Source organism: Enoplosus armatus, chromosome 8, assembly GCF_043641665.1.
Source record: "Enoplosus armatus isolate fEnoArm2 chromosome 8, fEnoArm2.hap1, whole genome shotgun sequence".
Classification (NCBI taxonomy): Eukaryota; Metazoa; Chordata; class Actinopteri; order Centrarchiformes; family Enoplosidae; genus Enoplosus; species Enoplosus armatus.
The window spans coordinates 2,037,809-2,100,227 of NC_092187.1; the positions used below are offsets into that span (position 1 = coordinate 2,037,809).

Below are 62,419 nucleotides of genomic sequence, written 5' to 3' on the forward strand. Positions count from 1 at the left end.
TACTACTGCTATTACAGTATTTACTACAGTTACATCCTTGGCTACTACTACTTCCACGACAACTACAGTCTTTGCTACTACTACGACCACTACAATATTTACTATTTTTACTACCATCTCTACAGTCTTTACTACTTGTATACCTCTTAGTAAGTGTAAAAATGCTTCAAAATGTGAATCCAAAACTATAACAAAAGAAACTTCTATCCATGATGCTAAAATCGACAACTTTGTGCACCTGTTCAAACGTTACTTTGAAAACTTGATCAAAAATGTACATGTGACTATGTCTTTAATACTACTATTGCTACTACTACTACTGTTACAGTATTTACTACAATTACAGTCTTGCCTAATCCTACTACTACTTCCACGACAACTACAGTCTTTGCTGCTACTACTACGACCACTACAATATTTATTATTACTACTACCATCTCTACAGTCTTTCCTACTTGTATACCTCTTAGTAAGTGTAAAAAAGCTTCAAAATGTGAATCCAAAACTATAACAAAAGAAACTTCAATCCATGATGCTAAAATCGAAAACTTTGTGCCCCTGTTTAAACGTCTTTTTGAAAACTTGATCAAAAATTTACATGTGACTATGTCTTTAATACTACTGCTACTGCTATTACAGTATTTACTACAGTTACATCCTTGGCTACTACTACTTCCACGACAACTACAGTCTTTGCTACTACTACGACCACTACAATATTTACTATTTTTACTACCATCTCTACAGTCTTTACTACTTGTATACCTCTTAGTAAGTGTAAAAATGCTTCAAAATGTGAATCCAAAACTATAACAAAAGAAACACCAATCCATGATGTTAAAATCGAAAACTTTGTACACCTGTTTAAACGTTACTTCAAAAACTTGATCAAAAATTGACATGTAACTAAGTCTTTAATACTACTAGTACTACTACTACTACTACTGTTACAGTATTTACTACAATTACAGTCTTGCCTATTCCTTCTACTACTTCCACGACAACTCCAGTCTTTGCTGCTACTACTACGACCACTACAATGTTTATTACTACTACTACCATCTCTACAGTCTTTACTACTTGTATACCTCTTAGTAAGTGTAAAAAAGCTTCAAAATGTGAATCCAAAAGTATAACAAAAGAAACTCAGTCCATAATGCTAAAATCGAAAAACTTTGTGCACCTGTTTAAACGTTTTTTTGAAAACTTGATCAAAAATTTACGTGACTAAGGCTTTAATACTATTAGTACGACTACAACTACTATTGCTACTACTGTTACAGTATTTACTACAATTACAGTCTTGCCTATTCCTTCTACTACTTCCACGACAACTACAGTCTTTGCTGCTGCTACTACTACGACCACTACAATGTTTATTACTACTACTACCATCTCTACAGTCTTTACTACTTGTATACCTCTTAGTAAGTGTAAAAAAGCTTCAAAATGTGAATCCAAAACTATAACAAAAGAAACTTCTATCCATGATGCTAAAATCGACAACTTTGTGGACCTGTTCAAACGTTACTTCGAAAACTTGATCAAAAATTTACATGTGACTAAGGCATTAATACTATTAGTACGACTACTACTACTATTACTACTATTGTTACAGTATTTACTACAATTACAGTCTTTCCTACTCCTACTACTACTTCCACGACAACTACAGTCTTTGCTACTACTACTATGACCACTGCAATATTTATTATTACCACTACCATCACTACAGTCTTTACTACTTGTATACCTTTTAGTAAGTGTAAAAAAGCTTCAAAATGTGAATCAAAAGTATAACAAAAGAAACTCAGTCCATAATGCTAAAATCGAAAACTTTGTGCACCTGTTTAAACGTCTTTTTGAAAACTTGATCAAAAATTTACATGTGACTATGTCTTTAATACTACTGCTACTACTACTGCTATTACAGTATTTACTACAGTTACATCCTTGGCTACTACTACTTCCACGACAACTACAGTCTTTGCTACTACTACGACCACTACAATATTTACTATTTTTACTACCATCTCTACAGTCTTTACTACCTGTATACCTCTTAGTAAGTGTAAAAATGCTTCAAAATGTGAATCCAAAACTATAACAAAAGAAACACCAATCCATGATGCTAAAATCGAAAACTTTGTGCACCTGTTTAAACGTTACTTCAAAAACTTGATCAAAAATTGACATGTAACTAAGTCTTTAATACTACTAGTACTACTACTACTACTACTACTGTTACAGTATTTACTACAATTACAGTCTTGCCTATTCCTTCTACTACTTCCACGACAACTACAGTCTTTGCTGCTACTACTACGACCACTACAATGTTTATTACTACTACTACCATCTCTACAGTCTTTACTACTTGTATACCTCTTAGTAAGTGTAAAAAAGCTTCAAAATGTGAATCCAAAAGTATAACAAAAGAAACTCAGTCCATAATGCTAAAATCGAAAACTTTGTGCACCTGTTTAAACGTTTTTTTGAAAACTTGATCAAAAATGTACGTGACTAAGGCTTTAATACTATTATTATGACTACTACTACTATTACTACTACTGTTACAGTATTTACTACAATTACAGTCTTGCCTATTCCTTCTACTACTTCCACGACAACTACAGTCTTTGCTGCTACTACTATGACCACTACAATGTTTATTACTACTACTACCATCTCTACAGTCTTTACTGCTTGTATACCTCTTAGTAAGTGTAAAAAAGCCTCAAAATGTGAATCCAGAAGTATAACAAAAGAAACTTCTATCCATGATGCTAAAATCGACAACTTTGTGGACCTGTTCAAACGTTACTTCGAAAACTTGATCAAAGTTTTACATGTGACTAAGGCTTTAATACTATTAGTACGACTACTACTACTATTACTACTATTGTTACAGTATTTACTACAATTAAAGTCTTGCCTACTCCTACTACTACTTCCACGACAACTACAGTCTTAGCTACTACTACGACCACTACAATATTTACTATTTTTACTACCATCTCTACAGTCTTTACTACTTGTATACCTCTTAGTAAGTGTAAAAATGCTTCAAAATGTGAATCCAAAACTATGACAAAAGAAACACCAATCCATGATGCTAAAATCGAAAACTTTGTGCACCTGTTTAAACGTTACTTCAAAAACTTGATCAAAAATTGACATGTAACTAAGTCTTTAATACTACTAGTACTACTACTACTACTACTGTTACAGTATTTACTACAATTACAGTCTTGCCTATTCCTTCTACTACTTCCACGACAACTACAGTCTTTGCTGCTACTACTATGACCACTACAATGTTTGTTACTACTACTACCATCTCTACAGTCTTTACTACTTGTATACCTCTTAGTAAGTGTAAAAAAGCTTCAAAATGTGAATCCAAAAGTATAACAAAAGAAACTCAGTCCATAATGCTAAAATCGAAAACTTTGTGCACCTGTTTAAACGTTTTTTTGAAAACTTGATCAAAAATTTACGTGACTAAGGCTTTAATACTATTATTATGACTACTACTACTATTACTACTACTGTTACAGTATTTACTACAATTACAGTCTTGCCTATTCCTTCTACTACTTCCACGACAACTACAGTCTTTGCTGCTACTACTACGACCACTACAATGTTTATTACTACTACTACCATCTCTACAGTCTTTACTACTTGTATACCTCTTAGTAAGTGTAAAAAAGCCTCAAAATGTGAATCCAAAAGTATAACAAAAGAAACTTCTATCCATGATGCTAAAATCGACAACTTTGTGGACCTGTTCAAACGTTACTTCGAAAACTTGATCAAAGTTTTACATGTTACTAAGGCTTTAATACTATTAGTACGACTACTACTACTATTACTACTATTGTTACAGTATTTACTACAATTACAGTCTTGCCTACTCCTACTACTACTTCCACGACAACTACAGTCTTTGCTACTACTACGACCACTACAATGTTTATTACTACTACTACCATCTCTACAGTCTTTACTACTTGTATACCTCTTAGTAAGCGTAAAAAAGCTTCAAAATGTGAATCCAAAACTATAACAAAAGAAACTTCTATCCATGATGCTAAAATTGACAACTTTGTGCACCTGTTCAAACGTTACTTTGAAAACTTGATCAAAAATTTACATGTCACTATGTCTTTAATACTACTATTACTACTACTACTACTGTTACAGTATTTACTACAATTACAGTCTTGCCTAATCCTACTACTACTTCCACGACAACGACAGTCTTTGCTGCTACTACTACGACCACTACAATATTTATTATTACTACTACCATCTCTACAGTCTTTACTACTTGTACACCTCTTAGTAAGTGTAAAAAAGCTTCAAAATGTGAATCCAAAACTATAACAAAAGAAACTTCAATCCATGATGCTAAAATCGAAAACTTTGTGCCCCTGTTTAAACGTCTTTTTGAAAACTTGATCAAAAATTTACATGTGACTATGTCTTTAATACTACTGCTACTGCTACTGCTATTACAGTATTTACTACAGTTACATCCTTGGCTACTACTACTTCCACGACAACTACTGTCTTTGCTACTACTACGACCACTACAATGTTTATTACTACTACTACCATCTCTACAGTCTTTACTACTTGTATACCTCTTAGTAAGTGTAAAAAAGCCTCAAAATGTGAATCCAAAAGTATAACAAAAGAAACTTCTATCCATGATGCTAAAATCGACAACTTTGTGGACCTGTTCAAACGTTACTTCGAAAACTTGATCAAAGTTTTACATGTTACTAAGGCTTTAATACTATTAGTACGACTACTACTACTATTACTACTATTGTTACAGTATTTACTACAATTACAGTCTTGCCTACTCCTACTACTACTTCCACGACAACTACAGTCTTTGCTACTACTACGACCACTACAATATTTACTATTTTTACTACCATCTCTACAGTCTTTACTACTTGTATACCTCTTAGTAAGTGTAAAAATGCTTCAAAATGTGAATCCAAAACTATAACAAAAGAAACACCAATCCATGATGCTAAAATCGAAAACTTTGTGCACCTGTTTAAACGTTACTTCAAAAACTTGATCAAAAATTGACATGTAACTAAGTCTTTAATACTACTAGTACTACTACTACTACTACTGTTACAGTATTTACTACAATTACAGTCTTGCCTATTCCTTCTACTACTTCCACGACAACTACAGTCTTTGCTGCTGCTACTACTACGACCACTACAATGTTTATTACTACTACTACCATCTCTACAGTCTTTACTACTTGTATACCTCTTAGTAAGTGTAAAAAAGCTTCAAAATGTGAATCCAAAACTATAACAAAAGAAACTTCTATCCATGATGCTAAAATCGACAACTTTGTGGACCTGTTCAAACGTTACTTCAAAAACTTGATCAAAAATTTACATGTGACGAAGGCATTAATACTACTAGTACGACTACTACTACTATTACTACTATTGTTACAGTATTTACTACAATTACAGTCTTTCCTACTCCTACTACTACTTCCACGACAACTACAGTCTTTGCTACTACTACTATGACCACTACAATATTTATTATTACCACTACCATCACTACAGTCTTTACTACTTGTATACCTTTTAGTAAGTGTAAAAAAGCTTCAAAATGTGAATCAAAAGTATAACAAAAGAAACTCAGTCCATAATGCTAAAATCGAAAACTTTGTGCACCTGTTTAAACGTCTTTTTGAAAACTTGATCAAAAATTTACATGTGACTATGTCTTTAATACTACTGCTACTACTACTGCTATTACAGTATTTACTACAGTTACATCCTTCCACGACAACTACAGTCTTTGCTACTACTACGACCACTACAATGTTTATTACTACTACTACCATCTCTACAGTCTTTACTACTTGTATACCTCTTATTAATAGTAAAAAAGCTTCAGAATGTGAATCCAAAACTATAACAAAAGAAACTTCTATCCATGATGCTAAAATCGACAACTTTGTGCACCTGTTCAAACGTTACTTTGAAAACTTGATCAAAAATTTACATGTGACTATGTCTTTAATACTACTATTACTACTACTACTACTGTTACAGTATTTACTACAATTACAGTCTTGCCTAATCCTACTACTACTTCCACGACAACTACAGTCTTTGCTACTACTACGACCACTACAATGTTTACTATTTTTACTACCATCTCTACAGTCTTTACTACTTGTATACCTCTTAGTAAGTGTAAAAATGCTTCAAAATGTGAATCCAAAACTATAACAAAAGAAACACCAATTAATGATGCTAAAATCGAAAACTTTGTGCACCTGTTTAAACGTTACTTCAAAAACTTGATCAAAAATTGACATGTAACTAAGTCTTTAATACTACTAGTACTACTACTACTGTTACAGTATTTACTACAATTACAGTCTTGCCTATTCCTTCTACTACTTCCACGACAACTACAGTCTTTGCTGCTACTACTACGACCACTACAATGTTTATTACTACTACTACCATCTCTACAGTCTTTACTACTTGTATACCTCTTAGTAAGTGTAAAAAAGCTTCAAAATGTGAATCCAAAAGTATAACAAAAGAAACTTCTATCCATGATGCTAAAATCGACAACTTTGTGGACCTGTTCAATCGTTACTTCGAAAACTTGATCAAAGTTTTACATGTGACTAAGGCTTTAATACTATTAGTACGACTACTACTACTATTACTACTATTGTTACACTATTTACTACAATTACAGTCTTGCCTACTCCTACTACTACTTCCACGACAACTACAGTCTTTGCTACTACTACGACCACTACAATATTTACTATTTTTACTACCATCTCTACAGTCTTTACTACTTGTATACCTCTTAGTAAGTGTAAAAATGCTTCAAAATGTGAATCCAAAACTATAACAAAAGAAACACCAATCCATGATGCTAAAATCGAAAACTTTGTGCACCTGTTTAAACGTTACTTCAAAAACTTGATCAAAAATTGACATGTAACTAAGTCTTTAATACTACTAGTACTACTACTACTACTACTGTTACAGTATTTACTACAATTACAGTCTTGCCTATTCCTTCTACTACTTCCACGACAACTACAGTCTTTGCTGCTACTACTATGACCACTACAATGTTTATTACTACTACTACCATCTCTACAGTCTTTACTACTTGTATACCTCTTAGTAAGTGTAAAAAAGCTTCAAAATGTGAATCCAAAAGTATAACAAAAGAAACTCAGTCCATAATGCTGAAATCGAAAACTTTGTGCACCTGTTTAAACGTTTTTTTGAAAACTTGATCAAAAATTTACGTGACTAAGGCTTTAATACTATTATTATGACTACTACTACTATTACTACTACTGTTACAGTATTTACTACAATTACAGTCTTGCCTATTCCTTCTACTACTTCCCCGACAACTACAGTCTTTGCTGCTACTACTACGACCACTACAATGTTTATTACTACTACTACCATCTCTACAGTCTTTACTACTTGTATACCTCTTAGTAAGTGTAAAAAAGCCTCAAAATGTGAATCCAAAAGTATAACAAAAGAAACTTCTATCCATGATGCTAAAATCGACAACTTTGTGGACCTGTTCAAACGTTACTTCGAAAACTTGATCAAAGTTTTACATGTGACTAAGGCTTTAATACTATTAGTACGACTACTACCACTATTACTACTATTGTTACAGTATTTACTACAATTACAGTCTTACCTACTCCTACTACTACTTCCACGACAACTACAGTCTTTGCTACTACTACGACCACTACAATATTTACTATTTTTACTACCATCTCTACAGTCTTTACTACTTGTATACCTCTTAGTAAGTGTAAAAATGCTTCAAAATGTGAATCCAAAACTATAACAAAAGAAACACCAATTCATGATGCTAAAATCGAAAACTTTGTGCACCTGTTTAAACGTTACTTCAAAAACTTGATCAAAAATTGACATGTAACTAAGTCTTTAATACTACTAGTACTACTACTACTGTTACAGTATTTCCTACATTACAGTCTTGCCTATTCCTTCTACTACTTCCACGACAACTACAGTCTTTGCTGCTACTACTACGACCACTACAATGTTTATTACTACTACTACCATCTCTACAGTCTTTACTACTTGTATACCTCTTAGTAAGTGTAAAAAAGCTTCAAAATGTGAATCCAAAAGTATAACAAAAGAAACTCAGTCCATAATGCTAAAATCGAAAACTTTGTGCACCTGTTTAAACGTTTTTTTGAAAACTTGATCAAAAATTTATGTGACTAAGGCTTTAATACTATTAGTACGACTACTACTACTATTACTACTACTGTTACAGTATTTACTACAATTACAGTCTTGCCTATTCCTTCTACTACTTCCACGACAACTACAGTCTTTGCTGCTACTACTACGACCACTACAATGTTTATTACTACTACTACCATCTCTACAGTCTTTACTACTTGTATACCTCTTAGTAAGTGTAAAAAAGCCTCAAAATGTGAATCCAAAAGTATAACAAAAGAAACTTCTATCCATGATGCTAAAATCGACAACTTTGTGGACCTGTTCAAACGTTACTTCGAAAACTTGATCAAAGTTTTACATGTGACTAAGGCTTTAATACTATTAGTACGACTACTACTACTATTACTACTATTGTTACAGTATTTACTACAATTACAGTCTTACCTACTCCTACTACTACTTCCACGACAACTACAGTCTTTGCTACTACTACGACCACTACAATATTTACTATTTTTACTACCATCTCTACAGTCTTTACTACTTGTATACCTCTTAGTAAGTGTAAAAATGCTTCAAAATGTGAATCCAAAACTATAACAAAAGAAACACCAATTCATGATGCTAAAATCGAAAACTTTGTGCACCTGTTTAAACGTTACTTCAAAAACTTGATCAAAAATTGACATGTAACTAAGTCTTTAATACTACTAGTACTACTACTACTGTTACAGTATTTCCTACATTACAGTCTTGCCTATTCCTTCTACTACTTCCACGACAACTACAGTCTTTGCTGCTACTACTACGACCACTACAATGTTTATTACTACTACTACCATCTCTACAGTCTTTACTACTTGTATACCTCTTAGTAAGTGTAAAAAAGCTTCAAAATGTGAATCCAAAAGTATAACAAAAGAAACTCAGTCCATAATGCTAAAATCGAAAACTTTGTGCACCTGTTTAAACGTTTTTTTGAAAACTTGATCAAAAATTTACGTGACTAAGGCTTTAATACTATTAGTACGACTACTACTACTATTACTACTACTGTTACAGTATTTACTACAATTACAGTCTTGCCTATTCCTTCTACTACTTCCACGACAACTACAGTCTTTGCTGCTACTACTACGACCACTACAATGTTTATTACTACTACTACCATCTCTACAGTCTTTACTACTTGTATACCTCTTATTAATAGTAAAAAAGCTTCAGAATGTGAATCCAAAACTATAACAAAAGAAACTTCTATCCATGATGCTAAAATCGACAACTTTGTGCACCTGTTCAAACGTTACTTTGAAAACTTGATCAAAAATTTACATGTGACTATGTCTTTAATACTACTATTACTACTACTACTACTGTTACAGTATTTACTACAATTACAGTCTTGCCTAATCCTACTACTACTTCCACGACAACTACAGTCTTTGCTACTACTACGACCACTACAATGTTTACTATTTTTACTACCATCTCTACAGTCTTTACTACTTGTATACCTCTTAGTAAGTGTAAAAATGCTTCAAAATGTGAATCCAAAACTATAACAAAAGAAACACCAATTAATGATGCTAAAATCGAAAACTTTGTGCACCTGTTTAAACGTTACTTCAAAAACTTGATCAAAAATTGACATGTAACTAAGTCTTTAATACTACTAGTACTACTACTACTGTTACAGTATTTACTACAATTACAGTCTTGCCTATTCCTTCTACTACTTCCACGACAACTACAGTCTTTGCTGCTACTACTACGACCACTACAATGTTTATTACTACTACTACCATCTCTACAGTCTTTACTACTTGTATACCTCTTAGTAAGTGTAAAAAAGCTTCAAAATGTGAATCCAAAAGTATAACAAAAGAAACTTCTATCCATGATGCTAAAATCGACAACTTTGTGGACCCGTTCAAACGTTACGTCGAAAACTTGATCAAAGTTTTACATGTGACTAAGGCTTTAATACTATTAGTACGACTACTACTACTATTACTATTGTTACAGTATTTACTACAATTACAGTCTTGCCTACTCCTACTACTACTTCCACGACAACTACAGTCTTTGCTACTACTACGACCACTACAATATTTACTATTTTTACTACCATCTCTACAGTCTTTACTACTTGTATACCTCTTAGTAAGTGTAAAAATGCTTCAAAATGTGAATCCAAAACTATAACAAAAGAAACACCAATTCATGATGCTAAAATCGAAAACTTTGTGCACCTGTTTAAACGTTACTTCAAAAACTTGATCAAAAATTGACATGTAACTAAGTCTTTAATACTACTAGTACTACTACTACTGTTACAGTATTTACTACAATTACAGTCTTGCCTATTCCTTCTACTACTTCCACGACAACTACAGTCTTTGCTGCTACTACTACGACCACTACAATGTTTATTACTACTACTACCATCTCTACAGTCTTTACTACTTCTATACCTCTTAGTAAGTGTAAAAAAGCTTCAAAATATGAATCCAAAAGTATAACAAAAGAAACTCAGTCCATAATGCTAAAATCGAAAACTTTGTGCACCTGTTTAAACGTTTTTTTGAAAACTTGATCAAAAATTTACGTGACTAAGGCTTTAATACTATTAGTACGACTACTACTACTATTACTACTACTGTTACAGTATTTACTACAATTACAGTCTTGCCTATTCCTTCTACTACTTCCACGACAACTACAGTCTTTGCTGCTACTACTACGACCACTACAATGTTTATTACTACTACTACCATCTCTACAGTCTTTACTACTTGTATACCTCTTAGTAAGTGTAAAAAAGCTTCAGAATGTGAATCCAAAACTATAACAAAAGAAACTTCTATCCATGATGCTAAAATCGACAACTTTGTGCACCTGTTCAAACGTTACTTTGAAAACTTGATCAAAAATTTACATGTGACTATGTCTTTAATACTACTATTACTACTACTACTACTGTTACAGTATTTACTACAATTACAGTCTTGCCTAATCCTACTACTACTTCCACGACAACTACAGTCTTTGCTGCTACTACTACGACCACTACAATATTTATTATTACTACTACCATCTCTACAGTCTTTCCTACTTGTATACCTCTTAGTAAGTGTAAAAAAGCTTCAAACTGTGAATCCAAAACTATAACAAAAGAAACTTTAATCCATGATGCTAAAATCGATTACAGTCTTGCCTAATCCTACTACTACTTCCACGACAACGACAGTCTTTGCTGCTACTACTACGACCACTACAATATTTATTATTACTACTCCCATCTCTACAGTCTTTACTACTTCTACACCTCTTAGTAAGTGTAAAAAAGCTTCAAAATGTGAATCCAAAACTATAACAAAAGAAACTTCAATCCATGATGCTAAAATCGAAAACTTTGTGCCCCTGTTTAAACGTCTTTTTGAAAACTTGATCAAAAATTTACATGTGACTATGTCTTTAATACTACTGCTACTGCTACTGCTATTACAGTATTTACTACAGTTACATCCTTGGCTACTACTACTTCCACGACAACTACAGTCTTTGCTACTACTACGACCACTACAATATTTACTATTTTTACTACCATCTCTACAGTCTTTACTACTTGTATACCTCTTAGTAAGTGTAAAAATGCTTCAAAATGTGAATCCAAAACTATAACAAAAGAAACACCAATCCATGATGCTAAAATCGAAAACTTAATGCACCTGTTTAAACGTTACTTCAAAAACTTGATCAAAAATTGACATGTAACTAAGTCTTTAATACTACTAGTACTGCTACTACTACTACTGTTACAGTATTTACTACAATTACAGTCTTGCCTATTCCTTCTACTACTTCCACGACAACTACAGTCTTTGCTGCTACTACTACGACCACTACAATGTTTATTACTACTGCTACCATCTCTACAGTCTTTACTACTTGTATACCTCTTAGTAAGTGTAAAAAAGCTTCAAAATGTGAATCCAAAACTATAACAAAAGAAACACCAATCCATGATGCTAAAATCGAAAACTTAATGCACCTGTTTAAACGTTACTTCAAAAACTTGATCAAAAATTGACATGTAACTAAGTCTTTAATACTACTAGTACTGCTACTACTACTACTGTTACAGTATTTACTACAATTACAGTCTTGCCTATTCCTTCTACTACTTCCACGACAACTACAGTCTTTGCTGCTACTACTACGACCACTACAATGTTTATTACTACTACTACCATCTCTACAGTCTTTACTACTTGTATACCTCTTAGTAAGTGTAAAAAAGCTTCAAAATGTGAATCCAAAAGTATAACAAAAGAAACTCAGTCCATAATGCTAAAATCGAAAAACTGTGTGCACCTGTTTAAACGTTTTTTTGAAAACTTGATCAAAAATTTACGTGACTAAGGCTTTAATACTGTTAGTACGACTACAACTACTATTGCTACTACTGTTACAGTATTTACTACAATTACAGTCTTGCCTATTCCTTCTACTACTTCCACGACAACTACAGTCTTTGCTGCTGCTACTACTACGACCACTACAATGTTTATTACTACTACTACCATCTCTACAGTCTTTACTACTTGTATACCTCTTAGTAAGTGTAAAAAAGCTTCAAAATGTGAATCCAAAACTATAACAAAAGAAACTTCTATCCATGATGCTAAAATCGACAACTTTGTGGACCTGTTCAAACGTTACTTCGAAAACTTGATCAAGAATTTACATGTGACTAAGGCTTTAATACTATTAGTACGACTACTACTACTATTACTACTATTGTTACAGTATTTACTACAATTACAGTCTTGCCTACTCCTACTACTACTTCCACGACAACTACACTCTTTGCTACTACTACTATGACCACTACAATATTTATTATTACCACTACCATCACTACAGTCTTTACTACTTGTATACCTTTTAGGAAGTGTAAAAAAGCTTCAAAATGTGAATCAAAAGTATAACAAAAGAAACTCAGTCCATAATGCTAAAATCGAAAACTTTGTGCACCTGTTTAAACGTCTTTTTGAAAACTTGATCAAAAATTTACATGTTACTATGTCTTTAATACTACTGCTACTACTACTGCTATTACAGTATTTACTACAGTTACATCCTTGGCTACTACTACTTCCACGACAACTACAGTCTTTGCTACTACTACGACCACTACAATATTTACTATTTTTACTACCATCTCTACAGTCTTTACTACTTGTATACCTCTTAGTAAGTGTAAAAATGCTTCAAAATGTGAATCCAAAACTATAACAAAAGAAACACCAATCCATGATGCTAAAATCGAAAACTTTGTGCACCTGTTTAAACGTTACTTCAAAAACTTGATCAAAAATTGACATGTAACTAAGTCTTTAATACTACTAGTACTACTACTACTACTACTGTTACAGTATTTACTACAATTACAGTCTTGCCTATTCCTTCTACTACTTCCACGACAACTACAGTCTTTGCTGCTACTACTACGACCACTACAATGTTTATTACTACTACTACCATCTCTACAGTCTTTACTACTTGTATACCTCTTAGTAAGTGTAAAAAAGCTTCAAAATGTGAATCCAAAAGTATAACAAAAGAAACTTCTATCCATGATGCTAAAATCAACAACTTTGTGGACCTGTTCAAACGTTACTTCGAAAACTTGATCAAAGTTTTACATGTGACTAAGGCTTTAATACTATTAGTACGACTACTACTACTATTACTACTATTGTTACAGTATTTACTACAATTACAGGCTAGCCTACTCCTACTACTACTTCCACGACAACTACAGTCTTTGCTACTACTACGACCACTACAATATTTACTATTTTTACTACCATCTCTACAGTCTTTACTACTTGTATACCTCTTAGTAAGTGTAAAAATGCTTCAAAATGTGGATCCAAAACTATAACAAAAGAAACACCAATTCATGATGCTAAAATCGAAAACTTTGCGCACCTGTTTAAACGTTACTTCAAAAACTTGATCAAAAATTGACATGTAACTAAGTCTTTAATACTACTAGTACTACTACTACTGTTACAGTATTTACTACAATTACAGTCTTGCCTATTCCTTCTACTACTTCCACGACAACTACAGTCTTTGCTGCTACTACTACGACCACTACAATGTTTATTACTACTACTACCATCTCTACAGTCTTTACTACTTGTATACCTCTTAGTAAGTGTAAAAAAGCTTCAAAATGTGAATCCAAAAGTATAACAAAAGAAACTTCTATCCATGATGCTAAAATCGACAACTTTGTGCACCTGTTCAAACGTTACTTTGAAAACTTGATCAAAAATTTACATGTGACTATGTCTTTAATACTACTATTACTACTACTACTACTGTTACAGTATTTACTACAATTACAGTCTTGCCTAATCCTACTACTACTTCCACGACAACTACAGTCTTTGCTGCTACTACTACGACCACTACAATATTTATTATTACTACTACCATCTCTACAGTCTTTCCTACTTGTATACCTCTTAGTAAGTGTAAAAAAGCTTCAAAATGTGAATCCAAAACTATAACAAAAGAAACTTCAATCCATGATGCTAAAATCGATTACAGTCTTGCCTAATCCTACTACTACTTCCACGACAACGACAGTCTTTGCTGCTACTACTACGACCACTACAATATTTATTATTACTACTACCATCTCTACAGTCTTTACTACTTGTACACCTCTTAGTAAGTGTAAAAAAGCTTCAAAATGTGAATCCAAAACTATAACAAAAGAAACTTCAATCCATGATGCTAAAATCGAAAACTTTGTGCCCGTTTCAACGTCTTTTTGAAAACTTGATCAAAAATTTACATGTGACTATGTCTTTAATACTACTGCTACTGCTACTGCTATTACAGTATTTACTAAAGTTACATCCTTGGCTACTACTACTTCCACGACAACTACAGTCTTTGCTACTCCTACGACCACTACAATATTTACTATTTTTACTACCATCTCTACAGTCTTTACTACTTGTATACCTCTTAGTAAGTGTAAAAATGCTTCAAAATGTGAATCCAAAACTATAACAAAAGAAACACCAATCCATGATGCTAAAATCGAAAACTTTGTGCACCTGTTTAAACGTTACTTCAAAAACTTGATCAAAAATTGACATGTAACTAAGTCTTTAATACTACTAGTACTACTACTACTACTACTGTTACAGTATTTACTACAATTACAGTCTTGCCTATTCCTTCTACTACTTCCACGACAACTACAGTCTTTGCTGCTGCTACTACTACGACCACTACAATGTTTATTACTACTACTACCATCTCTACAGTCTTTACTACTTGTATACCTCTTAGTAAGTGTAAAAAAGCTTCAAAATGTGAATCCAAAACTATAACAAAAGAAACTTCTATCCATGATGCTAAAATCGACAACTTTGTGGACCTGTTCAAACGTTACTTCGAAAACTTGATCAAAAATTTACATGTGACTAAGGCTTTAATACTATTAGTACGACTACTACTGCTATTACTACTATTGTTACAGTATTTACTACAATTACAGTCTTGCCTACTCCTACTACTACTTCCACGACAACTTCAGTCTTTGCTACTACTACTATGACCGCTACAATATTTATTATTACCACTACCATCACTACAGTCTTTACTACTTGTATACCTTTTAGGAAGTGTAAAAAAGCTTCAAAATGTGAATCAAAAGTATAACAAAAGAAACTCAGTCCATAATGCTAAAATCGAAAACTTTGTGCACCTGTTTAAACGTCTTTTTGAAAACTTGATCAAAAATTTACATGTGACTATGTCTTTAATACTACTGCTACTACTACTGCTATTACAGTATTTACTACAGTTACATCCTTGGCTACTACTACTTCCACGACAACTACAGTCTTTCCTACTACTACGACCACTACAATATTTACTATTTTTACTACCATCTCTACAGTCTTTACTACTTGTATACCTCTTAGTAAGTGTAAAAATGCTTCAAAATGTGAATCCAAAACTATAACAAAAGAAACACCAATCCATGATGCTAAAATCGAAAACTTTGTGCACCTGTTTAAACCTTACTTCAAAAACTTGATCAAAAATTGACATGTAACTAAGTCTTTAATACTACTAGTACTACTACTACTACTACTGTTACAGTATTTACTACAATTACAGTCTTGCCTATTCCTTCTACTACTTCCACGACAACTACAGTCTTTGCTGCTACTACTACGACCACTACAATGTTTATTACTACTACTACCATCTCTACAGTCTTTACTACTTGTATACCTCTTAGTAAGTGTAAAAAAGCTTCAAATTGTGAATCCAAAAGTATAACAAAAGAAACTCAGTCCATAATGCTAAAATCGAAAACTTTGTGCACCTGTTTAAACGTTTTTTTGAAAACTTGATCAAAAATGTACTTGACTAAGGCTTTAATACTATTAGTACGACTACTACCACTATTACTACTACTGTTACACTATTTACTACAATTACAGTCTTGCCTACTCCTACTACTACTTCCACGACAACTACAGTCTTTGCTACTACTACGACCACTACAATATTTACTATTTTTACTACCATCTCTACAGTCTTTACTACTTGTATACCTCTTAGTAAGTGTAAAAATGCTTCAAAATGTGAATCCAAAACTATAACAAAAGAAACACCAATCCATGATGCTAAAATCGAAAACTTTGTGCACCTGTTTAAACGTTACTTCAAAAACTTGATCAAAAATTGACATGTAACTAAGTCTTTAATACTACTAGTACTACTACTACTACTACTGTTACAGTATTTACTACAATTACAGTCTTGCCTATTCCTTCTACTACTTCCACGACAACTACAGTCTTTGCTGCTACTACTATGACCACTACAATGTTTATTACTACTACTACCATCTCGACAGTCTTTACTACTTGTATACCTCTTAGTAAGTGTAAAAAAGCTTCAAAATGTGAATCCAAAAGTATAACAAAAGAAACTCAGTCCATAATGCTGAAATCGAAAACTTTGTGCACCTGTTTAAACGTTTTTTTGAAAACTTGATCAAAAATTTACGTGACTAAGGCTTTAATACTATTATTATGACTACTACTACTATTACTACTACTGTTACAGTATTTACTACAATTACAGTCTTGCCTATTCCTTCTACTACTTCCCCGACAACTACAGTCTTTGCTGCTACTACTACGACCACTACAATGTTTATTACTACTACTACCATCTCTACAGTCTTTACTACTTGTATACCTCTTAGTAAGTGTAAAAAAGCCTCAAAATGTGAATCCAAAAGTATAACAAAAGAAACTTCTATCCATGATGCTAAAATCGACAACTTTGTGGACCTGTTCAAACGTTACTTCGAAAACTTGATCAAAGTTTTACATGTGACTAAGGCTTTAATACTATTAGTACGACTACTACTACTATTACTACTATTGTTACAGTATTTACTACAATTACAGTCTTGCCTACTCCTACTACTACTTCCACGACAACTACAGTCTTTGCTACTACTACGACCACTACAATATTTACTATTTTTACTACCATCTCTACAGTCTTTACTACTTGTATACCTCTTAGTAAGTGTAAAAATGCTTCAAAATGTGAATCCAAAACTATAACAAAAGAAACACCAATTCATGATGCTAAAATCGAAAACTTTGTGCACCTGTTTAAACGTTACTTCAAAAACTTGATCAAAAATTGACATGTAACTAAGTCTTTAATACTACTAGTACTACTACTACTGTTACAGTATTTACTACATTACAGTCTTGCCTATTCCTTCTACTACTTCCACGACAACTACAGTCTTTGCTGCTACTACTACGACCACTACAATGTTTATTACTACTACTACCATCTCTACAGTCTTTACTACTTGTATACCTCTTAGTAAGTGTAAAAAAGCTTCAAAATGTGAATCCAAAAGTATAACAAAAGAAACTCAGTCCATAATGCTAAAATCGAAAACTTTGTGCACCTGTTTAAACGTTTTTTTGAAAACTTGATCAAAAATTTACGTGACTAAGGCTTTAATACTATTAGTACGACTACTACTACTATTACTACTACTGTTACAGTATTTACTACAATTACAGTCTTGCCTATTCCTTCTACTACTTCCACGACAACTACAGTCTTTGCTGCTACTACTACGACCACTACAATGTTTATTACTACTACTACCATCTCTACAGTCTTTACTACTTGTATACCTCTTATTAATAGTAAAAAAGCTTCAGAATGTGAATCCAAAACTATAACAAAAGAAACTTCTATCCATGATGCTAAAATCGACAACTTTGTGCACCTGTTCAAACGTTACTTTGAAAACTTGATCAAAAATTTACATGTGACTATGTCTTTAATACTACTATTACTACTACTACTACTGTTACAGTATTTACTACAATTACAGTCTTGCCTAATCCTACTACTACTTCCACGACAACTACAGTCTTTGCTACTACTACGACCACTACAATGTTTACTATTTTTACTACCATCTCTACAGTCTTTACTACTTGTATACCTCTTAGTAAGTGTAAAAATGCTTCAAAATGTGAATCCAAAACTATAACAAAAGAAACACCAATTAATGATGCTAAAATCGAAAACTTTGTGCACCTGTTTAAACGTTACTTCAAAAACTTGATCAAAAATTGACATGTAACTAAGTCTTTAATACTACTAGTACTACTACTACTGTTACAGTATTTACTACAATTACAGTCTTGCCTATTCCTTCTACTACTTCCACGACAACTACAGTCTTTGCTGCTACTACTACGACCACTACAATGTTTATTACTACTACTACCATCTCTACAGTCTTTACTACTTGTATACCTCTTAGTAAGTGTAAAAAAGCTTCAAAATGTGAATCCAAAAGTATAACAAAAGAAACTCAGTCCATAATGCTAAAATCGAAAACTTTGTGCACCTGTTTAAACGTTTTTTTGAAAACTTGATCAAAAATTTACGTGACTAAGGCTTTAATACTATTAGTACGACTACTACTACTATTACTACTACTGTTACAGTATTTACTACAATTACAGTCTTGCTTATTCCTTCTACTACTTCCACGACAACTACAGTCTTTGCTGCTACTACTACGACCACTACAATGTTTATTACTACTACTACCATCTCTACAGTCTTTACTACTTGTATACCTCTTAGTAAGTGTAAAAAAGCTTCAAAATGTGAATCCAAAACTATAACAAAAGAAACTTCTATCCATGATGCTAAAATCGACAACTTTGTGCACCTGTTCAAACGTTACTTTGAAAACTTGATCAAAAATTTACATGTGACTATGTCTTTAATACTACTATTACTACTACTACTACTGTTACAGTATTTACTACAATTACAGTCTTGCCTAATCCTACTACTACTTCCACGACAACTACAGTCTTTGCTGCTACTACTACGACCACTACAATATTTATTATTACTACTACCATCTCTACAGTCTTTCCTACTTGTATACCTCTTAGTAAGTGTAAAAAAGCTTCAAAATGTGAATCCAAAACTATAACAAAAGAAACTTCAATCCATGATGCTAAAATCGATTACAGTCTTGCCCAATCCTACTACTACTTCCACGACAACGACAGTCTTTGCTGCTACTACTACGACCACTACAATATTTATTATTACTACTACCATCTCTACAGTCTTTACTACTTGTACACCTCTTAGTAAGTGTAAAAAAGCTTCAAAATGTGAATCCAAAACTATAACAAAAGAAACTTCAATCCATGATGCTAAAATCGAAAACTTTGTGCCCCTGTTTAAAAGTCTTTTTGAAAACTTGATCAAAAATTTACATGTGACTATGTCTTTAATACTACTGCTACTGCTACTGCTATTACAGTATTTACTACAGTTACATCCTTGGCTACTACTACTTCCACGACAACTACAGTCTTTGCTACTACTACGACCACTACAATATTTACTATTTTTACTACCATCTCTACAGTCTTTACTACTTGTATACCTCTTAGTAAGTGTAAAAATGCTTCAAAATGTGAATCCAAAACTATAACAAAAGAAACACCAATCCATGATGCTAAAATCGAAAACTTTGTGCACCTGTTTAAACGTTACTTCAAAAACTTGATCAAAAATTGACATGTAACTAAGTCTTTAATACTACTAGTACTACTACTACTACTACTGTTACAGTATTTACTACAATTACAGTCTTGCCTATTCCTTCTACTACTTCCACGACAACTACAGTCTTTGCTGCTACTACTACGACCACTACAATGTTTATTACTACTACTACCATCTCTACAGTCTTTACTACTTGTATACCTCTTAGTAAGTGTAAAAAAGCTTCAAAATGTGAATCCAAAAGTATAACAAAAGAAACTTCTATCCATGATGCTAAAATCGACAACTTTGTGGACCCGTTCAAACGTTACGTCGAAAACTTGATCAAAGTTTTACATGTGACTAAGGCTTTAATACTATTAGTACGACTACTACTACTATTACTATTGTTACAGTATTTACTACAATTACAGTCTTGCCTACTCCTACTACTACTTCCACGACAACTACAGTCTTTGCTACTACTACGACCACTACAATATTTACTATTTTTACTACCATCTCTACAGTCTTTACTACTTGTATACCTCTTAGTAAGTGTAAAAAAGCTTCAAAATGTGAATCCAAAACTATAACAAAAGAAACTTCTATCCATGATGCTAAAATCGACAACTTTGTGGACCTGTTCAAACGTTACTTCGAAAACTTGATCAAGAATTTACATGTGACTAAGGCTTTAATACTATTAGTACGACTACTACTACTATTACTACTATTGTTACAGTATTTACTACAATTACAGTCTTGCCTACTCCTACTACTACTTCCACGACAACTACAGTCTTTGCTACTACTGCTATGACCACTACAATGTTTATTACTACTACTACCATCTCTACAGTCTTTACTACTTCTATACCTCTTAGTAAGTGTAAAAAAGCTTCAAAATATGAATCCAAAAGTATAACAAAAGAAACTCAGTCCATAATGCTAAAATCGAAAACTCTGTGCACCTGTTTAAACGTTTTTTTGAAAACTTGATCAAAAATTTACATGTGACTATGTCTTTAATACTACTGCTACTACTACTGCTATTACAGTATTTACTACAGTTACATCCTTGGCTACTACTACTTCCACGACAACTACAGTCTTTGCTACTACTACGACCACTACAATATTTACTATTTTTACTACCATCTCTACAGTCTTTACTACTTGTATACCTCTTAGTAAGTGTAAAAATGCTTCAAAATGTGAATCCAAAACTATAACAAAAGAAAAACCAATCCATGATGCTAAAATCGAAAACTTTGTGCACCTGTTTAAACGTTACTTCAAAAACTTGATCAAAAATTGACAAGTAACTAAGTCTTTAATACTACTAGTACTACTACTACTACTACTGTTACAGTATTTACTACAATTACAGTCTTGCCTATTCCTTCTACTACTTCCACGACAACTACAGTCTTTGCTGCTACTACTACGACCACTACAATGTTTATTACTACTACTACCATCTCTACAGTCTTTACTACTTGTATACCTCTTAGTAAGTGTAAAAAAGCTTCAAAATGTGAATCCAAAAGTATAACAAAAGAAACTTCTATCCATGATGCTAAAATCAACAACTTTGTGGACCTGTTCAAACGTTACTTCGAAAACTTGATCAAAGTTTTACATGTGACTAAGGCTTTAATACTATTAGTACGACTACTACTACTATTACTACTATTGTTACAGTATTTACTACAATTACAGGCTAGCCTACTCCTACTACTACTTCCACGACAACTACAGTCTTTGCTACTACTACGACCACTACAATGTTTACTATTTTTACTACCATCTCTACAGTCTTTACTACTTGTATACCTCTTAGTAAGTGTAAAAATGCTTCAAAATGTGAATCCAAAACTATAACAAAAGAAACTTCAATCCATGATGCTAAAATCGATTACAGTCTTGCCTAATCCTACTACTACTTCCACGACAACGACAGTCTTTGCTGCTACTACTACGACCACTACAATATTTATTATTACTACTACCATCTCTACAGTCTTTACTACTTGTACACCTCTTAGTAAGTGTAAAAAATCTTCAAAATGTGAATCCAAAACTATAACAAAAGAAACTTCAATCCATGATGCTAAAATCGAAAACTTTGTGCCCGTTTCAACGTCTTTTTGAAAACTTGATCAAAAATTTACATGTGACTATGTCTTTAATACTACTGCTACTGCTACTGCTATTACAGTATTTACTAAAGTTACATCCTTGGCTACTACTACTTCCACGACAACTACAGTCTTTGCTACTCCTACGACCACTACAATATTTACTATTTTTACTACCATCTCTACAGTCTTTACTACTTGTATACCTCTTAGTAAGTGTAAAAATGCTTCAAAATGTGAATCCAAAACTATAACAAAAGAAACACCAATCCATGATGCTAAAATCGAAAACTTTGTGCACCTGTTTAAACGTTACTTCAAAAACTTGATCAAAAATTGACATGTAACTAAGTCTTTAATACTACTAGTACTACTACTACTACTACTGTTACAGTATTTACTACAATTACAGTCTTGCCTATTCCTTCTACTACTTCCACGACAACTACAGTCTTTGCTGCTGCTACTACTACGACCACTACAATGTTTATTACTACTACTACCATCTCTACAGTCTTTACTACTTGTATACCTCTTAGTAAGTGTAAAAAAGCTTCAAAATGTGAATCCAAAACTATAACAAAAGAAACTTCTATCCATGATGCTAAAATCGACAACTTTGTGGACCTGTTCAAACGTTACTTCAAAAACTTGATCAAAAATTTACATGTGACTAAGGCTTTAATACTATTAGTACGACTACTACTACTATTACTACTATTGTTACAGTATTTACTACAATTACAGTCTTGCCTACTCCTACTACTACTTCCACGACAACTACAGTCTTTGCTGCTACTACTATGACCACTACAATATTTATTATTACCACTACCATCACTACAGTCTTTACTACTTGTATACCTTTTAGTGAGTGTAAAAAAGCTTCAAAATGTGAATCAAAAGTATAACAAAAGAAACTCAGTCCATAATGTTAAAATCGAAAACTTTGCGCACCTGTTTAAACGTCTTTTTGAAAACTTGATCAAAAATTTACATGTGACTACTACTGCTACTACTACTGCTATTACAGTATTTACTACAGTTACATCCTTGGCTACTACTACTTCCACGACAACTACAGTCTTTGCTACTACTACGACCACTACAATATTTACTATTTTACTACCATCTCTACAGTCTTTACTACTTGTATACCTCTTAGTAAGTGTAAAAATGCTTCAAAATGTGAATCCAAAACTATAACAAAAGAAACACCACTCCATGATGCTAAAATCGAAAACTTTGTGCACCTGTTTAAACGTTACTTCAAAAACTTGATCAAAAATTGACATGTAACTAAGTCTTTAATACTACTAGTACTACTACTACTACTACTGTTACAGTATTTACTACAATTATAGTCTTGCCTATTCCTTCTACTACTTCCACGACAACTACAGTCTTTGCTGCTACTACTACGACCACTACAATGTTTATTACTACTACTACCATCTCTACAGTCTTTACTACTTGTATACCTCTTAGTAAGTGTAAAAAAGCTTCAAAATGTGAATCCAAAAGTATAACAAAAGAAACTCAGTCCATAATGCTAAAATCGAAAACTTTGTGCACCTGTTTAAACGTTTTTTTGAAAACTTGATCAAAAATTTACGTGACTAAGGCTTTAATACTATTATTATGACTACTACTACTATTACTACTACTGTTACAGTATTTACTACAATTACAGTCTTGCCTATTCCTTCTACTACTTCCACGACAACTACAGTCTTTGCTGCTACTACTACGACCACTACAATGTTTATTACTACTACTACCATCTCTACAGTCTTTACTACTTGTATACCTCTTAGTAAGTGTAAAAAAGCTTCAAAATGTGAATCCAAAACTATAACAAAAGAAACTTCTATCCATGATGCTAAAATCGACAACTTTGTGGACCTGTTCAAACGTTACTTCGAAAACTTGATCAAAAATGTACATGTGACTATGTCTTTAATACTACTATTACGACTACTACTACTGTTACAGTATTTACTACAATTACAGTCTTGCCTAATCCTACTACTACTTCCACGACAACTACAGTCTTTGCTGCTACTACTACGACCACTACAATGTTTATTATTACTACTACCATCTCTACAGTCTTTCCTACTTGTATACCTCTTAGTAAGTGTAAAAAAGCTTCAAAATTTGAATCCAAAACTATAACAAAAGAAACTTCAATCCATGATGCTAAAATCGAAAACTTTGTGCCCCTGTTTAAACGTCTTTTTGAAAACTTGATCAAAAATTTACATGTGACTATGTCTTTAATACTACTGCTACTACTACTGCTATTACAGTATTTACTACAGTTACATCCTTGGCTACTACTACTTCCACGACAACTACAGTCTTTGCTACTACTACGACCACTACAATATTTACTATTTTTACTACCATCTCTACAGTCTTTACTACTTGTATACCTCTTAGTAAGTGTAAAAATGCTTCAAAATGTGAATCCAAAACTATAACAAAAGAAACACCAATCCATGATGCTAAAATCGAAAACTTTGTGCACCTGTTTAAACCTTACTTCAAAAACTTGATCAAAAATTGACATGTAACTAAGTCTTTAATACTACTAGTACTACTACTACTACTACTGTTACAGTATTTACTACAATTACAGTCTTGCCTATTCCTTCTACTACTTCCACGACAACTACAGTCTTTGCTGCTACTACTACGACCACTACAATGTTTATTACTACTACTACCATCTCTACAGTCTTTACTACTTGTATACCTCTTAGTAAGTGTAAAAAAGCTTCAAATTGTGAATCCAAAAGTATAACAAAAGAAACTCAGTCCATAATGCTAAAATCGAAAACTTTGTGCACCTGTTTAAACGTTTTTTTGAAAACTTGATCAAAAATGTACTTGACTAAGGCTTTAATACTATTAGTACGACTACTACCACTATTACTACTACTGTTACAGTATTTACTACAATTACAGTCTTGCCTATTCCTTCTACTACTTCCACGACAACTACAGTCTTTGCTGCTACTACTACGACCACTACAATGTTTATTACTACTACTACCATCTCTACAGTCTTTACTACTTGTATACCTCTTAGTAAGTGTAAAAAAGCTTCAAAATGTGAATCCAAAAGTATAACAAAAGAAACTTCTATCCATGATGCTAAAATCGACAACTTTGTGGACCTGTTCAAACGTTACTTCGAAAACTTGATCAAAAATTTACATGTGACTATGTCTTTAATACTACTATTACTACTACTACTACTGTTACAGTATTTACTACAATTACAGTCTTGCCTAATCCTACTACTACTTCCACGACAACTACAGTCTTTGCTGCTACTACTACGACCACTACAATATTTATTATTACTACTACCATCTCTACAGTCTTTCCTACTTGTATACCTCTTAGTAAGTGTAAAAAAGCTTCAAAATGTGAATCCAAAACTATAACAAAAGAAACTTCAATCCATGATGCTAAAATCGATTACAGTCTTGCCTAATCCTACTGCTACTTCCACGACAACGACAGTCTTTGCTGCTACTACTACGACCACTACAACATTTATTATTACTACTACCATCTCTACAGTCTTTACTACTTGTACACCTCTTAGTAAGTGTAAAAAAGCTTCAAAATATGAATCCAAAACTATAACAAAAGAAACTTCAATCCATGATGCTAAAATCGAAAACTTTGTGCCCCTGTTTAAACGTCTTTTTGAAAACTTGATCAAAAATTTACATGTGACTATGTCTTTAATACTACTGCTACTACTACTGCTATTACAGTATTTACTACAGTTACATCCTTGGCTACTACTACTTCCACGACAACTACAGTCTTTGCTACTACTACGACCACTGCAATATTTACTATTTTTACTACCATCTCTACAGTCTTTACTACTTGTACACCTCTTAGTAAGTGTAAAAAAGCTTCAAAATGTGAATCCAAAACTATAACAAAAGAAACTCAGTCCATAATGCTAAAATCGAAAACTTTGTGCACCTGTTTAAACGTTTTTTTGAAAACTTGATCAAAAATTTACGTGACTAAGGCTTTAATACTATTAGTACAACTACTACTACTATTACTACTATTGTTACAGTATTTACTACAATTACAGTCTTGCCTACTCCTACTACTACTTCCACGACAACTAGTCTTTGCTACTACTACTACGACCACTGCAATATTTACTATTTTTACTACCATCTCTACAGTCTTTACTACTTGTACACCTCTTAGTAAGTGTAAAAAAGCTTCAAAATGTGAATCCAAAACTATAACAAAAGAAACTCAGTCCATAATGCTAAAATCGAAAACTTTGTGCACCTGTTTAAACGTTTTTTTGAAAACTTGATCAAAAATTTACGTGACTAAGGCTTTAATACTATTAGTACAACTACTACTACTATTACTACTATTGTTACAGTATTTACTACAATTACAGTCTTGCCTACTCCTACTACTACTTCCACGACAACTAGTCTTTGCTACTACTACTACGACCACTACAATATTTACTATTACCACTACCATCACTACAGTCTTTACTACTTGTATACCTTTTAATAAGTGTAAAAAAGCTTCAAAATGTGAATCCAAAACTATAACAAAAGAAACTCCTATCCATAATGGTAAAATCAAAAACTTTGTGCACCTGTTTCAACGTTAGTTTGAAAACTTGATCAAAAATTGACATGTGACTTTGTCTTTAATACTACTAGTACTACTACTACTACTACTACTATTACAGTAATTACTACAATTACAGCCTTGGTTTCTTCGACTTCCACGACAACTACAGTCTTTGCTGCTACTGGTACGACCACTACAATATTTACTTGCACGACTACCATCACTACAGTCTTTACTACTTGCACTTACCTCTTAGTAAGTGTGAAAAGGCTTCAAAATGTGAATCCATAATGCTAAAATTGAACATTTAAGTACTGGTCAAATATAAAAATAGAAACAGGTCTCCTCCTCTCCCTCTCCATCTGTACACTTTGTTAGCTCGTTAATGCATGTTCCTAACTCGTTATTTTCTCTCTCCCGTAGTTCTTTTGTTTTCTCGTCTCTCCCCTCTCTCCTTCTGTTGCTGCAGGTATTTCTTCCTCCGGAGCTATCGTCTGGATCTATGATTGCCCCCACGGTCTTGCTTAACACTTGCTGTTACAATTCTTATTAGACTTATTAATATCGTTATTATTATTATTATTATTAACATTATTGTTCCTATTATTACTTTTATTAATATTAATATTATTACCACTACCATTACTATTACCTTACAGCTGTAAGTACTGTGTGTTCTCTCTCCTCCTGCTCCCCCCCCCCCCCCCCCCTCTTTTTCTCTCAACCCAACCGGTCAAGGCAGATGGCCGCCCATCCAGAGCTCGGTTCTGCTCGAGGTTTCTGCCCTGTTAAAAGGGAGTTTTTCCTCGCCACTGTCGCCAAGTGCTTGCTCATGGTGGGAATTGTTGGGTCTCTGTAAATAACATCATAAAGAGCGAGATAACTTCTGTTATGAAAATTGAATTGAATTGTAATTGTTCCTAGTGAAGAAATTGTGACGTTTGGCTGCATGAATGAAATTGATTTCACTTGACTTTTAAGGCTTTGTCCAGTATGGTGTACATAACGTTTATTAACAAGTGCACTGTATGTTTTTTTTAATTCAATTTATGACCAATCCAATAAATGTCATTTTAATATAATTCCTCATGTTTCTCATGACTTTTTTTGCCTGTTCTATCCACTTTCACCTTCACTTTCATAGGTGACGTTTTGATAGATACAGATAGATATAGTTTGTAGATAAATGAATTAGGTCTTTTGTTTGGGTTTTGTTTTTTGAGGAAGAGGCCAGTCAGGGTAAACTTTGTTTCACTACTTTCTTTGTTTTGGCAGAGACAGCTTGTCCTGTTTCCCCCACCTGTACAACACCTTTGTAATTGTAAATACTGTATTGTAAATGAATTCCACATTTTCTTTTGACTAAGAACTACTCCTGTCTCAGCCATTTACTTTTGAATGCGTCTTCTTTCGTGTTTTTCTTAAGAGAGGTCACAATTTATAGGCTGTTGTCTAGAGTGTACTGTGTTAGGTAGCTCTCATATACTGTTTACAATTGACTTCATACAATACATTCTTTAGCATAAATAGTAAAAATCTCATTATTAACACAGTTGATGTCATACACTTTACTCACATGAGCAGATTTTTTTTTTTTGTTGGATGAAAACTGTTTGTCTGGCCCTGAAAGAAAATGTGACCTATTATGCATGTGTACAATGTAAAACCTCATTGCAGCCATACACATATTATTATTATGTTGTTTCACCATGCTTTTATTATTACTAAATTTGGGTAATTCCCAACAGCTGGAATTAGTCTGGTGATGTCTGAAGGAGCCCCTTTGTGGACTGGATGGATTGTAGCATTGGGCAGCCCTGAGCACTTTGGACTCAGATGCACCTATACATATGCATTTGGATGTAGCCCTTTCCTTTGTACTCCCACTAGGGGGTTTCGGAATTCTAAGAAATCACCAACTGAAGTAGAAGTAAACAAGGACAGTTGAGGGAAAGAAACTGAATGTCAGACTGATCATACATAACAGTAAAAGAGTATCGGAGGGTGCAATTTTACTCAAAATGCAAGAACATTTCAATTGACACAAATTTACTTTGAAACATGGGTAAATAAATATATATATATATATATATATATATATATATATAATTTATCTATAGACACGTTTTTTTTCCTACATAAAGTTAGAGAAAATGTTGCCATTGCATTTGACATCGTGACATTTTAACATTTGTACACAAGAACATTGAAATGGTCCACTGGTTACTTTGGCAATATAGATCTACCAGGTAACATACTGTTCCCCATTTACAGTAAAAGAAGGGAAAGCAGTGAGCATAATTATATAACGTTTTAATTTAAAACAAATAATGAAGTCATTTCCCGGACAAATAATAGATAACTGAGTTCGTTTGGTCCATCCCCAGGAAACGTGACGTCTAAAACTACAAACATGGCTGCTGCAAACAGTTTTGGTCATTGCTCTGAATCTGCTCCAGTGCCTGGCCACTATGTTCCATCCCGTCATCCTCCTCCTCCTCCTCCTCCTCCTCCTCCTCCTCTTCCGTCTGCCCTTCAGTGGTGGTGATAGACATCGCAGCCTGACAACCCTCATCAGTCCTCCTCCCCTCCTCCTCCTCCTCCTCCCCGTGTGTTTCCACCTGCTCCTGGCTGCCCTTTGAGCTGCCATCCTTCTCTCCGTCACCTCCCCCAGTCCCTGGCCTTTTCGCTTTCCTCGTAAACCTGCTTCTTCTCTCGTCGTCCTCCCCATCCTTCTCCTCTGCCATCGGCACTCCCACAGCCTCTCCTCCTTCCGCCTCTCCGGCCCCTCCTTCACTTCCTGTCCCGTTCACTGCTGCAGGACATTTGTGATCTCTGTAATAGCTCTGTCTGGTGAATCCCTTGTTGCAAGTGGAGCATCTGAAGCGGTAGTTATCTGTGTGGGACTGCTGGTGCTCGAGCATGTGAGCCCTGCGGCTGAACGCCTTCTGACAAAATAGACACTTGTAGGGTTTGATGCCTGAGGGAGAGAGGAGTTTATAAGAATCAATGCCGTTCGTCGATTTGATAAAAAAAATGGGGGGGTTTAACCAGTTTCACTTCATACCTTATGTAAACATCTACTGGATCTAACTGCACTACATCTACGTCACCACCAATCTCTTATCTAGATGATCTATTCACAGCATTTCATGTAAAATGTTTTTAGGTATTCTGCTAACAGACTGGCCGTTTGAGAGATAAACAATGTGGCAAAGGAAGTTTCATTAATGTTACGACTTATCAGAACATCTCAAACAATATTCCGTCGTCTTTGTTTAAATAATAAAAACTATTATTGGTATTATTCACTCACCAGAATGTGACAGAATGTGGGCCTTGAGTTTGTCCGGTCTGTTGAACTCTTTGGTGCAGCCTACGTGTGTCCTTATGGAAAAAAAAATAATAATCAGAGACGTTAGCATTATGAAATATCTTTCAAAGAAAGGCAAGACAGTCTGAAAGGAAAAAAATCGAAAGAAAAAAAATAAATAATATAAAAGAGGGACGGAGGGAAGTAATAGGGTGACCATTTCAGCGTCTCACCTAAAGGGACACTTGTATTTCTTGAAGGGTTCGTGGATGAGCATGTGTCGCTTCACTTTGTCCTTCCTGTTGAATGTCGCCTCACAGAGGGAGCATTTGTATGGCTTTTCACCTAAAACCATGGAACCAGCATCAAACGCACATCTTCACTTTGATTAATGACTCAAATGTTTGCTCTACTTCCTCCTAAGCGTTCAAATTCTAATTTTAGCCACAGACACATGGACATGACTTTGGTTAATCAGAATCCTAGGAGTCTACTCGGGCGTTATTAAGCTTTTGTTAACAATAGGTTCTTCCTTCTGTTACAGCAACGTTTTCTGGTGTGATAGGAATACAGAGCAGAACTGCGCAGTTAGCCTGAGACAGCCACTGTGGCTGAACAGACACTAAAAACAATGCTACCTACTGAAACTGAGAATCTCCAACAATGAGACAGCAAAAACAGCCCTGGCTGAGCTACGGAACTGAGACAATGCACGATTGTCTAGCAGCTTGGCTGAAAGTCTGCTGCTGCTGCAAAAAAAAAAATGTCAGAGGGACAAGAAGAAGAAGAAGAAGACTGCTTCATGAAAATAGGACAGACCTGAGTGAATGCGGGTGTGCAGTTTGAGGTAGTGCTCCGTCTTGAAGGCCTTCTTGCAGATCTGACACTTGAACCTCCCTCCGATGCCATGAGTGGGGAGGTGGCGCCTGAAGTACCTTTCGCATGGAAAAACCTGACAGCCAGTAAGAGAATAGATCAGGCTCCGCACAGGAGGTCTTCAAATGTGATGTGAAAAACAAACCTGGACTAGTGTATTAACTGTATTAATATAGTATATACTGTAGTCCAAATGTCACTACAACGATAGCTAACCATGCTGGCTCTTTACATGAGGTGTCCAGTTCGTGTGCGTTCACGTCAGGGTGTATGGTACCTTTTGGCAGTGTGGGCAGGGGAAGTTGTGTGAGGCAGTCAGTAGGTGTTGCTCCAGCGCCTCCTGGGTCGAGTATCTGCTTTGACACTTCACACACCTGAGGTGAAACGCAGGAATAAGAATGACGTGCCAACCAACTACAGCAGCATACAATTGGGGACAAGCTGGAGAGACATGGTCAGGTTTTTGACATTCGTTTCAGTAACTGGTTTGAACGGCAGGGAAGAAGAACAAAACACAAAGTCCATCATGCTCAGCAAACATTACAGATGCTCCATCTGTTTTTGACCAACACCTTTAAAAGGACTACTCTCTATATTTCTATTGTCATCAAATCCTTTGAACCAAAAGACCAAAACTAACAATGTGTTAGCCTGCCTCTCAATATTTTCCAACTACCCTGTGGCGCATTCAGTCTTCCTGAAGATGAAAAGCTTTAGAAATGGCTGATCAATATATAGCTTCATTGTTAAAGAAGCACCCACGTTCATGGTAATGAAGGAACATGGCACCCGGCGAAACATGTGGACCACTGACGTGTTTTTAATAGACGTCGGACAATAACGGAGCCCTGTGGCACAGAGGAATCGGATACATCCTTTTAATTCTTCAGAACTCCGCCGCCACCAGCTTCCTTCTGTTCTTAAGGAGCTTCATCCTCGCCTGCCCAAACTCCCCGTTTCTATATTTGACGTCAAAAAACACCGAGGCCATTTCAGCTGGTGTCCGTCTCTCCGTTCACCTTCAGTACGTAACAAATACAGAATCACGAGTGGTTGCGAGTAGCTGACCTGTAGACGGCGGTTTCCTTGCGCGTGTTTTGTTGTGGGCAGAAGCAGTGGGAGTATTGGTGGACTCCCAGTTCGAACAGCGAGGGGAACACCTTGCTGCAGAGGTGGCAGCGGTAGGTCAGCTGCTCCTGGTGCGTCCTGATGTGCTCCAGGAACTGATCCAACTTCTGGAAGGTCTGGGAGCAGGACTTCAACACGCACTTGTAAACCTGCGGGGAAGTGAGCTCGGTTATTAGCGGTTTTTGGATGTTTCCACTCGCTCAGATCAGAGTGATCAGATCAGTCTCTAAACGGACTGTCAGACACATCCCACATATGCCGTCCTCTCCACTCACCTGCTCCCCCTTGTGCTGGGTCAGGTGGGACTTGAGCTGGAAGTAGGTCTTGAACTTGCTGGCGCAGAACTGGCACTGGTAGGAGCTGTCTATCACAACGATCTGCTTGCTCTGAGCTTGGCACTGTTGGTTCTGGTTGGACTGCGCCTGCATCTGTACCTGAGGATGCCCGTTCTGCGCGCCTTCCCCGAGGCTGCCCTCCGGATCAGCCAGAGCCTCAGCCCCACTCTCCTCCAACTCCCCCGGAGCTTCTGCAATCAAGCGTTAAGGGTGACACTATAAATCTGATGCTGGACCAGTAGCTGTTACTTACTTTTGCAATCGAGATCAGCATTATATGCGTCCTACAAATAGGATAAAAGTACAAGTAGCCTACAACTCAATAAAATGCAGAACAGGTAGCCACGAAGGTGGGATTTATTGCAGACCACTGTATCACACCGTGTTTTTAGCAAGGTGTGTCTAATAAACAAGCACCTGGGCATACGTGTTTATCAGTCTACATTGTTTATTAATAATCAAGCTGTTGATTAAAGTATATTGTCTATTGTAGTCGTACTCGCATTGTAGTCACAACGTCATCGATATAATTTACATTCTTTTACCGCATGAATGTTCGGGTGCATCGGTATGGTGGATTAAACCAATATTACCTGTTTGAGCCGCCTCCTCTTCTGCTTGTGTTTGACTGCTCTGCTGCTGTGACCCCTCCTCCTCCGGTTCACCTTGCTGCTGCTGCTGCTGCTGCTGCTGCTGCTGCTGCTGCTGCTGCTGCCGCTGCCGCTCCCCGCCCGCCTCCTCCTCATTGGACGACACTGGTACCACCTTTACTGTGATTGGTAAACTTGACACCGTGCTGGCCACGCCCATAGGCCACACCTTTCAGATGAAGACGGTCGCCGTTACTGTGTTGCTGGCGCTACGCTGCTTCACATCGCATCGGAGTAATCAAAGGAAGTGCTTTCTGATACATCTCACTTTAGAGTTTTACAGCACACCAAATATTGCAGTGTACCCCATAAGCAGAAATCCCAATTGTTTCAATGAACGGCGCTTAATTCACTTTTTTTTTTATTACATTTGAAATGACTGTATTCAGAATTGGCAAAATTATAGAAACAGTCAATTGACCGTTTGCTAAACCCTCCCCCCTAACAGTGATTGTCCCAACTTGTCCAACCTCGATTTGGGCAAGTGTACACAGGCAGCTGTAGCCTCAATCTTTTCTTTTTTGAATCTGCTAACACTTCAGACGTCGAGATTAGCAGCTTTATAGAGGGTTTTCTCCAGCCACTAATAATAATAATAATAACAATGATCAATAGCTCAGGGGGCTAAAAATACACAAAGCATAACGTTGCTGTAAATTCCTAATGTGTAGCACCGGCAGCGGGGCTTAGCAAACAGTCAATTACACATTTTCGCTAGTTGCTTTTCACTAGTGTAGGATGTGTTTGTGCGAGGAGTGCAGGCTTTCGAAAAACAAACATAGATTTACGTCAAAAAAAAAAAGTGAAGTATCACAAACTATTTCGAACCTTGTGCGTCTGCATGTGTTTCTTCACGTTGGACTTTTGGGCAAAAGCTCGTCCACAGACGATGCACTGAAACGGTTTCTCTCCTGTGTGACTGGAGAGAGAAAAACAGTTAGAAGTCATGACTGGAAGGGAGTTGAGTCCCCTCCCTTCTGGGTTGAAGTCTATTCTTTAGGTGGGCGCAGTCTACCACGCCGGCCAGTAACTCACCTTCTAATGTGCTGCTGAAGATCGAAGTTTTTCGAGAAGACTTTGTCACAGAAATTACACTTCAGCTTCGGACCTTTTCCTTTCAGCTGCTCTGCTGAGGGGTGAAATACAGCGAATGACTATTTATCCTATCCCTGATCATTGTGGCAGTTTCACTGATTAATAACTTAGCCTACACGTTTTATAACTGATCTACACTTGTTTATTTTGAATGGATTTAAGTTAAGGGGCAATAGCAGTGGTGGCATTAGACGATTTTGTAGTTTTTGATTTTGGTGTGAAATTAGTCAAACGTAAAGAGCACGGAATGTCGCCCGTGAATAGTTTCTGTCCAAAACATTGTGGAACTGGCAGATCATGGAAGAAAATGAAAACTGTTGCGACGTTCTCTGATCGTTTCCCTCACACACCTGTGGCTCCGTCCGAGCTTTTTTTGCTACTCCTCGGCCGCTTGGGAATGATGACCTTCTCGAAGTCGCCCAGCTCGGTCAGGTTGGTGGTGATGCTGCAGATCTTTGTTTTGGTGCTCTGCTTTCCGGGGCTGTAGACCGGAGGAGTGGTGAACGACTGGCTCTCCACGCACTGACTGGGCACCTGGGGGAGGCACACGGGCTCAGTGCTTTTCAGTTTCAGTCTTCTAATATTCTTCCTTCAGCCATTAAGGGCCAGAATCTTTTTTTTTTTCATAACATACTGAGATGGTAACCAAAACAGCAAACGTTACTGACTTGTATAGGATGGAAAGGCTGCAGACCCAGGGTGTGGATCTCTGCACCGACACCCCCAGCCATATGGGGCAGAGTGCTGTACACCTGGACCACTGAGTTGCTGTGGCTAGCCGGGACCTGTGAAGAGAGCGGCTGCTGGGCAGGCTGTCCAGCTGGCAGGGGGTGGGCCGGTGTCTGGCCAGAAGGCAGGGCATGGGAGGACTGCTGCTGCTGCTGCTGCTGCTGCTGATGGTGGTGGTGGTGGTGGTGGTGGTGCTGCAGGTAAGATACACCAGCCGTGTGCATGCTCAGGTTACTCTGCAATACAAAAAAAGGCAGATAGATTTAATAATAGTGCAGCAGAAACACATTATATATGTATATTGTACGCTCAGAGTGACTCACAGAAGCATGATACGCAGTGCCTGGCAGGGGTCGGACATACACATGCAAAAAAGACAGGAGGCAAAACATCTACTGGGTACTGCTGTGCTGTATTACCTGTATAGGTGTCTGCATGGTGGCCATGGGCTGGTCGATGGAGGTGAAGGCCGAGATAGCCGACATGAGAACATCGTCACTGACCAGCACGTTGCCTTGGACCAGAGTGTGTGTCAGAGGGGAGGGAGGGACTGTGATGTAGGTGGACACCTGACGTATATGTGGGGAGAAATACGCAAACATGTGAGCGGCGAATCTCACGGTCGCACAAAGTGAGAAACCATGCTTGATTGAGTAAAAATGCATATGTACATACATGTAGAAATTCTAATTTTTTTTTCTTCTTATTGTCCTAAAACGTCTCAATTCTGCTTGTTATATTTACTTTTACAGGTTCCTTTTAAGTATTCTTTGCTCGTTTTTTTTCCTCACGTAAACATTCACGTACTAATTATCCGACCGTCGGTCACTTCCTTCTTTCTGCCATCTAGATTATCCTCACCTGTCTGTTGGCAGGAGCCTGTGGTCCGGAGCTGATTGACGGGACGGGTGTGTAGGCGTTGGTGGAGGCCAGGGACACCGTGGACAGGGAGGGGGCGCTAGACTGGCACTGCTCCCTCTTGTGTGTCATGAAGGCTGGCAGAGAATTGAACTGTTTCTTACACTTCCCACACAAGAACACGTCCTCGTCATCTGTAGGAGGGACAAGCATGGAGGTTTGAGGCAAACTCACAGCAATGGAGAGAGAGAGAGAGAGAGAGAGAGAGAATAACAGACGCACAGTGGTGTGCAGTGCATAACCTCCGGTATTACATGTACTCACATATCGTATTGTATTGCTAATTAATAAAACATAGTAGTTGTCAATCTATACTCTATATGTACATCCTTTTATGTTTGCTGGTCTACACAGCTGCTTTCTGGTAGGTCTTTCAAGGAAGAGTACTTATCACAGGATGTAATGATGAACCGTGAGGAGCTGGTCGGCGAAACAGTTTCCTTTTAGGCTTTTTATTCTTCCGTTTGATTTGTAATCGATCAGCTGTCATTTACTGTATTTTGCCGATCGTACCCATAGACTGGATAGTCGACGTCCCAGAGACGTTCTGGTTGTTTGGGTCAGGCACTCCACCTTGGCCATCCAGCAGAGACTGGACCGCCAGCACAGTCTGGTTGTCCATACCTGAAGAGAAAGACGAAGAGGTGGGTCACATCCTGCAAAGCTCCATTGTATTCTGGGCAGTCAATGGCTGTATGTTTCGCTGAAATATGAATATATGGGGATCCTGTGTCTTGTCGAAACACATTTCAACAGGAAGGGGACATGGTGCACGCTTTGAGTCAAGATTAGCAGCTTTATGTAGGGTTTTCTCCAGCCACTAATAATAACAATAATAATAATAATAATAACAATGATCAATACTAAAATACACAAAGCATGAGGTTGCTGTAAATTCCCAATCGACTAACACTAAACACATTAGTGCTTCTGGCACTTCAGCAATACCACAGGGTGTTTTCATCAGTAGGGCCTGCTGCAAACATGGAAAATGCAGTGTGGAGGAGCAAGAGGACGGCCACATCATTTCACTGCCTGGCTGCAATACGACGAGAACCACTGGCATTCCTAAGCCTGTCCATGATGCCTGAACAACAACCAATCTGTTTGTTTGTTTACAGTCACAGTCACTCTTGCTTCTATGGCATGTCTTGATTGTGGATTAACACCGTTGTGTATGGCTTTTCTGCACGCCGGAATGGCCCTCGCACATTGTCTTTGTTTAAACTACACACGCACGCGTTGTTGTAGTTGCAGTTACGTGGTTATTAACAAATGATTCCTACCTTCAAGCACTTCAAATATTGCTTGCGCCATCTTGTAGCTCTGCTGCTGCGCGATAGGCGTTCGACTAGCAGGGGCTGCCGGTTCAGGTACGCTATCCTCATCTCATTGATAAGTACAATGAAAACACCAAACCCAGGGCGTTGGAGGCAAACGTTTACCCGATTAGTTTTCACTATAGACTTATATTAGTCTTAGAATATTTACCGGCTAGAATAACAGCTTGTTTGTTTAAAGCCATCAAAATATTACGGCTGAGGTTTGTCGTTGCTCCAAATAATATTTAAGACGTGACACAGTTGAGTTTTGAGTGAACTGAATGTCACGCGCAACAGGGAACAACTTGCGCGATGTGACGTAGAAGCAATTGTATGTTAATTGTATGAATGTTAAAGTAATAAAACCAGTGTGATGCCCGTAGTTGCTTTTTCCGTGGAACTTGAATGCACCTTCGCATCGATGACTCTGCGCTCGGTTAAATGAAAGACAACCATTTACGCCAATCAGAGGCCGCCCGTCCCGCCCTACTGGAAGTGCAGCTTTTCGACCAATGGCAACCGTGGAAGTTATGCACGTGCCGGTTTCGCGGCAAAAAAGATTTCGCGCGAAAACCGTCCGATCCTTGTTTAGATGTAGATCAGCTGGGACAATAACAACAATAACAGCGGAGAACTAGGTCTGGACGGAGCTTTTATAAATGGACCGCGCCCGGTGTGAGCAACCAAAGGACCAGCGGCCGCTGTTTTAAAGGATGCGCGTGTATTTCGCCGCTTTATTTCCTTACATTTCCAGTTTTGTCGGACTGCTTCCTGCGTGCCCCAACAAAACGAGGGGGTTGAAGAATTACGGCTAATAACTTAGCTAGCATGCTAATCTGCCCTATATTTTCATATTCAGCGGTATCTCCGTTCCACTCCGCTGAACTAACTGTCGCTTGATTACATATACTCTCAGAGATGCTCCTGAGTTGTGCTGGTTGCTTTTTGCCTCGTATGTGGTTTTTATTTCGATAGCTCACTCCTGGAATGCTGCTATAAAGTTTTAACAGCCATTTAACTAAACCCCGTCTAAGGTGCGAGGAGAAATAATATCGTTTTCTGGCCTCACGTAGCTAGTTTGCCGGCGCCGGCGGGTTGTTTTGCGAACTTGTCTCGGTCCTGGTTTGTCGGGGCATGAGCTAGCTCGTTAGCAGGGTTGGTAGCTGTGTTAAGGGCAGTGTGGCCAGGCCTCGCGGCTGTACTGTACTGACAGGAGAGATGAAAACAAAAGATTAGCTTGATCCGTCGCTAGCTCGCTAACCTCCTGCGTTTGTCACTGCCTCGGCCAATTCGCGACCCTTTCTATTGATAACGCGTCAGCGGCTGAGCCTCAAGGCGCCGCAGTTGGTATGCGTTTAGCAATATTATTCGATTTGCCAAATTTCCTGTTTGGCAGAACATCCTGTCTTGCCGTTTCACCATCAGCCTAGATTGTTTCCAGCAGTTAGCTTGCAATAGGTTATCATTTATGTCGAAGTGACATCGATCTGCGTGTAGTAGCTGCTTTATAAACAATGAGATGGACGATCGAGAAAGAGGAACTTTTTTAAAGGACTGTTCAAGCTGCATACACAGACACCTGTGAGTAAACTTTCAGAAGGGTTCGCCATTGTTGCTGAAATTCACAAAGTTACAGCAAATTCAAGTGGGTGTTGATACTGAACTGCAGCATCTCAGCTTGTGACCCCCTCCCCACACACACACACACACACACACACACACACCCCTGTAGTCCAGTGAAGGGGCACTCAGTGACACACTGCAATGTCAGAGACTCTGATAACAGGGCAGACATCGGAGGATCTGTTGGCTGACTTTGAGACGTTGCTGAACTCCGGGAGTATCAACCTGGGCGAGGACCACCAGATAGTGATCATCACCAGCCCCAGCAATGAAGGACTCCACCCAGCCGCTGCCCCCACCAGCACGGGGGAAATCATGCTGTTTGCCACGCCACAGGGCCCCGCTGATGTGGGGATCCAGGACAAGAGGCGACCGGCCCTGGGAAGACCTCCGGTGAGGCAGACAAGAGTTGAGAGAAAGTGAAAGACGCGTTATGTTAAAATGTTTAGGTGAAGGTCTTCCACTTGTTGCCGTTGGACGTTTTGTTTTTGCTTTTTATTTCACTTTCCTTAGTGCATCATTGTAACAACATGTAGTATATAATAATGGTTGTTTCTTTCCACAACTATTTGTATTTTTTTTTTTTTAGGTAAAGAGGAAGTTGGACCTGGATAGTGACCACCAGTATGTCAGCACCACTCGACCGTCCGTGGGCCAAGCGCCGCCCTCCACGCCTGCCCCTCCCAGAGGTACGACCACGCTCGCGGTCATAGCTTACTCTGCTGATTTGTGTTTTTAATTGTTACAGAAAATACGCAGCGGAAACAACACGTCAGGTGAGCGCGAACGCTCCATCCACTCCGTACATACTTTGACCTTTGCTGCTCATTATCCTAAAAACAGCTGTCCTTTTTATCAGCACAGACAGCAGCCTGTCAGCCTGTCTTTGTCTTTACCAGGCTGTTCTCTATTTGATTCATTTATGTTGTTTTCTCCCGCCCGTTGACCATAATCAATAGTTGGGGTTCAAAACATAAGGCAGGAGCGTTGAGTGGTTGCTCATGGTAGTCACGCAACCAACAATAAAAAAAAAAAAAATAGACCTGGAGTGTAAAAGACGGACAGGGTCACATGTTGGACTTTCACTGCTTGGGAACTGGAAGTTTTACATGCAGTAAATACCGGAGTAGAGCCTTTAGTATGTATATAATACTGACATGGCTTAAAAAGTGACAGTGTTCAGTAATTCTCTCCCACAAACCACAGCGGTGGTGGAACTGAAAAGTAGCTGTGAATGATGAATGAAATCCGGGATTAAGGAATGTTTTTTAAAGATGTGTTTTCTGAATTTGCCAGGATTACAGTCAGACACACGTATGTACAAGTCCTCTTTGAAAAGGCTTAAACGACTTCACTTGTTCTGAGACACAGCTGAAACAGCACAACGCTATCCCAGTATTACACTGAAAGCAGCAGAGAATCCGGAACTCCGGACTGATGCTCATTATGCTTGAGGTGGTAACAGGTTTAATCTGGCATCAGATCTCACGTCATTTGTCCTATAATGACACTCGTGAGTGCATTATTTAATAAGTCATGAGCAAATGAGCACAACACTTGTGTAATTTGGCCACCTTCAAAACAGGACGTTAGCACAGGATGTTACATAGGGAGGGAACCCTTAGGTGTGTACACTGAGGACATTGGTTCGAGAGAGGAAGGGAATTGTTTCCTTCTGATATTTGAAATGAAACAATCCCGTCGTCGTATTTGTGTGTCTCCTGGCGTCTCAGCAAGCATTAAATAATCACGTCCTCCGTCGGCGTCGTCAAAGGCAGAATTGGAAAAACCCTTTGCCTTTCTTTCCAGTCCCTCGAACCACGATGGAGAAGTCGCGGTACGACACTTCCTTGAACCTGACCACCAAGCGCTTTCTGAACCTGTTGTCCCAGTCGGCGGACGGCGTGGTGGATCTGAACTGGGCCTCGCAGGTCTTGGATGTCCAGAAGAGACGCATCTACGACATAACCAACGTCCTGGAGGGAATCCAGCTCATCTCCAAGAAGTCCAAGAACAACATACAATGGCTGTGAGTGTAAAAAGCCTGAAATGTGTGAAATCCAGACTGGATAAAACTACTGTGAGTAAACTGGTGAAGCGTTGCAGCAGCAAAGCAGAACATGGAAGAATCTGAAAACATGAATTGCAGCCCATGAGCAGGATTGGCCGTATTACAGCAGTAAAGTATTAAAAGTATGTGAACCACTCGTTCGTGTCTGTGCCATCTTCCCCTGCAGTGGCAATCGAGTCGATGCAGCATTGGTTTCCCGCCATAAGGAGTTGCAGAGGGAGGTGTGTGACCTCACGGAGGCTGAGGAGCAGCTGGACGAACTCATTACCAAATGCAACCTGCAGCTCCGGCTGCTCACAGAGGACCCACAGAACAAGAAATATCCTTTCGGGCCTGTTTTTTAGGTGTCGTTAACTGATGCTCTGAGACCTGAACTGGTTTCAAGCCAACAGTAGCTCTGATGACGGGACACCACACTCGCAGGTTCCTCTGATAAATGGGCAAGATCTGACTCCAAATACTAGAAGTTAGATGTGTATCAACCTTGGCAGACTGGTAACTGCTTCATGTTTGTGTCATTGTGCTGTAATTTCTGTATTCACGTAATCAAATGCTGTTCCTCACACTGAAGTCATTTCTTGCCTTTTCAAGACAGTATTGCAGGTTTGGACTTCAGTCGGTCTCAGTATGGCAACTTCTTGCTGCTGTATTATATTCCTTAATTGTTGTGGTCATCACGTTGGGTTATGTGCGCTGCCAGGACTTAAGGAAGTCGGTTGATTCCCCGGACCAGCTGATCATGGTGATCAGAGCTCCGCCAGAGACCCAGATGCAAGTTTCAGAACCCAGCAAGGTACAGGTCTTGAATGGTATTCAGCTTTTTGAAACTTTGTTATTTCGAGGTTGTGAGGTCTTCACACGCCAGTACATCTTTGCCTACGTCTCTTAGGGTTACCAGGTGTCGCTGAAGAGCACGTGTGGTCCAATCGACGTCTTCCTCTGTCCAGAAGACAGCTCTGGCGTCTGCAGCCCCGTGACAGGAAGCAGTCCCTCGAAACCCAACGCTGACCCCTCTCTGGCCCCGCCTCCCACGCAAATCGCAGACCAATCGCAAGCCACAAGCCGCACATCCGCAACCTCCCTGGAAGTGGGTTTGTCGTCGCCAGCGTCCACGTCATCTACAGTGACAGCAGCCTCCCAGCAGGACCCCTCATCACTGCCGCTAGGCGGTGACGCAGGTGAGTGTCGCATTCGCCGGTCAATAAATGTAAAAGTATTGGAATTGGGAGTGTAGGCGCAACAACAGCAAAGGAAAAGGAGGGGCTGTCTGCACACAGGTCCCACGTTTTTAATTAATGAAACGTTACTCACATATAAAACCTGTGGCTGCATCATTGTTGATTCAAGAATAGATTTTATTTCTTAAATCGAATCATGACCGCAAGAACAAAACTTAATTTGAATGGTCAGCGTCTGTGGTGCACTACTGGCTGGAACTCATCATATTGAATAGCCCACTAATGTTGATTGGGGGGGGGGGGGGTTTCCACCTGCATAGAGTTGGCTATGCACAGTTAACATTTAACATTAATTTGCTGTTTAGTTTGTATTCCACTCAGAAAGTTGGAGCTAGTTAGCCTAGCTTGCTAACGTTACCACTGTTTCCCACTCTGCGTTACAACACAGATATTACCATTAGCCAATCAGCGCCGGGGGGGGGGGGACTAACGCTGTTGTCAAGCTAATCATCGCACCATGACATCATGTGTGACAAACTGAAAAGCTGAAAACGGCAAATGTCATTTTTGCTTAAAAGATAAAAAATTGGGTGCCCTGGTGGCTCACCGGCTAGAGCGCATTCCATTTAGGCTGACTCCTTAGCGCAGCAGCCCGGGTTCCCTTTGCTGCCCAAACTTCATAACTCCATGTAATAACGATTTATTATTATTATTATCATTATAAGGGTTATTAGTATGAAGTGGATGACATACAGAATAAAGTACCTGGATTCTGAAACTGACACACCTAAATGGAATGCAACCATTGTTAATGTTAGTAATTAGGCCTGTGCTTTTCCTGCTATGACACATCAACATGCCTACATAAAAATGATGTATTGCATACACGATGCGATACTGTCACAAACACAAAGTGGACGGTATTTCTGTTGATGTGTGTGTGTGTGTGTGTGTGTGTGTGTGTGTGTGTAGTTAATTAATTATTGACCCGTAACAACACATTTGACTTTCTATAGCAGATTCCCTCCTGGGAGGCGACCCGTTCTCCAGCCTTGGAGACATGCCTGATTTTGACTTCTCACCCCTCTCCTCCTCGGACTTCCTGAATGGAGACGGCCTGTCTCTCCCATTGGACGGTTTCATCAACCTTTCCCCCCCTCACAGTCATGACTACCACTTTGGACTGGAGGACCACGAAGGCATCAGCGAACTGTTTGATTGTGACTTTGGTGACCTATCGCAGGTTTTGGGGGACAGTTAGATGAAAAAGAAGAGGAGCGTGGGCTTCCGGATTTAAGACTTTTCCTCTGTTCCCTGGGGCTTCTAAAGGAAGGCTGGAAATCAACGTTTTATGGAAACATCTTGGTCAAAAACCCAGGCTTAATGTGGTAATCGGTGGGTGTGGGAAAAGGTTTTTTTTTTTAATTTCTTCTGATCCCCAAAACACCAACCCAGCTACAAAAAGTCCCCAAAATTGTACAGCACATTATTAGCACTTCTCTTTGGCCATTTAAACATTTTAGACCAAGAACTTTAGCTTTAGTATAGCTATTTAAATTATTTATATGAATGTTCTTTTGATATTTTGTATCAAATGAGGTTTTTGCTGTTTTATTGATAATGTTTTATCCACGTGGATTGTGCAGGTGTCTGTGTGTGTGTGTGTGTGTGTGTGGGGACTCACAGGGCTGGTTTCCTTAACACTGATTAGCTGACACACTACCGCTCTTAATGCTGGTTTCTTAAACGGCTTTGCATCCTACAGCTGTAGGCTGAGACGGCTTCAGTGAAACCAGCATTACGAGACGTGCAGTTTCGGTGCCGGGCTGCCTAAAAGCATCTTAAGAGTCACGGCGCAGTCTCAAAGGAGCTCAAAAGTCAAGGCTTCTCCATCAATAATTAGTTTTGTCTAAAACACTGGAATCTTGAAAGACTGGTTTCTCTAACGTCTCTGTGTCTGAGAATGACACTCAGAGTGTCATTGCCCCCACGTAACGACTAGATTTGCACGTGAGCCACTGCCTCCCACGGTGGATCAAGAAGAGTTTGTAATAAATAGCTAAAGGTCCGTTCTTAATGGCCCTCCAAACCCACTGACTTTGCGGGGCTGTTCACACACACACTCACACACACGAGCAAGAGCTAAGATGCTTTTGGGGAGCTTGACCCTCATCTTTCTTCAAATAAATGGTAAAGAGTTACCATGAAAAGTCATCAAAAGCCATTGTAGACAGTCTAAAGGGCAAAGGTTAGAGACTCCATGTTGTGACAAACAAATGTGGTTTTGAAGGAGAAATAAAAAAACGTCAAGATATGTTTTTGTAGGTGTGCAGGAAGCCAGGTGATGATAGTCCGCTGCAGTTATGCCAGCGAGTTCAAAACTAATACTGAATGTGGTGTTCTCTATTAGTTAGCTAGGCGTTTAGCCATAGTCTCAGGTGTTGGGAGCAGAGCAAAGTCTTAAATCAATTCTTTGATGCAAACATGTAAGAGTGTAACTGTTTTAGATGCATTTCATGGGAGTTGTGTAGGTTGATAATAGGTTTTTACAGGTTTAGGGGAGAGAAAAAAAAAGAAGGAAAAAAAAAAAAAAAAAGACTGCATGTTTTTTTTTTTTTTTTCTTTTTCTTTCAACGTTTTTCAGCCAAGAGTTCAAGTGAGGAAAAGTTCACCAGATGCCTGTCGACTAATGCTAAACCACTCGACTGTTATTGTCATGTGGGGGGGGGAGAGCCCTGACACAGTTGAAGCAGTTCAATAGACCCTCACAGACCTTACCCCCTTAATGACATGCTTTCTAAAAGCATTCAGTGTGGGTTGTTTATCATTATGGGTGACTTAAAGCACAGCTGCATCTTTGTTTTTCCAGTCTAATCAGTGTAGAACAGTGATGACTTCAGGAAGGGATGCACTTTCCATAGGAATTCAATACCGGGACATCCTGTTATTTGCTCAGTATATGCACTTCAGATCAGTTCGGAAAGTTAATGTTCATGCCTTAAATCAATGACCTCTGCCGGTGAAGGGAGGTACCTGGGATATCTTATCTTAGCCCCAAAAAGGATCAATTCCTTCTTGTTTTTCTACGACAGTCAGGCTCCATCCTCACATACTGCTACATGCCTTGGTTCTTTAGAAACCTAATTGATTTTCGGTTTGAAACAAGCAGCAATAACGAAGACGTTTTCTCATCATGCCCTCCGAGTATGAGGTGAAAAACTGTCCTGCTACATGTCGTGTGGCGTTGCAGTTAGAAATGTCTGCGTCAAACTTTTATTCTTGTTCTAAGTTATGTACGCTAACATGTTTTTGCATTCCTGAAGTATTGGGTTTTTAATGTGTGCGCGGGTGCATGTGTGTGTGTGTGTGTGTGTGGGGGGGGGGGGATTTTGTTTTTGTTGAATTTCATATTTATTTGAAAGGGGTTTTAATAGAAAAATGGTACAAAATTTTTCATAAATTTTCAGGCAGGAAGCAGTTTTACACCCATACTTTTAATGCGTTGATAAATTTCACCTTAAGTGGTGAAAGAAGTATTTTGTTTGTATATTAGCCCCCCCCCTCCCTCCCTCCCAGAGAATATAATTCCCTGTTTTACCTGTTGTGCATGTGCAACCTTTGCATTGGCTAATGATGCAAGAAAAAAAAAATGTTTCAAGAGAACAACATTCAGGAATACAGCACATTTGTCATTTTGACTGAACTTACTAATGTGTTCACGTCAGTTTTTAGATTAGCGATATCTCGATGTTGCAGGCAACATTGCTAATCTGAGGTTGTACATGTATTATAGTGTATCCTTCGGGTGCCTCAAACTGTCATGTGAATGTGTGTGGGGGGGAAAAAAAAAACCCTCATAACTACAGTCATCCTTTGTTTTCTTAAGTGTTTCGTTTTTTTTCTTCAGGTGTGTGGAAACCTTTTAAATCCAGTGTAGAATTTTCAACAGCATCTGAAAAGCTTTCAACTGACAGCGGCGTTACAAGCCACCAAAAACGTTGGGCTCCTTTTATAACCCACGAATCCCTTAGAATGTATCCTATTTTTTTTTTTTTTTGTCTGTCTCGGCCTTTAACGTCCATCAGCGGCTGAACTGATGGACGCTCTTTGCAGAATTTGAGCAGTTCATGTTGTCGACCTTTGTGGAAGTTATTGTGTCATGTTTTGGTTCTCTGCAGGACAAATGCAGTGCCTTGTTGAGGTAAAATGTTAATATTAAGGAATATTCAAATCAGGATTTTCTTTTGTGTGTGTGTGTGTGTGTGTGTGTGTGTGTGTGTGTGTGTGTGTGTGTGTGTGTGTGTGTGTGTGTGTGTGTGTGTGTGTGTGTGTGTGTGTGTGTGTGTGTGTGGTCATGGTGGAAGAATGCAATGTTTTCAGGTGTTTTTGTGGAGTTTTGCTCGAGATAACATTTGCACCAGGGTTGAAATCAAGTCACCTTCAGTTTAAAAACTCACAAAGCGATACTTTTCTTTGGGAATTGTAGGAATCAAAGCAAATTTAAGGAGACAAGTGGGGGGTTTTCTGAAATATGGGGTCAGGGCTGTGTTGAATCCAAGCACTATAAATATCTATAAGGTGTTCCTTTTTATACAAAGGTGTCTTTTTCATGTGTTGAAGTCGCCAAAAAAAGTTTACAATCTGCTGACAAAATGCCATGAAACTGCTGTGGTTTAACAGAAGGAAAGTGAAATGACTACAACCCTGCTTCAGTCGCTGTTCAAAGTGCTTTCAAGGGAAACTTATCCAGCAACTTAAAAACAAATCCAAATTATTCTGTTGTTTTGTTTTTTTTTTGTTTTACAAATTTTATTTTTTGTTGCTACATACTGGATATAAAGAAAATACAGGTTTGTACTTACATGCCCTTTTGTATCAAATTTCCTTTGACAAAAATAAAAAGTTAACTATTTTGGTTTGACCCATTTGCACCGCATCTTGTCTTTCTGTAAGAAGAATGAAACCAGTCTATTCATACAATGACATTCTTACGCCGTCGACTTGAAACGCTACAAATCCTTTATTAAAAAAAATGTCACTAGCCTATGATATAGACTTCCAGCAGTACACGTATACTTTAAGTAAAAGCAGTGATTCATAAAAGTGAGCCAGTGTGAGTAGGAGTCAGCAGGAGAAAGAGTCAGATGCGATCGGAAGTCTGGTGATTTCTTTTGTCTTGACTGACACTGAACATGTCATCTTGGCACCGAGAAGGGAGCTCCGCCTCACTCCTGCAGTTACTTCTCAGCGTCACTGTTGTAACTTACTTAATAACTTGCTATTACCGATATTAGAAAAATGAGGCGCTGAGCCAGAAATAACCAGCCAGTAACTCATCTTGCAGCAGTATTCTTTACTTACAAGGAAATACAATCTCGCCTGTGCAGCTAGAGGGAGCCCTTCAGCCAAGACAGCACAGAGAGGACAGAAAAACACGCTGCACAGGAGTTTCTATTTTTCCAGTTACTCTGTGTATTTTTTGGGGGATATCTGAGAGCTTGTTTTGATGAACTCCTGATGAATTCAAATCCCGTTCTGCTATAAGTTTGTTGAGTAAAAAGAGCCAACACAGTAGAACATAGTACACCAGGTCAACTTAAAGTCCTTTAAGTTATCTTACATAGTCAACTAAATGTAAGGTCTAAATCTAAGGAATAATTTAACTCGTGAACTAATGAACTAAGTTATATCCAGTTAGTTTAATCTGTTCTAAAAACCAAGAGGTAAAAAATAACTAGTTGCTGTTTTCATGTCTTTATTCTAAATATTCTAAGAGTGGGATTGATTTTAACATCTAACTCGGCAGTAAAGCAAGTTTGCGTGTTTCCCAAACCGTCAAACTATTCTATTAAATACAATACAAATAAAAACTCTTCAGCAGCCTTCAGCAGTTGTCCTGTCTTTCTTCAGATTGCTACCTCCTAAGTGAGAAATGGCAGTCACACTTATCAAATTTATCAGTGTGTAGGTGGATAGCTGTCATCCCCTCAGTCACTTCCTACACCTTTCCAGAGCAAGGCGTGCTCGGGACGTGTGCTGGCCCCCCACACATTAGTCAACACACACACACAAACACACATCAACATCAAACTAAAACTACATTTCCTGAAGAAAATGTATGTGGTTGCTGTAAGCATGCATGCTGATTGGCATTGGAGTTATCTGTCAGTGTGTGAAAATGCCCTTAGGCTTGAACTCATAATGCATTAACTTTACATGTCATCCTAATGGAGTTTGTACCGTACAAAATACTGCTTCCCCCCCCCCCCCAATCCGTTATTTGACTAATAACTGGCAGTGAGTTTGCAGCGAAGAATGTGACACTAGATGAACTTTCTCTTTTCCAGAGAAAGGTGTGTGTAAATGTGAGAACTCTTGATTAATCACGATCACAAATCGGACGGATATGTTGTGTTGTATGTTGCATATATGGAGATATTTTAAACCAAGTCCCTTTTCTAAAATAAATCAAGAACATGGAGCCAAAGTTAGCAGTTGATAGCGTGATCGTAAACCAAATTATAGGACAAATTTGAGTTTTGACCTCATGATGGCGCAAGATGAAAAGCGAAAAGTCATTACAATTCATCCTGCACCACTCTCATTTTTCTCTTTACTCACAATGAGACACCTGTAAGAAAACGTAGAGAACTCACACGGGGATCTGTTGGACCGAACCATGTGTATTTCTCAGGAGTGACAATTGAGAGCATTTTTGTCTAGGAGATCTCATCTTGAATTTTCCTTTGCTATGGGGAGCCTCAATCGTGAATTGTTAACTGTTTCATCGATCAAAACCCAGTGACAGCAATGTCTAAATAGCTAGAAAATAAAATGTGAAAAAACGAGCAAATTTCGCAGCAGCATTGTGTATTACATAAAAGTAAATAGCCTAGACTCTAATGTATGCTGTTAAAGGGAGCCCTGCACCCAAGACAGCACAGAGGGAACCCAGTCAGTGGGGCAAACGTGATTTCAGTGATGAGTATTCGCAGTGATGCGGTAAATTACAGAATCTAGCCAGCGACCATCGTATGACAAAGAACCCTCTTATTTTAAAACACTAAATGTGAAACTGAACTACTGACTGGAAAAAAAAAAAAAACCGACAGAGACACCAGAAAGAGGTTCACTGTGACGCCACAAACAGTCCGAAAAATGACTACAGGGTTTAATCAGCAACCCCTGACAGGTCGTATTAAAACGTGTGCCTTAAACAGGTCCTATTGATTACAGCGCTGCTGCACTGGATTTATCAGGCATGTTGTTGCGCTTGTTTTGGCTCCCTTGTGCATTCAGACCCCCTTTTTTTCCCGTTGAGTTTGGTGTGCTTAGGCCTGGGTCTTGCAGTGCCCTTACACACTTTATACACTTGGTGAGCCCACCGGTGTTGCATGTTGCAAGTACACTGCGTTTGTTACTTTTGTTAATAAATCATTCCTATTGGGGCTTGGTCCAGAAGATAGAGAAGAAAAAAAAAAAAAAGTTTCAAAAAGAGGGAGAGTGAGATGTTTATCAGCTGGAAGGTGGAGCCTGCCTGCCATTCCTTCGGGTCGCTTGTAAATCCTGCTGTCAGACCATGGACTGCATTCAACAGACAAGACGCAACATCCGCGGTGAGTTCACTCTGCGAATCATGTTCAACTTGAAACTTTTTCTTCTCCAGGGAAAGGCGCGTGCGTGCTTTTGAGCGACTTTAATTGACTTTGATATAATTGCTTAAGGTTTTGAGGTAAGCTCATCATTCAAGACAAGTATTAATTCAACATAAATCGAGAGGATAGAGTTTAAACGAGTGACTTGTCATGATTGCCTTTCTATCAAGGGCGTTCTACTGAAGAATCTGTATATTTATTGTACTACATTGTTTAAACGAGGGTTTGGCGTCACAAGTATTTTAGTCACTGACGTGCTAATGTGCAAAGGCCGTACAGTTATGAATGTAACTAGCACGGTTACAAAGCAGAGTATGTGACAGAATGTGAGGATGGTCTAGTAGAGGTATGTGACAGAGAGGCAGTAAAGTTTTTCAACATGTGAAACATCGGCAGAGTTAATCATTCTGTTCTTATTTTACATTTTTCCTGGTCAAAAATATTGCATCATTTTGCAGTTTTTTTTTTTTTTTTTACCCAACAACAGCCAGAAATCCTACGATTCATCCAACACATTTGGTGTCAAAATGAAATGTCTGGCTTCTTTGGCCTTCATCTCCAAAACTCCCCTCTTTCAGTGTTTTCAGACCAATGGTTTTCATAATAAGTCATCTGTTCTTCAAGGCCACTGCCGACTGAGGTTGGTCAACTTCGAGGCCCGCGAAAACCACGTTTCCCATGAGACACGGGGGCTCAGCGAAAAGCACCTGGTGGTGCGACGGGGGAAACCATTCAAGGTCACTCTGCTGTTTCGCAGCCCGTCGTGGAATCCTCACACTGAAAGCCTGGTCCTGGAGGTTCGGCTAGGTATCAAAGATAGGATGACGTCTTGCTCACATTTTAAGAGCATGTAATGTATATATGAAAGAAAAGAAAAAAATAACAGTCTTACTCTTACGAATGAAAAGTTATATTCATAAGAAATACAAAAAAAAGCACCCTTGCTCGAGTGTTGTTGCTACGGCCTTACTGGTCTGCTATGACCAGCAGCCAAGTGGCAAATCTTTAGCTAATTTTTTAAAGTAAACTTTACACATGTATTACTGACTTCATGACTCTTCTCTTACTTACTTAGTTCAACATTTCATCTCATTTTTTTTTTGTCTTTTTTGTATACAGATGAAACAAATGGGAATTGTTGAGCTTTATAGGTGATGGTAGGCTTTTATTCTCTCATAAAATTAGATAAATGAAAAAAAGAACTAGGGCCACATTCAGGCTTCTTGAGTATCGCAGATGGTTAGAGTCTTTACTCTTTACCTTGCATGCCTACTGGCTTGAAGTGAGTCTATGTAACTTTTGCTTTTGTGGCCACAATTATGCGATAATGATGAATGCGAAAACATAGTGAAGAGGTAGCAGTTCAAGTAATCAAGGCAGCTGTCTCTGTAATGCTCCATTTTGCTGACATTGGCTAACAGTAGCCACTATGAGCTACTGGTTTTACCCATAGGCTGTATAACAGAAGTGGACGTAGCCACCGTGACGTCACCCATTGGTTTGCGGACTACCGTTTTGAACAGCCGACTCCTAGAGTGTTTTTTTGGTACAACTGAGCGTCGCTATCCTGAGTGACAGGTCGCCATGGTAGCGAGTTGACAATCCCGAGGTAGCCACACCCTAAAGCGTACCCTGCTTATCCTATTATTTCCCTCTAAATTGGGCCGTCATTTACAAAATGAACATCATGCTGTGTTGAAGAAGACTTGAAACTAGCGACTGAGACCTCGACTCATTAGGAAAACGTTTATTGAGGAAATAAAGTAAGTGAGAAGTAGGGTCATTTCCTCATAGACTTCTAGAAAGAATGCAGGTTTAAGGCACTTTTCAGACCCAGAGATTGGTGCTTGCTTATACCAGAACAAATGAGACTGTAGCAGCAACACTCCTGAGTGTATTGAACTGAGCAATGTGCGTGTCGATGATGATGGTTGACGGCTCATGAATTCAACTTTTTAATTTCAAGAGGGAAGTGATGTTATTTCTTCATTCAAAAGCGAAATAGTCTCGCTTTAAGTAAGCAGCGGGTGTTTTCTTTTCACCACACAGGCGGTCTGTCAGAGATGATCCCAGTCCAGTTCTCTGACGGGCAGCCCAACTCCCAAGACTGGTCAGCCAAAATCTACCCAGGCGACGTGCATCCTCGGTCAGTCGCCATACACATCTGCTCCCCTGTTCTGTCCTCGGTTGCTCTGTATCACCTCCTGGTCCACGTAGAGACAACACAGAACAGAATCAGCTACGCAGTGGGAACCTTTGTGCTGCTCTGCAATCCTTGGCTGAAAGGTGGGTCCATGTAGTAACACGTCCCGGTATTGTGTACAGTTTTTGCCATTACCTTGTTATAGAAGTCATCCCACGCCACTGCCATTGCTTTTCAGATGATCCAGTGTACATGCCGCTGGATGTCCAAATCCAAGAGTACATTAAGAGTGATTATGGCTTGGTGTACATGGGCACCTGTCTGAACATCAGTAGGCGGCCCTGGTCGTTTGGCCAGGTAGGTGACACTCGACAACATTCAACTGTCGTGAATGGATCATGCATAATTTGGACAGCGTCATTTGCAGGATTTACGGCGGCATTTGTGTTTCCATGTGTGCAGTATGAGCCTGGGGTCCTAGAGGCATGTCTGAAGATCCTGCAGGTCAGCCCCCAGCACCTCAATGACAAACAGAGAGACTACGTTCAACGAGCAGACCCTGTCTACCTCAGCAGGGTGATTTGTGCTATGGTGAGAGAAATACTGTATGTATGTATGCATGTATGTATGCAAACATGCACGTGCATTCCCTCTCAAGCTACATTTATAACTAATTGTATCAATAACGTGACTTTATCGGAGAGCAATTTTCTCTGCAGTTGCACAGGGAAAGCAAGAAAGACAGGTCAGTAATGTGTCTCCTCCTGTCCAAGGTGAACTGCAACGATGACCTGGGTATTTTGGAGGGGAGGTGGAAGGGCGACTACGAAGGCGGTGTCAAGCCTACGGACTGGAGCGGCAGCGCTGACATCCTTCGCCGCTGGGCCTCGTCCAATTGCAGCCCCGTGCGCTATGGACAGTGCTGGGTCTTTGCATCTGTCCTCTGCACAGGTACTTTAAATAATTGGGACACAAGAGTATATTTATGCCGACATCATGGGTGGCATTTATTGCAAGTGTTATTGAGCTGCCTCCACTGCAGAGCAATTGCCCTACATCTCATTGAATTGTAATTGGCCTGTATAGTCCAGCAGCTTTCACATTCAGAAAGTTATCAAAGGTTTCATTGTTCCTGATAGGATAAGCTAAACCCACCTAAACTTCTTTTAAACTATAATCATCCTAGTTATCCTCACAATCACCAAATCTCGATCCAACTGAACACCTATAGGAGACAAATGAGGGTATATCTTTAGAGCTCCAGAGACTAGGAGAATCTATGACAGGGAGCACGGAAGCAGTTCTGGAGGCTTGTGGTGGAGCAACAACCAACCACCTATTGACATTTTTAGGATAGGCTACTTGAACTGTAACGAAATCAGTAAATACAGCAGCAGAGACCACTGCATGTGGCAACGTTTAGGTAGGTTTAGCTTAGCCCATCAGGAGCGCTGTCAAAAGCTGAAACCTTTGATGACTCTCTGACCATAAAGGCTACTGGATCTGTCTTATTTGTCATGTGTTTATTTGTCTCCTCAGCCCGTGAAAACTTTTATAACATATTTAACAGAAAATCTGCATTACAAAGAGGAGATTTGGAGTTTGAAAGGCGTGGGCTTTTACCACGAAACACGCTGTTGAATTGCATCATGGGAAATATGGGAGCTGGGGGGACATTGGGACTAAAACGCATCTACTGCTTGATTTTTGACTTATTTTTTAAATATGTGTTTTGCAAGTCACCCCAACTTTATAAAAGTGCCTTCAAGTTTTAGTTACTACAAACTTTGCTCCATTCGTACTGGATTTATTTCTCCAGAGTAGATATGTAGGCAATTTCCACCCCCTCCCCAGTAATAATTACAGCCACAATTACCTCCTGCTTTTCAGTAAACTCGCTTTTGCTTTTCCTTTTTTGCTGTGGTAGAAACTAGTACACCGAAACTATCTGCATTTGTTTGGGTTTCTATTTAAATTTTAGGACCTTTAAAATATGTCCATCATCGCTACTTCCTTTTAGCAAGCTTAACATTTCAGATGATTTCAAAATCCTGGTCCATCTCGTGTTTAAGACTGACTTTTTTGTTTTTGTTTCTAGTGATGAGAGTGCTGGGGATTCCCTCCAGGGTGGTGACAGTTTTTAACGCCGCCCATGACGGTGACGGCAGCCTGAAAATTAAAGAATTTTACTCAAGCACGGGGGAAAAGCTCAACCTGTCAAAGGACAGCATTTGGTCAGTGTCTCTTGCTCTCAAACCGCAAAGCTAACTATAGCTATCAGGATGATTTGACGATTTGCATTTTAACTGAATTTGTCAAGAAGCACCGTGTTGATTCTTTTTCACAATTCAGTATATTGTTGGTTTGTTAAACCTAGTGACTGTTTTATATGCATCTATACCTGTGTGTCCTCTCGCAGGAACTTCCATGTGTGGGTGGAGTGCTGGATGAGGAGACCGGACATCGGTGCAGGGTTTGATGGCTGGCAGATAGTGGACCCAACCCCCCAGGAGAAGAGTGCAGGTGGGTCCCTGTCCCGAGCGGGCTTCAACACAATCGATTTCATTTTTTCTTTTTTTCTTTTTTAACTTTCTGAATTTAATGAATTTAATGATTCCTGTCAAATTTGGACAGGAATCTTGAACACCTACCTTGTTAGGTGTACATGATCAAAACTGAATGTGACATGAGAGCTTCCTTTTTGACTAAATAATGGATAACGGACTTATTTCTGAATGATAACTAACTGGTATGCAACAATATGCACATGTTTCTCTGCAGGGATATTCTGCTGTGGCCCTTGCCCAGTAGTTGCCCTCGGGCAGCGTTGCCTCGGCGCCCCTTATGACACCCCGTTCGTCTACGCCTCTGTTGACGCCGACGTCATACGGCTGGTCGTGCGTGACGGAGAGGTGGTGGGGATGTCGTTGGACGCCGAGCTGGTGGGACAGCTGATCTACACCAAGAGCCTCGGCTCAGACAGGCCAGAGAATCTGACGCAGGTTTATAAGAGCAATAAAAGTAAGACGAGGTCCTCCTTCTCTGAGGCTTCCCAGAGAGAGAGAGAGAGATTTGCAATATGTAGAGAGAGTAGAAGAGGGTTTTCTGTCTCTGTTCTCCACACGTGGCATTAAGCATTAACTCTTTTCTTTCCTTTTTCAGGGGGCCACCCAGCAGGCACTGTAAAAGGCGCAGCGAGGAGAGGTCAGTGGTTGTGTAACAAAAGCACCCTGTGAGCACCCATCTTTGTTCTCCACATGTTCTAAAGTTTTTCTCCCCATTTTCTCTCCTTTTTCAGAGAGACAACGAGCGGCCAATGTAACAGTGAGCATGCCGAATGGTCAGTGGCTGTGAAACAAAGCACCTTCACAGGGGAGGTTTTGTGTGTGTGTGTGTGTGTGTGTGTGTTCTGCCAATGGCTGCGCACTATTCCACTGATCTACAGGTGGCTTGTAATGCACCCAGAAAGGTGAAGGATAATGCATGGAGACACAGTGCAGGACTGGGAAGACAAAAAAAAAAACCAAACGTTCATGATGAAGTCTGCTATTACAAGGAAAAGCCGTCCCACAGCTTTCCCTTTCTTTGCGTCTCGCGGTCTGAATAATTTGCTCGAGGCAAACGTCATTTGAAGCAAGCTGCGCTGCAGATAATTAACAGCTCTCTACATCACTCAGACCTCAACTTGAATCCCTCCTACGTTTGATTAGACAAATGCACCACTCTCTGGCTGGTCTTTGTTCCCTGCTTTCAAGAAACAGGTAGTGCGTTTCCATAAATGAAGCCGCATCGGCCCAAGAATGAGCTCCCAGCATGCAGGCTTAGCCAGTTTTTCTTCTCTTGCCAGAAAGTATCCATTTATCTTCCTAATGAGCTGTTGACCATTCTCCCTTTTTTCATGCCAAAACCTCTCTCACTTTCACAGCAGTGTTTACTTCTACAGGCTTTACCTTGCACTCCAGTGGCCCAGTGGATGGTGGAACGGGTACGTTTTGTTTTTTTTCCTATAAACCATACTGTCACAAACACACACGTCAAGTCACTCTTTTGGCTTCATAATTTCACAATTTCACAGGACACAATGTATATGCTAATAAATAGCAATATGCTTGGAACTAAGGAACTTTGGACGAAAGCATTTTCGACTATATATTCATGCTGTGTCTGAAGTCACCCCCCTTATCCAGTCATTTACTATTCCAGACACAATAAACTCTTGATGCTTTATTCTGCAGTGAGCAGTATATTGAAACGTCCTGCTTCGCCACTGACAGGTTTTACTATTGGTATTGAGCTCAGTTCAATTCAATATATTTTATCTTTCCCACCAAAGCAAGTTGTTTAAGACCACAACTTTCCCATGTGTGAACATTAGTCTTAGCTAGTCTGGATTCATGCAGCTTGTACTCATTATTATGATCGTAAATAGGCACAGCTTTCCCCAACGGCAGTAGTTTAACTTGCACCTGTAACAAACCAAAATCTTTTCTTCATCTGTTTGCCAAAACCGCAACAATGCACACACCTCTCCCCGTCATCTCCAGGAGGAATGTCACCCAGTTTGGAGGTGACCCTAACCGTAGACGGGGTGCCATCAGTGGGCGACAGCATCATCTTGTGTGTGACGGTCACGAACCAGTCAAGCAGCCCCAGGGTGCTGACGGAACACCTCAACGCTCAGCTGAAAGAGTACAACAGAGGCCCGCAGAAGAGCTTCTGGAAAACGCACGAAGAAGTGCACATACAGCCGGGTGAAGGTGAGGAGCCTCGCTCTTCCGCACATAGGCAGTGTGGATATGTAGAGTCTCTGGCGCTATTATTGGATTACCTCATTTAATCATATTTAATTTCTAGTGGACAATTTACTCTGTTGGCATAGTCACACTTCTACTATACAACCCTAGGGATCATTTGCAACTTCTATTGGACTTGCTTTGTTTCTCGCAGTGGTTTCTCATTCCTTCGTTGTCCCGCGCCCCCTTTTTACGCTCCCTGCAGTTTTGCTGCTCCGCCACACCATCCCTCCCTCCGAGTACGAGTCGGCCCTGGCGGCTGACGACATTGTGAACGTGGCAGCGGTGGTAAAGGACGTGAGGACTGACGAAAGAGCCCTGGCCACGCAGGAGTTCAACATGAGCTCACCACAGATAACCATCGAGGTAGAGCAGCGTCCAGCCTCCTTACTCCTCCCTACAGCTATCGCAAATAAAGGATGCGGTGCTGTCTTCCTTTCCTTTTCTCCTTCATCTTCAGCTCTCCTTGATCTCTTTTTTCGTGGGTGTCAGCTGCACACGTCATGTCGTGATTCCACACTTTAGATGGATGATACCGTATGCGGCAGTGGTCACATGTTGCATTATATGTTAATCTCTACTGACTCAGCTGACTTGAGATCAGTATACCACTACCATGAGTAGTTAGACAGTGGCATCACATTTGGCATGCCTTACATGCAATTACAGTCCCTAAACACAAGTCAATTCGAATGCATTGTCAGAAGAATAACCTTTGTCTATTGTGGTTTTGGCTGCATATTTTATTGAAATCAGTGTTGATTTCTACAATGGGCTCTACATTGTACTGTGCTGGCGTGGTACTGGTGTAAAGGTAAAAAAAAACAACATATTCTATATTAGCAATGCATTTAGTTTTGGTAATGTTCAGTGCTCATTTGTTCATTCTCACCTATTTAACAATGAAAAAAAACCCCATTTAAACTCGTAAGAATACTACGTTTCCTGTCATCCAAAACAACAGGTTTTCTATCCGCTGTGAGCGCGAATACTTCCACCTTCACTTCCTGCGGAAGCAAAGCAAAAACAAGAATGTCAAATTGCAACAGCAACCGCAGAAAGAGTCGTCTGTGCGGATGTAAAAACCCTTTACGTTTTCCATCTTTTAGAGCAAGTTATCCGCTGGTGACCACGCAGCACAGCGAGGGCCGAAGTGTTAGTGTCGAGCACCAGAGCTCACTGTCAAGTCTTTTGTCGTCTCGTGTCTCATCGTGCGGCCGTGGCTTTCCCACAGATCGAAGGAGGGGACAGCATCCAGGTGAAGAGGGAGCGCACAGCCCAGGTGACCTTCATCAATGTGTTCGCCAAAACTCTCCACGGAGCTGCGCTGATGGTCGAGGGATCTGGCTTGTTACGGGACAAACACGCGGCCAGGTTAGGGTCTGTCAAGCAAGGAATACAAGAGATCATCACTCTCAAGTGATATTTCCGGGTTGTTGAAGCGACAGGTCCCTTTGTCACATTCCAGGGGTGTGCCATGCTTCCTGAATGTTTGAGCCAGGAGGAAAAGAGTTTGTGATTTAAGTGTCCGAGGAATGCGGTCTGGGAATGCTGTCAGGTGTGTTGTTGTTACGCCTGAATGCAAGTCGTGCAAAGCGCTTTTTTTTTGAACCGTTACGGTTACCATCTATTCAAAATAGCACATACTATACTCTTTCAAGCTGATCTTTCTTAAAATGTGTGGATAACCCATAACCCGTTTCTCACATTTACAGCTGAGACTCAAATTTTGTATTATTCTTTAAACATTCCTGATTATTTTAGCACAAATCTAATCCACTGGACTCGACAGAAATGTCCTGAAACAACTCCTTATTAAACATAAGAAGAAGAATCACCTCACTTATTCTATTATTAACATATGTTTTGCGATGTAAGCATCACTACAGTTTTGAGCACGTGCAAAGGTCTGTGTTCCATACTTGCACGTTGCTGTTGTTTGTGGTGATTAAGACTTCGTCCTCCTCTCCCATCCCTTGTGTTTTACTCCTCTACCCCTTTCATGGCGCCTTAATTGGACAAACTTTTTCAACGGAAGTTTGAAAAGTTTTAAATCCATCTTGACCTGTTTGGTCCCATTTCCCTCTTATTTCAGTCCCCTGGAAGTCGTGGTGGCTTTTTCATTGGCACAGGCAATGAAGCAAAGGTTCCGCCCCAGAGAGGAATAAGCTAGCTAATTAGAGAAGAGCTTCAGCAGGAGCATCTAGTTAAGAGGTGATACATCACCACGCTGAATACTGGAACAATGAAACTGCCTTGGCATTTGCTTTCTTGGCTTGAGAATGGGCAGAACGTGAGCTCTGGGAGCCGGAAAAATCTCTGTACCTGGCAAAGTTTTGTTGAATAATTGGCGGTATTAATCAACATTCACCCCCCCCCCCCCCCCCCCCCCCCCACACACACACACACACACACACGCACAGGTATATTATGACCATTTTGTGCTGTGGAACATCAACTATCTTGCCAATTGGCCCTTTTATTCATTGTCCAATATTATTACTGACTCCAGTGCAAAACAGCGAATCTCCAGACTGTTTCAGGGCTGATTATTAGAGAGATATTCTGAGTGTGTCTTTGTGAGAGCTGAAATTTGGAAACGATCAACTCTCTCTTCTCTGTCTCCCAGACTGGTTCTCCTGCATCCAGGCAAGAAGATCGAGAACAAGGTGGCCATCATGGCCACTTCACCTGGCACTAAATTGCTGATGGCCACTTTCACACACAGCCACAGCCCCAGCATCGTTTCCAGGACCTTCCACAAAGTCTCTGTCGTGGCTGCATGACAATGAAGAGCCTGTCCTCGAAAGCTTCAACAACAAAAGACAACCTCTTTAACCTTTTCATTATGCACACATTCATTTCTATGCACAGAGGCAGTCTCTACTCAATGACTCTGAATGATTTAGATTCTTTGCACGTATGATCGTACAATATTTCTATATTTTACCATACATGATTATATCCTTTATAATATCCTTTTACACAAGACTATACTTATACCAAGGTTTTGCATACATGTACTATACTAATATACACAAAAACACATAGTATATGAACATGATATTGTATGATGTTTGCATCAGTGGGGCAGTAATAATGTAAGACAAATTACACATAAAAATGTGTTATGGAAAGAATACAATGCAACTCAGTCATGTCACCAGTAGATACGGCTATGACTTACTGGATAGGTGCATGCCTCCAAGCCTGACTCAAGATAATACCAATACCACATGCGACAATATCACAAACCAACATAGTATATATAGGAAATTATCAAAAAACCATTCCAAAAGCAACATATACCAATAAATTATACATTCATAAACATATGTCTATAGGTATAAAATGAAAAAAAAAGACTATAAACTATAAAAAAAATAAATCAAGTCTAAATGTATTGATTACAATCATATATCTCGTTGGCAACTGAGTAAACTCCATCCGCTGGTGAAGTCTAATTCCCAAAGTCAAGAACTTTCACCCGCAACTTAATGTACTGCATCTTGTGTTATCTGGTTGGATGTAACCACACCTATGGAAGCAGGACTCTTATCACAATGATCGGAGAGTGTTACCTTGCCAGCCTTGACAGTGGAGGACCTGGTGATCCATATCACAGGGCATTTAGTTGCCTTTGACTTCCCCCACGCCTTTGACTTCAGAGGCTTGTGTGTGTGTGTGGGGGGGGGGTAACGTGGTAGCATCTTTAGTTAGATCCTCTCTGTCTTGGCCTTTCAAACTCCAGTTTGTACCACAGACTTTCTGTTCAAAATGTGTAGCCTCCGAACCCGATATGACATCACTCAACTGATGTCATTTGAGTCATTTTTAAAGCTTCTCACGGGCTCCACATGGTTTGCAAATTGTCTTTGACTTGCAAAACTGGTGTTGCGCCTTTACAGTTTAGTATGGATTGCGCTGCATTTGCTGTAACTCATTAACACCACTAGGTGGAAGCATTGGAATAGACTTGTATGTCTGTGTCTGACGTTTCCCCCCTGTTTAACTATTGAGACAGGAAAATCCAAAAGAATTCTGTTTCTATACTTTAATGTTTCTTCTGTGGTTCTTTTCACCACTTCACTGCCTCTGTTCTGTGATCATAATCGGGGAAATGAGAGGTTTCGTCTTCTGTCTTATGTATTCCTTTCGGCCTATTATTATTATTACCTCCATATCTGCTGTCAGAACTAGGCTACTGAAGGGAATCAGAATCAGCTGCTTAATGCATCGTTGATGTCAAAAAAAATCTGTCTTAAAAATTCAATTGAAAAAAAAATGTGGAATTCAGTGGAATCATCTTAACTTAAAATGTCTAGTTTTTATGTTCTGACATTATTCAAAACTAATAAACATGAGTTTTTTTATTCCTGATGATGGGTTGAATGAATGTGCGGCTGAGTGTTCAGTTAACTCATCAAATAAAGATGAAACATGTTCAACATATTAACGGAAGTCCCAGCACGCATCGTTTGAGAGTTGAAACTCGCCGTGCCTTTCGACACGCGTTGACATAAGTCACGGCCGTTTCTTCTGATGATAATTAAAACAAATGTTAACCACGATGAAGGTTAGCATCAGAGTCAGTCCCTAACCCCCACGTAGATTCATTATCACTTGTAGATTGATAAAAAAAATCTCTGCCAGAGGCCTCACCATTTGTACTTCACCAGTTTTATTCTGCACTATGAGGTGCTGACTGAAGTCCCCCAAATTGTATGTTGCTTGTCGAAGCCCCAGAGCAGATACATCTTTGTCTGTGACTTCCGAAACCGATACAAATCACCGCTGAAGAAATGTACGCGTTTTATGATGTGACAACGCCATGGTCAAGGTTTGGTTGGGTTTAGGCGCAAAAAACAACTTGGTTAGGGATTTGAGAAACATGGCGGTTTGGGTTAAAATGACTACTTTGTCAACGTGAAGGAGCTTCATCGCTGGCTCCGTTCCAGGGGCGATCGCGGTCATTAAAACCAACGGCGACCGTTGGTAGGAAGCAGGAGACACAACGGTTAAAGTCCAACGTTTATTAGCGGTGTCAGTGAACTTAAATGCATCGGTTTTACATTTTCACAGCTTAAGTTCAGTTAGCTCACGTTGTTAAGGCTGCAGGGAAACTTGTTGAACCAGCTTAAACTGTTTCATAGTGCAGAAGCAGGTTTTCTAATATGAGAGAAGCTTCGTTTTTTTATTTTACATATATTTCTCAAATCTCTAATCCTGATTCTCCTGCAACAAGAGACACATTGAAAGAGGAGGTGAGTCAGTCCTTGACGTCACCTGTGTGATCTGGGATACTTCACA

General features: G+C 38.9%; 2 protein-coding genes and 1 pseudogene across 2 annotated transcripts; 2 read left to right on the plus strand and 1 right to left on the minus strand.

Annotated features, from left to right (window-relative positions):
• Window positions 1-29,328: 29,328 nt before the first annotated feature.
• Window positions 29,329-37,885, minus strand: znf341 (zinc finger protein 341). The gene is made up of 17 exons (XM_070910783.1): window positions 37,816-37,885; window positions 37,611-37,712; window positions 36,838-36,948; window positions 36,268-36,458; window positions 35,826-35,975; window positions 35,346-35,642; window positions 35,028-35,211; window positions 34,618-34,711; window positions 34,411-34,501; window positions 33,526-33,751; window positions 32,873-33,123; window positions 32,538-32,746; window positions 31,747-31,843; window positions 31,413-31,545; window positions 30,827-30,938; window positions 30,597-30,667; window positions 29,329-30,260 (listed from the first exon to the last, which is right to left on the minus strand). Exons 1-17 carry the CDS (start codon window positions 37,847-37,849, stop codon window positions 29,686-29,688), a joined length of 2,928 nt encoding a protein of 975 aa, XP_070766884.1. The 5' UTR covers window positions 37,850-37,885; the 3' UTR covers window positions 29,329-29,685.
• A 1,525-nt stretch (window positions 37,886-39,410) lies between these two features.
• On the plus strand, window positions 39,411-43,779 carry e2f1 (E2F transcription factor 1). The gene is made up of 7 exons (XM_070911107.1): window positions 39,411-39,662; window positions 39,859-39,958; window positions 41,079-41,298; window positions 41,507-41,659; window positions 42,019-42,133; window positions 42,230-42,518; window positions 43,538-43,779. Exons 1-7 carry the CDS (start codon window positions 39,411-39,413, stop codon window positions 43,777-43,779), a joined length of 1,371 nt encoding a protein of 456 aa, XP_070767208.1.
• Window positions 43,780-50,097: 6,318 nt separating this feature from the next.
• LOC139289320 (protein-glutamine gamma-glutamyltransferase 2-like) lies at window positions 50,098-59,964 on the plus strand (annotated as a pseudogene).
• Window positions 59,965-62,419: the final 2,455 nt, after the last annotated feature.

Bases quoted from the DNA above. Each gene is read 5' to 3' on its own strand.
- znf341 (XM_070910783.1), bottom strand. From the start codon at position 37,849: ATGGCTTTAAACAAACAAGCTGTTATTCTAGCCG. The intron at 35,212-35,345 runs GTCAGTAACGTT...TGCCTCCCCCAG, and splicing joins AGCCTTTCCATCCTATACAA to GTGCCCAGTCAGTGCGTGGA. The intron at 30,939-31,412 runs GTCTGTCCTATT...CCATGGTTTTAG, and splicing joins GCACACCCGCATTCACTCAG to GTGAAAAGCCATACAAATGC.
- e2f1 (XM_070911107.1), top strand. From the start codon at position 39,411: ATGTCAGAGACTCTGATAACAGGGCAGACATCGGAGGATCTGTTGGCT. The intron at 39,663-39,858 runs GTGAGGCAGACA...TTTTTTTTTTAG, and splicing joins CGGCCCTGGGAAGACCTCCG to GTAAAGAGGAAGTTGGACCT. The intron at 39,959-41,078 runs GTACGACCACGC...CTTTCTTTCCAG, and splicing joins CACGCCTGCCCCTCCCAGAG to TCCCTCGAACCACGATGGAG.